Consider the following 61,882-nt stretch of genomic DNA (forward strand, 5'->3'; position numbering starts at 1 on the left):
TACACAATGCTTGTTTTGGTTGGGTTCTCTGCAATGATATCCATGTAATGGTTTAGAACCTGAAATTCTGATCTGATCATTTTACTGCAAACCCTGTCTTTAAATCATTCATTAAAATATTATGAGAACATACCTCACATTTGTTAGCTCTGAAAAGTCAATTTATTGTAGAAAAACCTAGCAGTGAATGCAAGACCATTTAAAAAAAAAAAAAAAGTGTTGTTTAATTTTTAACAAAAATCTTTTCATTTAAAAAAACAAATAAAAAACAAAAGAGCCAAAAAGGTTTCATTTAGGTTTACTAAGGTTAAGGTTAGGGTTAAATTTATGTGTAGCATTGCATTAATTAATGCATTTACAAATGGAAGCTACTCACAAGGTTAGTAAAACAAACGTGTGTGTGTGTGTGTGTGTGTGTTGGAAAAATAATGCACAAGGATCCTCCATTTTATGCCCCCGCTTAAGGAGGGAGCCATTACCCTCAAGGGCTGCTGAGTTTATAGTCTCCATTTTGGTGTTCATACAAGCGTTAGGCTAAAGCTTTGCCTTGATGGTTTTACCTAAAAGATTGTAAAGGCCAGATAAAATAGGGAATGACAGACTGCTCCACTGCACTGGAATAGCAATGAAAGAAGATCTTCAGTAATAAAAGTATTACCGGCAGATTCTACAGCTTAGAAAATGTTTTTCTAAAATCCTGGAATGGAAGCAGTGTCAGTGTCAGTGAACTTACTGCTACATCATATTTTGAAGTCCTTCAATGAAATGTCAGTATTCATTTATTATATGAGATATGAGATTGATGCCTTCTTTTTTGAATTCCAGAACATGCATTCAACATAACACCAACACAAAAATGATCAAAGAGCCAAAAACAAGACCTATCTATAAATCCTTAAAATGAGAAAGTCATGGTGTCTTGGTCCAGGTCCAAATCCACATTAGGCTCTTGAAATGTTTAGTTTGTGATTAACACTTTGAAGCTAGTTTGTCCTTTACTTCTCAAGCTGGCACTCTACGTAATGGAACAGGCCAAAGTCAACAGTGCAGGAGTTTCAGATAAAACTGTGTGATAGCTAAAGCTAATGTGGACCAACATACCAGTGATCACATGATCACCAGATTCACTCTGGTGAAAAGGAGTAAGCCAAGATCTGGGCTGACTGGGCAAGGTCATGTATCTGTTGTCTTCTAAGTTATACTAAAAGGAATATAAAAACTGTTGGTTTAAAAGAATAAAGAATTGGCTCCAGCATGCATCTGAAACAAACTCACTAGGACTAATAAGCAGAATGTTTGTGTGTAGTGTATTTATTAAACAAAAAAAAAACAAAAAACAAAAACAAAAGAGCAAGCAAGAGTGAAGTCAAAATGCACAGCAAATAGGTGTATAAAGTCACAATTTGGTCATCTGCCGTTTCCCACCCACCAGCCAGCTCTCCCCTATTATACTGTTCTTTTCAAACTGCTGTTCAAGCTTTGACACAGGGCAGCTGGAAAAAAAGGACGAGTGTTATCTACCCTGTTATACACACACGAAATCACAGAAACCTGTGATTGGCTAGTGTCACTGTGATTGACAGGGGAGAGAGTGTATGCCAGCCTTTCAACCCACAGAGCACAGCCAATTTAGCTCCCTTGGCTCTCAGCCATGGAAGGTTGTGCCACAGTCAGGAACCGAACCACCCTGCTCCCTATGACAGGACAAAAGCATTTCTACTGCACCATTCGGGAGCTCAGAACATACTGAAAGGTTCTTTAATTGCAGGTCTATCATCAAGCAATTGTAATTGTTTAATCCGACACAGTGAACATGTTATCACACAGTGTGTTATAGAATTCATCTAAGATTTTATTGGGATTTATTGTGACAAGTAATAATCTTAAAAGACTGGTGTAATTGCACAACAAACAACTGACCAGAAGAATATTAAGAGATTGCAAGATTGTACCCAGTGACAGTCCCCAATCAATTAGATGTAGAGCTGTGATAGGCCAGTGTAGAAGCAGCTGGGGATATGACAACCAGCAGAAGAACCATTAGAGAGTCAGAACCTGAGGAGCAGGAAGATGGTCTCCTCTGTGGGCCTGGTCTGGCAGATGGTGAAGGTCTCTATTGACTAGATATGATTTGAGAACACTTTACCGGACTTATCAAACACTATGAACACAAATGTGCACACGCACACACACTCTAGATCTACTTGACTCCACGAGGTGTCAAAATGACAGCAGGGTGATTCTTCAGCCCATGCTAACACCTTCACCAAACTTAATTAGTTTGCTCGTACTGTGCACATATGGTCTTCCATGTAGACCAAGTATGATGCTTATAACTGATCTAGGAATGCCTCTTCTGAAAACAAGCCAAATTACATGATTGTGTAGATGCAATGTAAGGCTGCACATCTTGAATTGGTGTTTATGCACCTTTTATGGTTGCATATGCAGTTACATAAGCTTCAGTTTTTTTTGCATGTACTCAGTATTACAATGTAGAAATACAGTAAGTAATTTAAACCAAACATCAAAGGTAAATGGATGTTGTATTTATTATTTCAAGAATTTTGGAGGGGAAAAAAATACAAATAAATAAAAAATAATATAATACTATAAAAATATATAATAAAAAAATATTATATAATTTTTTTTTTTTTTTTTTTTACAAATTTTTAGTTTCTCTTGATCACAAATTTCAAAATATACAGCATGAATATATGATATACTGCATAAATATCTGAACATCAATTTTGTCATAACATTATCCTTGGTAGACACCATGAAAATGTCTTTATTTCTTCTTCCTAATGATTTGAAAGCCAATGAAAGTTCATAGGCATCATATGAGACTCATTTGAATATACAATAACAACAAAAATTTTTTGCTTCGCACCTCCAGGGATGGGGGCTCGAATTCCGCCTCCGCCCTGTGTGTGTGGAGTTTGCATGTTCTCACCGTGCTTCAGGGGTTTTCTCCAGGTACTCCGGTTTCCTCCCCCAGTCCAAACACATGCGATGTAGGCTGATTGGAATTTCCGAGTTCCCTGGGATAGGCTCCAGGCTACCCCGCAACCCTGTGTAGGATAAGCGGTATGGAGACTGGATGGATGGATGAAAACATTGGGCCTCATTTATCAATTTTTTAGTAAAGCTGTATGTAATTATTTTCATGAGCCATCCTGAACTACAAATCACAAGGAAATGTTGTAAATTACATAACACATTCATGGCACAGTTGATCTGCATTTAATGACGTCCACGAAACTTCATGAAAGACAAAGTTCACTGAGTGCTAAAAACAGCATAATGGTGACTAATGGGCGAACAAGAACATATTACATGGATCATGTGTCATGTGGATCAGCCATTGCAGCGTATCCGCTATCGAAGGTGCACACTAGCTCTTCCTCTGTTTATAAGGCACCATTTCATTTGTCCTAATTTCTGGATTTGTTTCGGATTGCTTTCTTTCAAGTTATTAATATGAAGTGACTGAGTTTCACATAATTTTCAGTGAATGCGTGCCTGCAACTGAAATAAATAAGTGATTTAAACTTGTCAGTGTATAAAGTGTTTAGAAATTTGCAGTATTTCATGCATATAATAGGATTTGAAGCCTATCAATCGGCATTTACATTAGTGAGCCTCCTTATATGTAAATTATGACAAACTTAGTAGCTCGCTTACGATACAGATGTTTTTCCAGATTTACTGGATTTTGATGAACCACATTTCTTTTGTAAATGCCCCTGTGAATGATTTACGAATAAATTTGTTCATTTCCAGTTTGATAAATGAGGCCCAGTGTTTGCAAACTTTTAAATGGTGGTGTACATGATAACAGATGTGACATCCCTGCTGAACCCTCCAGTGCAGTGACATTGAGCGATTATAAAGCACGGGCCACAGTTCTGCAAAAGGACGTGTTGACTGGATTTATGTTGCTACTTTAGAATAAATATCTAAAACTTTAAAGAACGGAAGGCATCATGCCTCTCATATTGCATGTGTTTACTGCAAACTAGGCAGGTTGTGTGTACAACAAACATTTATTCCAAAAACCAGAGAGCAGTCACAGATAGTGCAAAAATTCACAGAAAACAGGTGTATATGTGTGTGGTGTTATATATGTGTGTGTGCGTGGAGGAAAAAGAGAATGTACACCAGGAAATAACATTGCATTAGTAAATGCCTAAGACTGCATTAGGATTGGCAAGACTTCACAAAGTCACAAGAGAAATACAAGAACTATAGAGCTACGCTGACTGACTAACAAACAAAGCACATGTGTCGAATGACAAGTACCCGTTGATTGGATTAGAGATGATAGGCTGACACAGGTGTAAGAGCAGCAAGGGGCATGATGGTTGCACTACAAAATAATGAGATTCACCAGCTTTTCATATCCAAATTATATATGCACAGTACTGTGTGCATATATATATATATACATATATATATATATATATATGCACACAGTACTGTGCAAAATTCTTAGGCACCCTATTCTTTTTTTTAAATAGATTATTATTTTATGACTTCTACATTATCCAGTCAGTACAAAAACATTTTAGATTTACAAACATTAGTTTTCCAGCACAAAATTAAATGCTACAGAAAAATGTTTGTATGTCAGTTTGTATGTTTGAAAGATAGCAGCATATTACATAAGAGACACTTTTCAGACAAAAAAACATAAAAACATAATGAAGCCTGCTGGATTTTGCTGCAAATATAAGAAGCAATTGTGACAGTCAAAGTCTCCAGAAGAACTTTGGCTGGTTCTGCAAGATGCTCAGTAAAACTTACCAGCTAATTTCCTTTTAAAACTGCACAAAGCAAATGGTCTTCACACCAAACATTGAATTTGTTTCATTTATTATTGCTTACTGCTCTTTATAGTAGTTTTTCAATATAGAAACATTTAATTTCATTATTTTTGAAGGCATCTTTGCTCTACAACATTTCTTTGAATGTGCCTAAGATTTTTGCACAGTATTGTAATGAATATATATATATATATATTATACATAGTGAGGGAACATGAAGAGATAGAAGGTGTTCTTATATGACTGTGTATCAGTCAAGGCTTCTTTTTTCAGTGAGAGAATCTCAAAGTGTACCATAGCTGTCAATCTCAAGTTAAATTGCTCCCATTTCCAGGGATGTGTCAGGCTTGACTTTCAGCATCAGGCTAGAGTTTATCTGCCTCTTTTATCCAATTAGGATATGAGTTCACTTTAGAAAGTCCACACAGTACTAGGGCACACCAGCACACACAGACGGCCCAATCACTAGTACTGAGTCCCCATTTAGATCCCAGCTGGGATAGCACACGAACACACTCTCCGTGCTCACTTATCTGCTTCTATTTCACATCTACTCTTCATTGCAGGATGGCACACACAAACACACACACACACACACACAGCACTTGCAGTGGTGTGGGCCCAGCATGTGAGATAAGCAGCAAACATGGGGTGACAGGCTCGGTTGGGCCATTATTGAATTGCAGTGAGGACTATATTACTTTAGAGGGAGATAAAAGACTACATACAAGACAGATGGGAGGGGGACATCAAACAAGACTGTGTCCGTATTGTGCCAAGACCAATCCCGCTGAAGGCAGCTTTGATTTCCCCTTAGGCCAGGTGCCATTTCTCCTTGAATAATTCTTATGAGCAATCCAGCTTGTTCTGCTTTAGCTGTTATTCCTCTTCCCTTTACTGGCTTTCCTTGCTTTTCTCTCTGTCTGCTTTTACCCATCACCAGTGAACAAATGCTCTGCTCTGATGTAATGATTGGAATTCTTCAAAACCATTTAATTTCACCATGTGTGCTGAGGCTCTTGGGGGAGCACCTTGGCATACGAAGCAGGAAGGCCTATGGGAAATCCACAACGTGCTTGCCAGGAATTGCCTCCGAAAGCAACAAGCACCATCGTCAAAGCAGCCTGCCGCCAACACGCTATTCATTAGCCGATGTGTTTATTGAGTCTGTTCCACTCTGATGAGCTTCACACTCTCCCTTCAATGAGAAATACACAGCGGTGGGCATAGATAAAGTGAGCTCATTGTTGTTGGTGTTTTTTTTAAGTCACCATTAGAGTAGAGTTTGTACAACTGAAAGATTTTTAGAATTTGAATTGTTACACAATTATGATTTAAATTAGACTTCATACATCCATTTCATGTTTTTGTTATATCATAGGAATCATGTTAAAACCATAACCATAATTAACCATAATTCTAAGATTAAAAAAAAGGCTTATTGGGCTGTGCATCAATTGCAGTTCATCCACACGAACTGGAAATTAGTATGTGCATCTTTTCTGTCTCAGTGCTGCCACCTTTCTCTACTCTCTAAGTACCGCATACCACACTAGTGCTTTCTCACACCCTTCAACACAAACAACATAAAATTGTTCTCTCTAATGTGAAAGGTAGCTCAAATATGCTAATTACACACTCTCCAGTGTCACAGTCAGAGACGTGTCAGTTTACTTTGATTACTGGCAATTTAGAAATGTGTATATAAGTTAAAAAAAAAAAAAAAAGGGTTGAGTTTACAGCTCACAGGGAAGCTGTTGTCCTTAGTGAAGCTATGTACCACCAACTAGTTTCAAATATTCCAAACATTTTTGTTTTGAAAAGGTATTCTTCTTTCCTTTGGTAAGACAGATAATTTAGCAAAATGAGCAACATTGTTCAGTAAGCTGTGTGTGAAATAAAATATGCTCATCAGTGTATAAGGCACACACTCACTGAACATAATAATATCAAAAATAGAACAAAAAAAGTACTTTTATGTTGAAGGGGTATGTTCCAGGTAAAACTCATATCGGGTAGATAAGAACACTGGGCCACGTGACAGAGAGTTGAGGCATGTCTTCACATTATGAATGTAGGTATGTTTATGTATAGATGTGAATGAGATTTACTATGTGAACAATGAGTGAGAGAAAAAAAATTCTTTCCAAATTTATGTCTGCAGTTAGGATATTCTTTTCTCACCTTATTACTGGATTTGTCTTCATTCACAGCTTAGAGTAGTACATATGGTGCTATGGGACAGCTCAAAAAGCAAAAAAATTGTTTCTCTATAACAAGACTACTGTTACAACCACCTTCCATGACACGGTGTTAATATCTTTGCCTTTCCCCTGTTGTGATTTGTGTGTAATAATAATAATAATAATAATAATACTAATAATAAGTGAACATGATTCATTTTTACTGTGAGGTCCAAATGATGTGCCCCTTGGGCCTTTCACTTCCTTGTTTTGATTAATTACCACATGGTTCACATTAAGGCACTGAATTAAAAGGAGAATGGAAAGGACAGAGAATCAGCAGGTAGCTTTAATCCATACGTTTCTGATGGCTCCAAGTGTTGCTTTCTTAAACAATGCTTTCTTAGGTATTAACTAATATCAGCTGTCTGAGATTGTGTATGCATGAACAGTTTCCTCAGATTACAGTGCACATGCTGTTGGCCAGTATCACCTTGCAGGAGTGAGGGATGCTTCTGAACCAGCAGACAGGAACTTATTACAATATTTGTTCAGGTATCAGGTAAGATAATGTTTAACACTACAGTATTCTGCAGGTGGGTACTGGTGTGCTGTATTTATTGTGTAAATTATAATTCAGACGTTCTGCAAGGTTATGCAGCCGAAGAAAGCGAATATCATTCATTTTCTGATCAACTAACATGGCATCTATTTGTTATGAAGAAATGGCATAGAGGACGAAAACAATGGTATTTTAATTGGGAGTAGTTCAATTGGATTTCCAATATTTAAAGATATTTCTTAATTTGTTAGCACGCTAACTGTATTTTAACAACCTATATAAACTAAAAATGGGAATAACCGAGGTTTCTCTTGGTTTCTGTGTAAAGATATGATAGTCACCAGTGTTGTCAACTCTTTTTAGGGGAAAGTAGTTAATGCATGCTCAAAAAGTTGCTAGACGTCACCAGATGATGCCATAGACTAATCTGCATAGTCACTGAATCAACATTGATCATTCGCATTAGATGTTACATGAAAAATGAAGATTTTCTTAGACGCTTAGAGGGAGAATGTCTTTTTATAAAGATGCTGCTGCCTTGCATTTGGGAAACAGAAATATAACCACGAAGAGAGTTTAAAACAAAGAATTCCATAGGTGCAACAAACAGTGGAGATGACTCCCTGATGTGCGACAAACAGAGGAGATAATGAGATAATGTCACAGGAATGTGTCCCTGAGCATGTTGTGGGAACGTTCCCTTGAGAACGCTGCAAGAATGTTCCCTTGAGCATTTCTGGGTGGGGAACATTCCCGCAAATTTCTCAAAAACATTACCCCGAGAATGTTCGTTTGTAGTATACCAGTTACTACTACCAATAATAATAATAAAAATAAAAATAAAAATAAAATAAAACAACAATAATAATAATAATAACAACAATAATAATAATAATAATAATAATAATAATAATAATAATACCTAAAAACAACTTTTGGCAAACTTCTTTAGACTATGGAAACATTTCCAAAACATTAGTTTGTAGTTACAAAAAATTATACCTATTTGGACTTTCTGTGAGTCAGTGAACATGTGAATGTTCCCATAACATAAGTTTGTAGTTACAAAAAATAGTACCTAAAAGCAACCTTTGGCGAAAGTTCCTTGTCAGTTGTCATATAACCATAAGAGATTTCCCAGAATGTTTTGGTAACAGCACTTCGTTAACCAAAATAGAACTCACCCTGAACATTAAAGATATTAACAAAATCTAATTCCCCTTTGGGTTTGTTGGGTTTATATGTCTTATTTGCTATTAGACTAAATAAAATGGATGAAACAATATGTTTACAGGAACATACTCCATGCCAAAAAGTTTCAAATGAATTATTACCATATGAATCATTAGACACTAAACATTTGCAACAAACCATAGACATCAGAGACTGCACCAGAAGTTCATTTTGGCTGCTGATCTTTAATCAAGCCAGGCTGTAGAGAAAACGTGTGCTCCTATCCGTCATACTGAAAACATCTATTTTGGACTTGGATCTTTGTTCAGAACAGATCTTTATTCTGTTACTTTTGTGTGAAACAAAAAAAAAAACAGCTTCCTGAATGATGGAGATGATTTGTTGATCAGGGCCAGTATCTTTTAAAGACTCAGCTGTTGGTTTGATTTGAAAATAGCACCCACAGCATACCAAGCTAAAATAGTTTGCATGGGGTTGTATTTTATTGGATAATCCATGGTGAGGATGCGTGCAACTATGTGCCAACTGCATTAGTTGTCTGGATTAAGAAGCGCAGGGTAAATTTGTAGAATTCGTGCTTTAAAAGACTTTGGGAAAGGTACATGATGATGTATCCTATAAAGAGGTTTTCCACAAGATAATAAGCTTAGGTTAATAAAAATGATCTTTTTTTTTTGTTATCATAACACTATCTTTTTTTCTCTCAATATCCACTTGCCATTTCTCACTACATTAGTTGACCATGTCACTTTTTCTTCTGAGGGTTGTACCTCCTTCTGGGATTAGCAGGAGGTCAAGAACGCTACAGAAATCCTTGTTAAAAGCTGTTTGAGGAATGACCAAAGAAAGCACTTTAGATTAGGTCTCAAATACACCGAATATACCTATGTAGTCCTGAAAACTGTTTGTTTGTCTTTTGCATGTGCCTTGACCACAAGGAAAGGATGAATGAAAGAGAGTGAAAAGAGAGAAAATTGCATTTAAAGATTTCACTCCAACTCAGGAGTGGGAGCATTGTGGGTACTTTGATTGGCAGCATCTGATTACAAACTGTATTGAATAGGCTTATATATCCATTTCTCTATGGCACACAGCTATCCAATGGTTTAATCAAATTAACAATGTGAACTAGCAAGGTTTTTAGACATCATGAGTATTTTATCATCATAATGACTGTGTTTAGCACTGTGTTTGTTAAATTGGCTTCTTAATCAAGATATTCTTTGCAGGAAGCTAAAAAGTTAAAAAGTAAACAAAATTTCCACATTGTTTTGGTGAAAAACTGTATATACTATGATATCTAAGTAAAGGTAACGGTATCAAGGTATATTATAAGCAGAAAAAAAACTATTTTGGCCAAAATCTGATTTTTTTATTTGTCTTTTTGGTTGTTAGCCAGACTTCAGCAACAGGTTTTCCCAGACTGCTACACATACTGTATATTAACAGCTAGACCATGCATAATCTATAAGCAGTCTTTAAAGGGGAAATGATCATTTGAAACAAACTTTTTAGAGAGTGATTTGCAAAGAGCAAGAATGGTATAAAATAAGGTCAGATGTCTCTGTATAAGGAACTTTTCTCTGATGGTTCAAAAACAAGGGACCATTATTTTAATGTGTGTAATATCAGCTGACATATGGCGTTTGTGTGTGTTTGTGGTATGAGGACTGTACTAGGAAGTGTGCTGATGGACTTTTTGGAAGAAACGGTTTTCAGATGAATTAGTTTGTGGAATGTTTACCTTGAGTTTACCTTGAAAGTACCTGGAATACTCACTCAGCTAAAGGAATTTACAGGATCTGAATCATGTTTCACAGAAAAAAAGATCTGAGCCCATATTTGTTATGCAGTAAACCATAAGACCAGATCGCAATAACAACTGGTGGACCGTGGTGCAGCTGTGGATCCAACATTTCAGCAGACCCCGAACCGAAAACTGGAATACTGTAGCAGAGCCGATAAATGAAAGGGGGGGGGGAAAACCCTGCAGTTTAGTGACTTTAGTTTTCTATCCATATTTTTTTAAAAATATAAACCACTGTGGCTTCTGTAGTTGCTAATGTGGCTTTATTCAGTTATATATATTGATGTACAATATTTAGCTGAAGCAAGCTCACTGAACCACATATGAGCTACAGGACTAGAGACAATAGGTCAGAAATGACAGTCTTTTCAACAACTTTTCATTTTACTAATCTTCTCTGGTCTGATTAGTGAACTGATGACATGGCTTGTTTAAAGTGGTTGAAGACATAATGTTTAAAGACAAATGATTATGTTTGTTTTTGTTCCCTTTTTCAATGGCATTAAAAGGTAACTTTCGTTACCACTCAGTCATGTTACCTGCTAATCTGGACATTTGAATGCGAGGAATTTTATGTAACTGGATCGTTATAAATTTTATTTGTATACACCTGTGATATACTATTGATATATAGATAAAATACATATGGACCTTGATTTTGAATGTGGACCACAATAACACTCAACATTTAACCTGTAAATCATAAATTTTACATTAATTATCAGCCAGGCTTTAGTTGTAGGAGAACAATGTGGATGCACAAGCTAGCACAATACTGCTGAATGAAGTCATGCCTCACAAAGTCTCATGAGCGGCACCAAATTAGAAACACTCAACATTAGGTGAGTTACTACATCTGCTAATGCACACCGGCAATTGCATGTCTTTCTAACCACGACATGCATTGACAGCATAGCACAATCTAGTTGTGAATCACACGCAATTTGCAAAGTACCCCGACATCTTTAAGAGGTTGGCTCAATTGTCGATTCACATGTGAGGCTTTGAAAGGGACTAATTAAACTAATGAGAGGGTGGAAACCAGATACGCAGGTCTCCAGTTAGATTTCACGCCACACCTAACACACAAACCTGTCAGTAGCATAGTGCTAGTACTAAAGATATTATTTCTACTAAAGACATAGCTGTGTGCTAGCAACGTAAACGGCCACTAGTGCTGTGCTAGCACTAAAACCCGCCACTAGTACTGTGCTAGCCCCTGGAAAAGGCAGTGAAAAATAGTGTTTAGTGCTCTCCATTTCATAGCCAGACATGCGCAGGTGTCAGATTAACCTCGGTAGAGAACTGAAAATGTAGCAGATGGAGTGCTGAAGTTCTTTTCCTGCTGTCCTTTGGGTGTGTTTATGGTGGAAAAATAGGAAGAACACATCAAGGTAAAGAGCTACATAAATATCTCTTTTATTTTCTCACCCCCTAAGATTAGCCTAATGATTCACAGCAGTGCTGTTTGGTAGCATGCCAAGATGTGGAGTGATAAGGCTCAGTTTAGTATTCAAAAGACTAATGGGTATATTTGAGATTGAATGTAAAATGTACCCTCTACACTCTAAAAATAAGTTTCATTTAGTGCTGGAATACACAGTGAGGTAACCAAACACTCATTAAAGTTTAGAAGTAGTAAGAAAAATTGAATTAATCTGCTCCAGAAGGATGCTGATATTGAATGGCTGATATTGTAATAAAATGAGATGGAATTTAAATGGTGCACACAGGGCTTTCTAAATCCACTTCCTTTCACTTCCCTTTTCACTGCTCAAATATCTGGATAACAACAAAAAGTAATTATACATACTAATGCTCCTTGCCAATTTATTTTCCAAAAACATAGTTCTCAAAAACAGCTTTTCTTTAAAAAGTGCCTGTTTAGAATTTGAATTAATTTGGAACTTCTGTGTCTGGTGCTTTGGAGACGAGCTATAATTCTGAATAAATGTAGGCTATCTGAATACACGATTAAACAAAAAGCACAGTAGCTGCCCCAACTAATAAATTGTTTTCATTAAAAGAGATATCTGTGCCCAGTTCCAGTCAAACAGTTATTTCACACACACACACACACACACACACACACATATATATATATATATATTGAAAAAGCTTACGAACTGTGTGAGCATGCTGCTGTGACCTACATTCCTTCAGCCCCGTTCCCTGTGCACTTCAGAAATCCTTTTGTTATGTCAGGTAGTTGCTGGACGTCTCCCAAAGCCCCTCAGGCTTATTGGTACTGCATGTCTGCAGAACTAATAGAGGACGACCAAAGGTAACAAGGCATTTTGGAACAATGCTGAGCACTAAAATCACGGCAGCAGGGCTAGAGGGTACTGAGCAAGCTTAAAGTGAAATGCTACACCTTCCGAGGGCTAGGAGATCTCTCTGTTACCACCAAATGGACATTTGTACTGTACTTCTCTGCTTGACAGTGCTAAAGTAGAGTGATGAATATTGCTTAAAAGCAGGACCTTGCTTAATTAGCAAAAAGGTCCAGAGTAGGCATTCACTAGCCGTAGCTTGGACATAATGTACAATAACATTATTGCTGTACTAGCAAATTTATAATTATCTGTATATGTACAGTTTTTTTTATTCAAGCTTTTGACTTTTATTCACTATATTAAAAAAGTTTTCACGAGTTTTTCAATAGAGTCTGGCTGCAGACACACATTGTCAGCCACAGTGATGTCTCAGGCAGGCTTTGCCACACAATTTGTGTAAGGAATGTGTATATTACCTCTGGTTTCTTTTTCCAGGCATTATCATGCAATTCCTGGAACTTCTGGATAATTTTTCATTGAGTATAACCACCGCGACTGCCAATAAGTTTGCAGCACACTACACTACAAATTATAGCACACTACAAATTACAATGAGCAGTTTGCAAAACAAACACGTGGCACTGCTGTGGGTTCTGCAGCTTTATGAGCTACACTCAACCTTCAAAAACTGTAAAAGTGCCATTACAACCCTGCAGTGGTCATTTCAAATGCATCAGCTGAGACTCCTCCTCTGCCCACCTAGCCCCCCGTCTCTCTCTCTCTCTCTCTCTCACACACACACACACACACACACACACACACACACACACACACACACCCACACCCACATTTGTCTGAGGATCTTTCATTAAAATAATTATTAATGTAGATAAGTAATGCTATGCTACACCTAAACCTAACTCCAACCTTAACCTCAATAAACAAAATGAAACATGTTGGCTCTTTTTTATTTATTTATTTATTTGTTTATTTATTTATTTAAATAAATAAAATCTGTTTTCCTCATGGGGACCAGCCAAATGTCCCCACAAGGTCAAAACTATGATATATTCCTATCATTGTGGAGACATTTGATCCCCACCAAGATATAAAAACATGCCCACACATACACTCTCTCTCTCTCTCTCTCTCTCTCTCTGGCTCTCTGCCCCCCTACACACACATGCATATATACACACACAGAAATCAATCTGAGAGAAAATCTATTATGCACTTCATCAATCTTTTTTGGATTTTGGCATTTTTACCAGCTGAACAAATTGTCAGTTATCAAAACTCAATTTCAGGAATGACATGGCTAAATTTGAGCAGCGGAGTTTGCTATATGCACCGTATGACATCCTGCATTATCGAAGGAGTTCACGTCATTCAGTTCTCTCTATGGCTGCTACTAAAGCAGCTCAGTGAGTGCAGTTACATTTTTATTTTGCTTAATCATCCCAGAAGTATGCTCCTTTCTGATGACAGCATTGTTGGTAAAATAACTGGGCATGAATCTTTAACAGGGGTAGACAACCGTACCTCTTTAGCACAGCACCTTAGTATGGGAGCAGAGAGTGGAGCCATATTAATGTGTGAGAGTAAGCAGGCAAAAAAAAAAAAGACCCAGTATACTGAATAATTTATAGTAGTTATTGAATTATATCCTTTAAAATGCATACCTGAATTATAAGTGGTTAACATTTATTTGTGTATATTTATACTTTATTATGTAGCCTTTTTGTGCAACTCTGTGATGTCTACAGAGTATTTCCATGTGTATAAATATACAGAGGAGGTTGACAAATAATATACAATTCATTGAAGAATAATGATTATTGCCATTTTGTATTTTATGAAATTTTACATTTACATTACATCTTACATTGCATTTCATGATGCCAGACATGATTGCATTTCACGATGCCAGACAGTTAGGACCAATAGGCAGTTAATTCCAACAAAAAAAGTGTATTCGTTGTTTTGTCCTTTCACAATATTCTCGAATATATTGACTAATACCCATATTTTGCATGCATATGATTTACCCAACAGCGCCTTTAAGGGAGCGTCAAGCCAGAGGGGTGAACTTTACACTCAGTGGCTCTCAAATGCCCATGACGCAGCCCCGGTATCAAATTCAATTTACATTGCCATATAACCTTGACTGAAGTTTTGAATCACTTGATTAGTTTTCCACTAAACCTGCTCGATCAGTTTAATAGGATTGTGCTGCTTCTAAAATATGCCTCCTCCTCACAGTAGGAAGCTTTCTCGTTGCCTGGTTGTATGTCGTGGCATATTGCCTCCTGTCTTGTTTGGTCCTAGAATTAGTGTTGATGTTCTATAAGGCAGCTTTAGCCAGTGCTGTGCCTTTTCTTGTTCTTGTTCATCTAAGTATTTGTTCTGTTCATGTATATTCTGATAGGACATAATATTGTTATTCATAGAAATACAGTTATGCTGATAAAGTAAGTCTATTCCTGCAATGAGCAACATACTTATCACCATCAGTGCAATGAAAGCATCACTCAGGCTTTGTGATATATGAAGTCATGAGACATGTAAGTCTGTCTGTGTGCCTTGGGGACTCTATGCCAGAGCCCAGAGGTGCTAAAGAAGATGGAGAGAGGTGGGAAAAACACTGAAACATTGACTAAGCAGAAAGAAAAGCCTCAATTATCATAAACATCCGGGCCCACACTCTCCGCCTCAGTAAATCCCTGCGGTCTGCTCATCAACATTCCAGGGGACCTGCCAGATTACTCAAGGCGCTCTGTAATTTGCAGTAAAGAATAAAGATGACGCCAAAACAAAAACAAATCTGAGATGCTACAAATTAGGAGTGTGCTCAGTTAGTCTGTCAACGCTGTAAATTTCCAGCGTATAAAAACGTCGTTCTGGGTGCGGGAGTGTGAAGGAATTAATGAGCTGTCCATTTGCGTTACTTTATTCCCTCGTGTGGCTGGCGTTTCCGAAACGACGGTGAATCAATCTGCCTTTATGGTAATGAAGCTTCAATGCTGGAAATTATTACATTAAATGGATTGCACTGGTTTGGAGTGCAGGAAGGCCTGCGCCGGCTTGTCTCTCTCACCTCTGAACCTCATCCACACAAGACAAGGTTTCAGATGGCCTTGTCTTTCCTGCACTTCACACCACATCTGTCTCCCTTTGAAATACTACTCTGTTGGAGTAAATGTGCTTTAAAGACAACATAAGCAGTGCATTGTATGATGAAGCAACTGAGCACTGAATGCTGACCCTGTATAACTTTGCTGCTTATTGCAGAAAGTTCATTGTTGGAGTAAATGTGAATCATGTAAGAACACTACTGAGATGCCAGTCTCAGGTGTAGTATGTCATGCCTCATGGGCTTACAGTCAACTCCAGAATGGGGAAAAATGATAAACTAAATGATTAATAAAACTAATATTATATGCAATGATTAAAATTTTCTAATCAGCAATTTGAGAAACTGCTTACTTTCAATCTTAGGGCACAATGCATGCACACACACACACACACACACACATGCACACTCACTCACACTACTCAGCACTACTGCACCACCCTAACATTCATCTTCTATAAATAATTTTTTTTCCAAAAATATGTGGCAAAATAAATGACAACCCTAAAAAGTATTTTAAATATTTAAAATAAATTGTCAATTCTTGCAAAAAAAAAAAAAAAAGCAAACATTTGTTCTCAGTATCCAGTAGGGGTATAACTGAATACAAATACGTTATTATTTTTCTTTACCAGAAAGGTCACAGGACATCTGGTTCAGACTAGAGGTGTGTATTAGGACTGGGATCCCGCGACATGCAATGAAAAAGTCGCATGAGTGGGAGGTTTTTTACTTTCACGTGAGCACAAGTGAGTGGTCAGATATGAAGAAAGACCACATTTATTACAACACGAGCATGTGGCAGTCCTTAGTAACTGCCTGGTCAGGGTTGCGGTTGTATAAATTATGCTACTAGTTAGAAAATATTATGGGCAGGTATAAACAACAAAAATAATTGATTAAAAAAACAGTTGTGCACACATTTCTAATGAAGACAAATTATGAACTCGAGTGATTAGGTTGAGGAACTGTCAGAGCAAGAGCACCACAAAGCAAGCACCAAATACCCACTCTAACATAAGGTGATGGATCATTCATACTTTAAGGCTGTTTTGCAGCTAGTGGTCCAGGGGCTCTTGTGAAGATTTATGCCATCATAAATTCTAGTAGCAGGACATTCAACCCAAAATCAGCAAGATAATGACCCCAAACATACATCAATATTAACACAGACATGGTCGTAGGAACACAAAATCAATTTTTTGCAATGGTTGATAATGTTGAAACAAGAAAAACTGCATAACTTTAGCAAACGTTTTATGAAAATAAAACTATACCGTGTACCCCTATATTTAAGTTCAAAATATCAAATGTTATTATATTCATTGCCATGAAGGGTGTCAACTGTGCTATCAGTCTGCTTGCATCTGTATCTGATGGTTGAGGAACAGATCTTCGGAATGCTCAGTCATCGGAAAATCATGCACAACTTGTGCATGCAAATGCTTCCAGGTTACAACAAAGAAGCTGAGTATTACTTTGTGAAAAAATGTGGCTCTTTCTAATACTCATTTATAATCACTCTCTAAACCTGAGCAAAAATTAATTTCTAATTCATTATTGCTTCAATAGCTTTTTTATTTTGTAGAAATGCCTTTACTTAATAACACATAAGAGAAAAGCATTCTTGATAACCATTAGATATACCATATCCACTTCAGGCAGTTGCACAAAGTTTACACACAAAAAGTAATGCATAGAGATGGGATGAAGAGCTGTAGTAGTTGTAGTCGTAGTTATACAAAAGCTTCATCTTTTTTCTCCACAATTTGCTCTCTGACTCATTATAATCCAGTTAAAAAGCTGGGTCACTCAATCACCTTCAGTAAGTGCTTTATACTGATCAGGGTTGCAGTGGATCCGGAGCCTATCTTGGGAACACTGGGCGTGAGGTGGGAATACAACCTGGATGAGACGGCAGAACAACACAAGGCACCATGTACACACATTCACACCTAGGGGCAATTTATCTTAGCCAATCCACCTACAGGCATGTTTTAGGAGGTGGGAGGAAACTGGAGAACCCAGAGGAAAACCACATAGGGAGGGAGGGAGAACATAGAAACTCCACACAGACAGTATCCTGAGCTCAGGATCTAATCCTGGACAATGGTGGCAATGCTACCCACTGTGCCACCGTGGCACCACCCAGTTAAAACAAATCACTGATATTCCTTTTAGTTTACAGGTATGATTCATTCACTCATTTCACAAAGAAATGCTGAAAACACTTAAAATTACTCAAATTCGAAACAGCAAAGCACCAGGTGTCACCTTGACAAAAAGACCATGCCAGAACTCTCTTCAGATAAAGTGCTGCTTCAAGAGGGGAAAAAAATGCTGAAATAAGCCAAATCTGTATTTATAACTCAGGTGCTAAATATAAATATATACATTTGTGTTTTTCAATTCACTATGGGTAAGATGCATGGCTGGAGACAGTAGACCCAAATAATTCATCATGTCACCATGAGCAGTGGCAGCAGCAGAAATGCTAGCTGTCCCCTCAGTGGACCTCAGCGCTGATGTTAGAGGTGATTTGGGCAGCATTTCCACTTGTCCCAGGGGCCCTTGCTTGTTGAAAAGGGGGCTTACGAGAAGCATAACATAAAAATACCCCATCCCTTGCCTATACCCAGGGGTTCCCGCAGCCGTTGTGTATCCATTACGACTGCTTTTTGCAGCTCATACATCGATACAGTCCAGCACAAGCAGGCCAGAGGGAGTGTGTGCAGCAGAGCGCGTTGCTACAAAAACCTGTCTCCATGGATCAATAGCTTATTAATACAGGACAATGGGGCATGAGCGCAGGCAGAGACCAGGGTGGATGGGGCAAGTTCTTCACTGATAGACAGACAGTCTGGCAGTGGTGGCGAGTAGTTGGTTGGACCTTTGGGATTATGGCCTTCAGGTCAGCCACCACAAGGTTGTTAGTCACCAGAACTGGTGTATCAACCAACCCCTAACGCTAGAGACTGTGTGTGACTGCATCATTTTTCAAACAATAATTTCTTAAACAAAGTAATGACTGGCATGAGAGCTTAATTTTATGAGTGTGAAAGTTCTTCAAGAGCTCTTGAATTTTCTGAAAATAACTATGCCCAAAAACGCCAAAGGTCCTTGTTATTGGGATGACATTATTAATTTGAAAAACTAAAAAAAAAAAAAAAAAAAAAAAAAGACACAATTTCTTGTGGGTTGGGTTTATAAAAAAAAAAAAAAAAAAAAAGAACCACACTTTATTCCTATAGGCCATGTACCCACAGAACCATGTGAAATATCTCCTATACTGATGCTTGCCAAAATGGTGTCTGGGTCTTGGGTTGATCTGACCCTATAAAAGCATGTGATCTAGACATATCTCTAGACCCACTAGAGATGTACACTCCAAACACACCAACTTAATAGGGCTATATTAGCTTATGAGCTGTATTAACTTATGTCTAGCTACCCTGCACTAGACATTCATATGATAAGCAGCTTTCGCATGTTTCACATGTTCTTCCTGTGTCTCTATGGGTTTCATCTGGGTTCCTTGGTTCTTCACAAGTTAGTATTTCACAATTGCAACTTTTTGTGACTTCTGTTTCCAGCAATCAAAACACAACAAAGTGTGAAACAAGCAATATAACCAACCTGAAGTATTCATTCCAGTGGGAACTGGCCATTCTGGGAGAATGTCTTAGGCTGAACAGGATAGCATTCCTGGGGCGCTGGCATTGCTTGGTGGCGTATTAGCCTTGGTACAGCCAAATAAGCAGAAGTGTGAATTCACACTAACTCACAATTAAGAAATAAAAAGTCACAATTTCAAGAGAAATCTGTGTAATATCTTCTCGTATGTGATGGAAACAAGCTTCCATACCTAGGTGTGAATGAGTGTGCTAATGTACAGTATGTGTGCATGGTGTCCTGTAATAGACTGGCATCCCATCCAGGATGTATTCCCGGAATAGGCTCTAGATCCACCTATTAATGACAAGAAAAAAGGCACGATCAAAATCTTACTAAACAACATCTATGATCCAGTTTATGTGCTTCTTATTCATAGTGCATCTCTAAGTGCTTGTTACCTAAATATCTAATTTTTTAAATTTTTTTATTTTCATTGAACAAAAAATACTTCTTTTTTCACATTTATGTCTTTTACCTTCATCTATGTGGGATTTATTTATGATCATATCATATCAACTATGCCTGAACCACAGGATCTTATGAAAACAGTAATCAATCAGCTGCAAAGGGCTCTGTTTTGTCCATGCACACAGCAACATGGCCACTGTTTTGAGATGTGATGTCAGTAGTGCACATGGTAATTTTGTTAAAAGGTAACAGATAAATCAATTCTTTGTCTCACATACAGGTAGGATGCAGCTTCTGCAAGTGTGTATTGCATAAGGCAGGTCATATCTCATTGTGTCAGAATAAAGGAGGGTAGAGTCCTACTGTATACCCACAAATGCACAGACACATACACAGACAGAAGGATGTGTGCCAGTTCATGAAGAAGGTGTTTTCCATTCAGCAGCCCTGCGGGGAACCTGTTTACAGCTTTTATTGCAGCGGCATGGAGGTCCACGCCACACACTGCACTCCTCAATGAATAAATCAATCCCCTGCTGTGCTTGGGGTAGAGGGATCATGCCACAGGATGGGGAAAAGAACTTGCAGCTTCAGTCTGTCCTCAACCATTTATTACATGCGAAAGGAAGTGGCTCCTCTATGGCCTTGTGGCCAGGGATTGTTTACCACTCTAACTCCTTTGGTTGGAAGTGACATTCCCCCACTAAAAAGAATGTCAGTGCATTTCTCCTGCATTTTCTAAAAGCTCAACCCTTTTTACCCATATCATTTTCCCCCAAATAAAAACATAAACATGACATAATGCTTTATATCCCTCTAAATTTGAGTTATATAAGGCTGCATTTAGATCTCTATTTCACTCAGAATTTTATATAATAGAAGAATTTCTCATATATTTGTAACTCAAATGTCCATCCACTGATAAAACTGTACCTACATTCCCATGCAGTCATAGCAAGCTGATAGGAATTGTTCTGTATGCTGGATGAATGATCAACTTCCTCAACAAAATCATTACTCCTAAATTTTCAACATAATCGTTGTAAGAATTTTCCTTATTTTACAATTTACTAAATGTGCAGCATTGTGCTGTTGTCTGCAGTAGGATGTGTGTGTGCGAGGCAGTGGTGTGAGTGATTTGGAGAACTGAAGTGATTCAGGAGGCTGGGGACCTAGCTGCCAGTTCGTTATCAAAGTTCATGCATTGTATTTACCCCAGTGCGATTACCTTAACAAGGGACATATATCATATCATTAATTCAGACGATTACCATCAAAAATCTATAAAACTGTAGCACATTTCTCTGCCCAGCCACCATTCATTTTGTATCCCTGATAAAAAAGTGAGAGGAATGAGAGAGAAAGAGTTATATACCCAATTATGTTGCCATCTACTCTATGCAGAGTTTACTGTAGGGGTTTATAGCATTTCACTGCTAGTGCTCCAGGTTGCATATTGAAGATTTGATTACTAAACAGAGTACAAACATGGACATGGACCAGATTTTATCTACAAGCATTCTATATGTCAGTAAATGTTCTCAACCCCATAAACTATTAGATTATTTCTTGAATGTTCATCTGCAGGCATATTATTCTGTAACTACACTGAAACTAGGTGGCCCAGTGGCACAGCAAGTGGTGTTGATGCCTCACAGTTCCAGAACCCTGAGCTCAGATTACAAACTGTACCAAACTTTATGTTTTTCCTGTGTCTGTTTGGGTTTCCTCTGGGTACCCTAGGGTGTATTCCTTTTTTGTGCCCAGTGTTCCCAGGGTAGGCTCGGGTTTCACAACCAGGATAAGGTGGTAACTGAAACCAGGATAACCAGGATAATGCGATTACTGTAAATGAACTAATGAATAAATACAGTAAAACTAATAGAAAAGGTATGTAATTATGAGACTGATGAATGTCTGAACCAACAAGGGGTTAACCCTTGAGTGAGGTAACCATTTAGAACAGACTAAACACCTTGGGACAGATATCTCCTTTAATTCATACTCTGAACAGTTGCATTCAAGGAACTGGTTAGTGAGATAAACTGTTTTCAGAATGTGAACCAGTGCAGAACAACTGACCTCATGGTGCCCACAGTCTGGCATGACTGAATGAGCCAGCTCTCTCTGTTTCTCCCCCTGTTGAATTGAGAGAGATGTGGTGCAGTCCAGATGAGTTAGGCTAACATGGACCCCACCTGCTCCTCTCACCAGTGGTACACCCCTCTCTCCTCCTCCACCCCTCTGCAGATCCATTTAATTTAACCTTCCTTCTCCATCCTCCAAGTGGCCACCTTTCAAACAGTGGCCACAACCCTGCCAGCCCTTGTAAGAGGAGGACAGGGAAAAACATAAGAGGAAGAGGCTTAAGTGATTGTCAGCGTTTACTCACTGTTCTCTGGACAGGGCCCCTTGACAAACATCTATCAGTGGAGACAGGCTGTTTTCACCAGGGCCTCGGCCCCCAGGAGTGTGTGGAGACTGGCCATCTTATCAGCCCATCTGGCCCACATTGCTCTGTCCCAGACTGCTGTCCCTCTGCTACAATCTCATCTCCTCACATCAATCAAAGCTGCTTTTGGGGGGTCTGTGCTTTTTTCCAGGACACATTCGCCCTCAGCTGTTGCCTTCCCCTTCATCCTATTGCTTTTTTTGCCTTCCTTTTTCTAGGTGGTGTATGCCTTCCTCCTCCTGCCTTCACTTTCATGGGTAAATATGAAGATGTATATACTCTGATACTCTTCACCACTTCCTATATGATACATATAGTTTAATATACTGTATTTCATAACAGAGTAGCTGTGATCAATAAACAATATATACACATACAGTATTCTAGTTCAGGTAATCAATTACATAATGTACAAAAATAAAATTTACCATAATATGGATACATATGCATTTTCTGCTTGGGATAGTTTGCATCAATATTTCTGACATGGGGGCATGTGGTTAGGACTGTTGCCTTGCACCTCCAGGGTTGGGGGATTGAATCCTGCCTCTGCCCTGCGTGCGCAGAGCTTGCATGTTATCCCTGTTCTTCTGGGGTTTCCTCCCCAGTCCAAAGACATGTGTTGTAGGCTAATTGGCATTTCCAAATTGTCCATAGTGTAGGTGTTTGTGTGCTATTTTGCCCTGCATTGGGTTGGCACCCCATCCAAGGTGTCCCCTGCCTTGTGACCCGAGTCCCCTTCTATAGGCTCCAGGCTCCCCTGCAACCCTGTGTTTGATAAGTGGTACAGAGAATGGATGGATGGATGGATTTCTGATGTATCTGGATTTCTTTTCCTTTTAATGAGCTTTACTGTACCCACTTATGATGTTTCTTTGTTGTCTTTTTTTCATTTGCATACCTTTATACCAAAGTGCTGTTGGATTCTTGAATCTTACTGGTCATAAGGTGTTGATGAATTTTCTTTAACAGCACAGCTCTGACAGTGCCATCTGTAATTCAAATGACAGGTTTAATATTAATGCGTTCATTCTAATGTTATTGTTTCTATAGTGGCAACTCATTCACAGGGATTTATATGGTGGAAGATCTACATAACCTTAGGCTAATGATAAATAGATTAAAATGTGTTGTAATTTGACAAAGAAGAGCATACACCGGCCATTTTATTAGGAACACCCGTACACATGATCATTCATGCAATTATCCGATCGGCCAATCATGTGGCAGCAGCGCAATGCATAAAATCAAGTAGATACAGGTAAAGAGCTTCAGTTAATCATCAAACATCAGAATGGGGAAAAATGTGACTGTGGCATGGTTGTTGGTGCCAGACAGGCTTGTGTGAGTATCTCCTGAGATTTTCACACACACACACCACTGTCTCTAGAGTTTACACAAAATAATGTGAAAAACTAACAAAAAAACATCCAGTAAGTTCTATCAGCAGAAACATCTTGTTGAAGAGAGATGTCAGAGGAGAATGGACAGACTGTTTCGAGCTGACAGGAAGGCTAGAGTGATTCAAATAACCACTCTTTTCAACTGTAGTGAGCAGAAAAGCATCTCAGAACAAACAAAGCTTGAGCTGGATGGGCTACTACAGCAGAAGACGACATTGGGTTCCATTCCTGTCAGCCAATGACCGGAATCTGAAGCTACAGTGGTCACAAGCTCACCAAAACCAGACAGTTGAAGATTGGATAAACATCAACTGGTCTGAAGAATCACAATTTCTGCCGAGACAAGCAGATGGCAGCTCAGAATTTTGCATCAATAGCATGAATCCGTAGATCCAGCCATGTGTGAACAGCTCAGGCTGCTGCTGGTGGTGTAATGGTGTATATATATAAATCTAATGGTGTGGTGCTATGGTCACAAAGTTCCCATTTTATAATGGCTACTTCCTGGCATGTTACTGTGCCATGTCACAAAACACAAGTCATTTCAAACTGGTTCCATGAACATGACAATGAGTTCATTGTACTTCAATGGTCCATCCAGTCACCAGATCCAATAGAGCACCTTTGTAATGTGGTAGAGCAAGAGATTTGCAGCATGAACAAGCAGGTGACAAATCTACAGAAAATTATGTGATGCAATCATGTCAACATGGACCAGAATCTCAAAGGAATATTTCCAGCACCTTGTGGAATCCATGTCATTAAGAACTGAAGATGTTCTGAGAGCAAGTGGGAGTCCTACCCAGTATTATTGTGGTGTTATTTATAAAGTGGCTGGTGATCGTATAATAATTGATATTGTGAAGTTTTCATTAAGTAGACACTTATTTAAGATTATTGAATGCATCACACCACCCCACTGTGGATTGTTTATAACCCCTTTGTGTTTTATTCCTTTCTTATATACGCTAGTGCCCAGCTGCCCTGATGTTTCAAACATCATGCATTCGGCTTGGAATAATCCATTTACCCCCTCATGCATATTGCATCTTACTATGTTGCCAAACAGTTCATGCATTATTATATGGATTGTATCATATAGTTTCTGAATGTACATGGATACAGGTGGAACGGGGTTGAAAAAACTGGGAGTATCAACTGAAGCATATGCGGCTTCCTGTCATCTTCAGGGCAGCTTCCGACCTTCTTTGAAAGTTATGCTTTTACATTTGGAACAATTTGTAGTGGAAAATCTAGGTCATTCAACAAGGCAACAAACCTGCTGTCACACTTTAAAGTGCAGGCCATGTGGGTTGAAGGCTTTCTTGGATTTGTTCTCATTTGGTTATGGTTCGAAAATATCAGCTTTAGTTGTTTAAAGGTGCTTAAAGAGGCACTCTACTCAAATATTAGCTTAGTCATAGCTAGATTTAGTGTGGACTGTGACTCTTTCTGGTCTTTTTTGTATTTTATGTTTTTTTAATGTTTTAATATCTCTGTGAATTGTGAACTGGCATGTGGTATAAATCAGGCAGATCATTGTCTGTCTGATGATTCAACAACATCTCCCAAATGGCTGTTGTCCTATGCTTTTCACACACAACCATTTCTAGTGTTTCTGAATATGGTGCAAAAAGCAAAAGCCTATGAGTGATTCTGTGGACAAAAGCATCTTGAGGGGTTAAAAAGGAATGGCACGAACCATGCAAGCAAACAGACAGGCCACAACCTGAAAAATCCCATCTGAATTCATGACTGGTGTGCAGACAATGCCATCTATCAGATTTAGTCTTATGGACAATAGCCGAAGACTATGTTGGAAGAAGAAGAAACTGACTTTCCATTGTGCACAGGCGCTTCAAAACTAGACTGTTAAGCAGCCTCTAGTTCAAATCCATTCACCCGCCTCTAACAAATAGCAAATCATAGATCAGGTCAGATTTAAGGGTGGAACTTGGGGTTGCTACTCATATTAGAGGACCCATTTACCAAACCCCACATGAATACCTTTTTTTAATCCACATCCTATGTAGTTGTGATTTGTAGCATAAAAATGCCATTGTCCCTTAAGAAGAAAACCAATTCCACTGTGCTGGGTCTGTGTAATCTAGATTAGTTTGAGGTAAATGTTTTACAACAGCGTCATATCTACACCATGGGAAAATAAGGAGCTGATTAGTATTTACAGGAGCACTTAGAGTCTGTTTGCTCAGCATGTTCCTCCACATTTAATGACTATTTACATGTTACACAAACAAATAAACTGGCCTGTTTGCATATGCAAAAGAACAATGGTAGGTCATGATGGCATAAATGGAAAAAAAAAAAAAAACAAAGATGTGGAAACTGGAAAGAGCTCCCATTCCTCAAAAAGAGAGCGAAGTCAGCCAACACATCACAGTGTTCCCACTTCATGTGTCACAGCTAAGATGATGGCGTGTGGATGGCATTTTGACAACAGACACTCTGCTCATCATCTGGCATCAGAAATTGTTTTTAATACATGTAAAAGTTTTGTATCTGGAAAATCAAACCATCCTGACACTTCACTTTGCATATACAAACTACTGTATGTAATGAGGGCACAGGTTTTTTTCCCTCTCTGCAACACCAGACTGAACTGATTTGACATTTTGATATGACATATAAAGGCTAACAATATGTTAGATATGAAAGATGCCATAACTTCCCAAATCAAGCAAGATTGACTGACTAGCCAGTTCCATCAGCATTGCTAATCAGTTAGGTTCTGTCAAGGTGATAACCCATGACTATAAAGTGCCTGTATGCTCACATTAATAGCTTATAGAGGAAGGTGCCATTTTTGCAGTTTCTAAAACTCGTTCTGCTAGCACTGTTTGATAACTGAGATCAAATGTGGACCCCATACATCACTATTCCCTCTGGGTCCTAATGCAAATGTTGCAAATGTAGATGTCTAGGAGGGAAGAGACCATATTGTAAAGCCAATCTATTATAGCACAGGTGAGGCTTTTAGCATGGAAAAGATCAGTTTAAAAATGGAAATCAAATAAACGATTCTAGAGGTCATTAAACAGGCGGAGTGTTTAGTATTCACGTGGCAAGGATTAACAGAATATATGAGTGCTGTGGAGAGGCTGCAGCAGCATCAAACTCAATCAGGTCTAATTTTCCAATGTGAGGACACTGTTTCTCCTCCTCTCTGTTCAGGACTGGCATTAATATTAATGAGCTACAGATGAGCTTGAGAAGCAAACATCATTAAAACACACACACACACACTGGCCCAAGTGTCTTAGTCTCAATAAAAGGTTTTCATAATAATGACATAATTTCTGTGATCTGTAATTTTGTCTTGACTAGAATGTCAGGTACAGTATATGGGTCAAATATGAAAAAGGTTTTTAAAGTAGTAATGAAAATAATAAAATTTTTTTAATAATAAATATGCTATGGTACAATAAATAATTCTTCAACACTATCCAGGTACAAGGGTAACTGGTCAAATTCAGATGCTTTACGCCTGATATCTTACTTTCCAAGGTCATTATTTCAGGCCTTTACATTTAAATGGTCTGAAAAGGGCATTTCATATTTAGGAATTACCTTTCCCCATCAGTTTACAGATATTGTTAAAGTTAACCTTGACCCTCTACTGGAGAAAATCTCAGCTGAGACAGCGGGATGGTCCGCCCTCTTTTTCTCACTATGGGGTGAGGTTAATGTTTTAAAAATGAATACCATACCGAAAATTAACTATCTTTTAAATGAACTTGCTGTTCACTCGAAATATTTCAGGAGATTTGACAGGATTTGTAAACAATTTCTCATATGCGGCTTCGGGAACTTCAGCTCCCGGTTGAGAGAGGGGGGCTAGTTCTCCCTAGTTATCTCTGTATCACTACGCATTTAGTTTGAGACATCTCGGGCAATGGATGCTACATCCTGAGCAAGCTCCCCCATGGCTCGCTATGGAAAAATCTGTTTACCCATCCATATGTTTGTGTCCCTGCTGATAACAAAGTTACCCTTACCAGTTTGTAATCATCCCATTATTTCCTATCTCCAAACAGTCTGGAAGAAAGCCTCCGGTATCTTGGGAGTTAACTCTTTTTTAAGCCCTTTGTCATCTATTTGATCCAATCCAAGGTTGTTAATAGGTGGATCCCATGTGTTATGTAAGGAGTGGGCAGATAAAAATATTAACATTTTAGAAGACCTTTATGAGGATGATATGTTAATATCTTCTGATAGACTTAAACAAAAAATTCGGCTTGACCAACAATCAGTTTTGGAGGTATCTATAGTTGAGACATACGCTTACAAGGCTGTTTGTCCCTCCCCTACATGCTTCTCAGGGCAAAAATATCCTTAAGACAATTTTGAGTACAGGTACTGGTCGTGAGGCATTGCTCATTAGACGAACAGACCACAATACAAGTTCTGCTGTAAAATTAATATGGGAAAAAGATTTGTGGTGCGCATTTGAGAAAAAAGAATGGGGAAGATTACTGGAACTTAAAACTGATGTCTATTAGAACGTGTCTTATACAATTTAAAATTTTGCACAGATGCTACTGGACACTTGGTAGGCTGTTTAGAGTAGGTTTGAGGGACAGTCCAGATTGCTTGCGATGCCAGAGGGAGGAGGGCAACCTGTTTCATGCCCTATGGCAATGTTCAGATGTTCAGCATTTTTGGAGAGAGGTACATGATTATATCTCAAAGATATCACAGGAACAGTTCAATTTCTGTCCCAGTTTGTATATTCTTGGTGATCCCCAGCCTTTAAGTCATATTAGGAAAGCTGAATCACAATGGATACAGAGCTGCATCATGCTGGGCAGACGTATCATTGTGAGAGGCTGGAAGTCTCCTGGAAAGCCATCAACTTATGACTGGCTCTCAGATTTAGGGTGTGTGGCAGCCTAGGAGAGATTCTCCTTTAGTTTGCATGGGAGGACAGATATCTACTACTCTACGTGGAGGAAATTTCTCGATTTTTGCAATTTTCAATAGGTTGTAATTATGTTGTGAGGCAGGTAAATGATTGCAATAATGGTCCCAGTAACAATGACATAGTTTCTTGTGGGAGTAGAGTATGTACTATAGTATATACTATGTACACTATGCAATGTATAGTATAGTGTCTTCACATATCAGTATAATGTAGTATGATCATATACCAGTATAATACATATAGTATAGTGTAGTGTATTAGCGTATGGTGTTTTTGCACATACTATATATGGCCAAAAGTTTGTGCACACCTGACCATCACACCCATATATACTTTTCGAACATCCCATTTAAGATTTAGTCCCCCTTTGCTGTTATAATAACCTCCACTCTTCTGGGAAGGATTTCCACTAGAGTTTGGAGTGTGGATGTGGGGATTTTTGTGCTCATTCAGCCACAAGAGCATTAGTGAGGTCAGGCACTGATGTCAGGCCAGGAAGCCTGGGGTGCAGTCGGCATTCCAATTCATCTGAAAGATGTTCACTGGGGTTGAGGTCAGGGCTGTGTGAAGGCCACTCCAGTTCTTCCACTCCAGCCTTGGCAAAACATGTCTTTATGGAGCTCACTCTGTGCACAGTGGACATGATGGAACAGGTTTGGGCACCTTAGTTCCAGTGAAGTTTTTTAATGCTAAAAGACATTCTAGACAAATGTGTGCTTCCAACTTTGCGGCAACTGTTTGGGGAAGAACCATGTATGGGTGTGATGGTCAAGTGTCCACAAAATTTTGGCCATATAGTGTATTAGTATAGTGTAGTACAGTCACATATTAATACAGTACATACTATTATATACAATGTACACTATGTATAGTATATTATAATATAGCATAGCACAGCATATCTATGTTCTCTTTCAAGCTGAGAAAAAATGACTTATATGTTCCTCTCAGATGTTAAGATGCAGGAGTTGATCTGGTTCTAAAGGCCAGTATAAATAGACAGAGTTTATCTAGAACCTGAACATTGAGCTTAGTGCTGAGTAATGTTCTCCAGGGACTCTGGAGCAAAAGCTGAAATGCAGCACATCTCTGGGCCACACCGATGCCCCCATCTCTCCCCTCTCCTCCCCCAACAGCTTGATCCCAGTCCTCCACATTCTGCACCATCTGCCTGGCCACATACCAGCAGGAGCACCATGCACTGTGCACATACACCTGTGCCTGCCATTTCAGATAGAGCTGTTTTACACACACACACACACACACACAAAAGCAAATGCACACAACAAACACAAATGCACACTAGAACAAATACGTCTTTGCATACCTATGCACTTTTTTCTATACAAAGTAATAATATTATACCCCGGTTAATAAAGCATCACTGTTAAAGCACACACTAAAGCACACACTGTCCATAATAGGTGGCATCTAGTAACGCAGGTACAAGAGGGCACACACACACACACACACACACACACACGCTCGTACAGTTATATGATTTAAAGATGACACAGTACAGGGCCTCTGGGCACTATCTCAATGTTACATTTCCTCAAGCAGAGAGAAGGAAGGATGAATTTCTGTCCTCGGAGAGAGAAGTGCAATTAAGGGAGGAGCAGGAGAGCAGATCGTCCAGACGCCACTCGTTTTTCAAGCTCCTCATGTACCCAGTCTCACTCTTTCTTTTCTCTCACTCTCTAAAGGTTGACCATTTGATGGCAACACATCACTCTCAACACCTAGGACCATCTGCTTGATCTGAGATAGTGTCATAACATGGCCCACTTTCCTGAGACTCATGAAAGCTGTAGTCACATTAGCTCAATGCATGTTTCAGAGTTTCCAAATATAATTTAGAAACATCATGATATGCATTACAAATACGTTGGGAGGTTCAAGATGAGAGTAAAACTATGGCCGAGAAAGAGCCTACGTCTTTTTTAGAGGAAAAACTAATGATTTAGCATATTATAATACATCTGTCTGTCTGTTAACTTTTTCCAAATATCATATTTTATCATTATATATCTTTAAAGTTTGTGAAAATATATGTGAATCGTACAAAGCTCAATTTGCTCAGTCGGTTCAGTGTCTTGGCTGTGGTTTTCTATATTATCTCTTCCTTCATCCCTGGCTAGAAAAAAAGAAAATTAGACAGTATTACTCATAAGTGAATAATTGATACCCATTTAAAATTTAAATGAACCTGCGTTAGGTTCTCAAACTGTGCCTCATGTGTCAGAGCATAAGAGAAAGCCTGTCAGGTGAAAATGTATGTTTCAGTAACAACATGAGCAATGTTCCACCTCTGTGTGACCTCATCAATTCATGTATACCCTTCCCATCCACACTAGAGCTGTTTGTGAATTTTCTGAACATCAGTTTTCTGAGAAACAGGTAATTCTTAGCCTTAAAAGAGAATTCCATCCTGAAGCACAATAAATATATTTATATTGAAATATTTGTGATGTACTTATTGATTCTGGGGCTAGTTTGGTTGATGATGCTATATTTTTGTTATTCCCATGAGAAGATTTTGTGTGCTGCTGGAATGTCACAGGGATACATCGCTAGTGCAGTTACAAAATTTCAATCATCTCAAACATATGTGATAAAAGCAAAAGAGCAAGAGTATCTTTTCCCACTCACCATGTTCCAGTGACATTCAAAATCATATTAATGAGAAATCCAACGTAGAAGTAGTGACTAAGCTAGTTAGGGATCTATGAGGTGACAAGCACTATGGCAGTGATAGCAATATTAGTATGAACTCTGGAATATTTGGAACCTGATCCATTTGAGAAGAGTGTACAGATGTGGAGGTAAGGGAGCTGGACAGACTAAACACCTATAGCACTGCTCTCTTTAAGTAGAGATGAAGCAAGGGTTAATCCCCACTGGTGCCACTGTCAGCAGGAAGTTGAGCGGCATGGTGGGTAATGTAAGAAACCATTAACTAAATTGAAAATAGACATGTTGCTAAAAGTTTAAACTACACAAGTAAATTCAGAATTTCTTAAAAAATTTTGAAATTGTAATTTGAATAATTTGAAAATAAAGATTAATATGCAAAATGTTCAAGGAGGATCTTAGCTATTTTAAGCAGAAAATCAAAAACATCAAATAATCACTGACAAAGTAATAAATTGAGTACTGAATAGTGATAACAATGGTAAGAGGGTAGCTAACATTTTCTACAATGCAACAGAATGTTTTGTATAGTCAGTTGGCAGACCTTTTTTGACCATTGTGTAATTACAACAGTCTCATATAATATTCCTTAAATTGTTCATTGCACTTTTGAGGTCTTGAAATGAACTTACGTCTGACAGCTCTAACACTGTAACACTGTAAGCACCATCATCCTCCTTAAAAAGCACCCTGGTGAAGATAAGACTGTCCCTGAAATACACTGGCTCAAGGAGCATTCTCAGAGAAGGCAAGCAATTATGGTGACTTCAACTTGTCAGTTCTGATATGGAGCTATGCAACTAAGTGAATACATTTCACAAGTTTGACAGGATACTTTAAGAAAAAATATCTGTTGAAGTAACCTTTTGGGGTTGCGCCAATGAACTGTTCTGATACTTGTCCAAAAGTAAAAATGAAGTGAAGGGGATATGACTGAGAAAAGGCCTAACATTTCTTTCCTTTTAGCAGCTTGCATGTTTGTGCTATATTTCCAGTTTATGACTCCTTACAATTTAATCACTGCATCCATTCCATAAGAAAGTTAAAGTGGCACAGTTGTCATCCAACTTCATCATCTTCCTAAATCTGTACCACAGAAACAGAATGAGTTCTTTCAGACTACACTACAGGACATGCCTTAGCTGCAATCTATAAATGCACCATACTTCACCACTGACTAATATTCATTTGGTCAATTTTAGTCCGAATTGACCTTTTGGAGTGACAAGAAAGCACAAAGTTGTCTGCTTGCCTTACTGCCTGTCTGCTATAGAGCAAGTTGTACTGTAATGTTATATAACACCACAGTGTGTCCCATGTCAGGTCACAATCTGGGTTTTCTTTGAACCTTTTCTATGAACAACAAACCTGGTATGAAAAAGGAAAGACAATATTATGAACATCTTAAATGGAAAGAAAATAGTTTTTTTAATACTAATATGTCTACATTAGTATTTATTTCATTTTCCCCAGATATAAAAGGTCCTTTGTTTTGTCTTTCAAGGGGTCTGTGTAGATCCCTATATCTGAGTGTTACCCTTTTGTGAGAGGGTTCCAAGTAAAAACTTTAAGTAAGCTAATAAACTCATTAAGATGCATTGATACTGATATTGTTATCTGTATTTACCTTACTCACTTGTACTCATAAAAAATGCTCTGATATCAAAACTATGTGATATAAGCCTAGTGTATGTTGCAGTGCTAATGAACGGATGACAAAATGGCAGCATATGGGAAACAAATATTCCATGGTATCCATGATTGATTAATACTAAATAGTCTAATTACTAATCTTGGTAATGGCATCGGCAAGTACTAAAAAACATGTACTCGTATTAGTTCTGGAAAAAATGGTATTGATGCATCCCCACTCCTAACTATCCAAAGAGCATTTGAGAAACTCCTCTTAAAGGTTTGTAAGAAAGGTTCATGACAGCCACCTGAGATAACACATAACACTAAACATTGGAATTCTGTTCTACTTTTCTATTTCCAATCACATGCAGTGTAATTGGACCCCAAGACTCAATCCAATACTATAGCATCCATCATCAATCAATATTTTCATTCTCCCCAAAGGCTGATATCATTAATAACGTATGACATGTCTGTGCTCATAATAAGCCGGAGAATCTGGGCTCTTATACTGCAGTAGTGACACAGAAAAACTTTGTTTCAAACACATGTTGGGACATGCAGCTTGTCTCTGTGTAACAAGTACAATCAAATGGATGAAGTAGGATTTTACAAAAGAGTTGTGATGAGTTAGCAATGTAGCAGTAGATGATTGGTAAGTAGGTGCTACAGTATTGTGATACTTAACACATTAATTATCCAGTCTCAGTCAAGTCTGCTTATTTCAGAATGTTTAGCATGAACTTGACCCACACTATACAGTATGTTTCTGTTTGCACAGAGCCTGGAATGTCATGGAGATAAAAATGTAAAAATGAGAAAAAAAAATTTCTATAAGATTTGTGGCTCTTTTGCTGGCCGAACAGGAAAATTTATAAGATTGATTTGGGCAGGTGATGAGTTGCCACACACTCATGGGGACGAAGCTAAGGCTGGGATGAGAGATTTCTCAACTACCTTCTCTGACAAGCCTGAAATATGGTCTATCCTGGTTAACCAAAAGGAACACATACATTTTCTACATTAGAAGAGTTCCCATTATTTCTCCTTCAGCCATGAAAATCAATTCTGAAATGATTGTGTTCAGGGGTGAGGAAAAATAGTTGATGCTTCTTTGGCTGGTCAAATGGATAGAAATTGTTTTCTTTTCCATTTTTTTTATATTCCATTTTTTCATTATTACTCAGACTGACCTTTTGTAATAAGACTAGTTTTGTATGTTTCTCTCTATTCCTTACAGTTGGGACTTTTGTTTATCTGAGATGTATCTGCTGTTCTTCTCCTTTAATTCGTGGCCCTCATGATCTGTTTAAGAGGCACAATGAAAAGGATCATTTAACACACCATGAGGAGAACATTTCAAAAACAATTGCTGCCTTCAGCCTATCAGTAATATTGTAATGTCAAGATGAACACACTTGAACACCAATACAGTCATAATTACAGCACGGGTACTTGTATTTTTCTATGAGCCCTGACTTTCAGAGTTGGTGGTGTGTCAGTAACATTCATGGTGGCCCCAAGTATGAACATGACGTCTACCATTCCACTGTTGTTACCTTTGTTTTTTTACCATAAAATATTTAACTATCACTTAGCGAGATATCCAGAAAGTTCTAAGCTAACATTAATTAGCCAGCTAGATACCTAGCTAGCTAACAATATAAAGCAATTAAAAGAGTTTGTGGATTATATACCTTATGGAGCTAGATAGCTTTCTTAGCACTGATAATAGAAAATAAACAACATTCACTTTTTGCTAACACAACATTATTTAGAGAATCAGCATATTTAGGCTACCAGCAAGCGAAGTTGTTAGTTAATCTAGTTGTTAGCTAGCTATTAAAAGAATTTGTGGTTAATATTCCTTATTGAGCTAGGTAGCATTATTAGCATTGCTAATTTAAGAATTAATTAGCAGCACTTTTGCTAACATTATATAAAAACCTACTCCTTTAACTATGCATCAAATTTAAAAGCAGTTTGCATCCAAGTACAAAGATTGCCATGCAGCCAAGCTATCAGCAACACTCAGTCACTAGCTAAGGATAATCACAACTCCAAATAATTTTCAGCAGATTTGCACATGGGCAGTAACATATGCTGAAGGTGCGTGGTTTTGCCACTTAATTATTTGCATTCAAAGACTGTGAGGATGATGCTGGGTTGTTGAATATTAATTGCTGCCAGGATTAAGCTAAGCTCTATAACAGTCTTGTCTGAGTGACACTGGCCGATGTCACATATTCCAAAAGCCTGTAGTGTCTCCTGCTGAATAAGGGATTTTAATTAGTGAAGGAGACTGCAGCCTAAAATGACCAATCCCTAGGCCTACCTCCTTAAAGTAGCGAGCTTCTACTTGAGATCTGAGAACATTTTTATACAAATTGCATAGCTTAGATGTGAATAATATGGAAGGAGGAAAGGCGCTGAATAAAAATGAACTCCGTTATAGCTTCAAGCAAGTTCATGTCAGGTGGTACATAAAATATGTTCATCAGAAATGGCATGCTAAAGCACAGTTTCAGATGGCTGAACCACATAGAAGGATGCTCACTATAATGTCTCTCAGACAAATTTTAGATATTGATTAATTTTTAAAATATTTTTGCGGATGGCTCCCCATGGCTACCCTTAAGATTTGCACTTCTCAAAACAGCTGCCCCATACTCACCCTTACATCAGTGGGTAATCTCACCTAGTTATTGTAGACTTATACCTAACAACTGCTGCTGTAATCATAAAGACTGTCCTGTGCTCATCCTCGACTCTTATTCATAATATGTTCATACTCCTTCAAGCACACTGTACTGCTGGACTCATCTTCACCTGTATATGGTAATGATTTATAATCTCGCTATTCGGCATCACCCAGAAGAGGATGGATTCCCTTTTGAATCTGGTTCTTCAAGATTTCTTCATGTTGTTTCTGGGAGTTTTTTTTTTTTAACAATGTTTTCTCTGGCTTGCTCTTTAGAGAACTACACCCGGATTTCTGAAAGTTGCTTTATGACAGTGTCTATTGAATTGAACTGATAACAAATGCTAGAAATGTTGTGATTTGTACCTGTATATAAATCTGTTTCTGAGCAATAGATGTGTTCTTGTGGTGTGCATGTGTCACTGTATGTCCTCACATGATGAATCTGAATAGTCTCCTTATGTGTTCAGAGTCATAGACAAGCTGCAAGGTGTATGTGTGTGTGTGTGTGTGTGTGTGTGAGGAAATTAAAATGCCAACTCCACATCTGTTTGAGTGCTTCGGCGCCATAGCTCATTCTAGATATGTTCATCTGTTAAAGTGGCACGGAGTGACATCCTCAAGGAGCCGTTACGTCCTGTGGAGAAGCATGAATATAAACGAGGAGCTGCCTGAAGAGAAGAAGGAGGAGCAGGAGGGAGGGAAAGAAAGAGAGAGACCCCTGTTCTTCAGTGGGACTCCAACCTCCTAAAAATGGCTCCTCTTAGATCGATTGGCACGTTTCCTTAAATTACCCACAATCACAAGAGAGAGGCAATTTGCAAATTTGAGGAGCTAAAATTTGCATGTCACACAAGGGGAGGGATAGACGTCTTTTCTCCTTCTTTTGATCCACAGATCCTGCAGAGGTAAAGAAATACAGACGGCTTTGGCTCCTGTGCTCTGTATTGTCTGTGTGTGTTTGCGTACATGTGTGTGAAAGTGAAAGGTTTGAGACAAAGCAAAAGAAAGAAAACACCTGAGACAGTGGCTGGTCTAGATTTACCTTGCAAGTAACAATAAGATTCACTCAGTAATACTCATAAATGTATGAACATAAAGTGTGTTCAGTGTACATCTTGGATAGTCATATACTGCACTTTCTCAAAGGATTTAAAAAAGATTTTTCCAGTGGTAACAGGAACTAAGATCAAATCTCTAGATTGATATTTTGCGTGCCCTCCAAGAGCTATAACTGTCTAATTAATTTCTTTAACTTATTATCAGTGCATCTTTTTTTGCACTGATTTTTGTGCATTAGCATGGGTTATATCAGTAGGCTATTAATCAGAATATAGTGCATTTCTAGAAATAAGACAGGCTAATACTGTGTTATAAACATTTTATGATGAGTTAGTATGTCAATATAGTAAATATTGAAAGTATAAAACATTAAAATAAGATAGGCAGCATGGTGGAACAGTGGGTAGTGTTGCCATCTCAGAGCTCCAGGGTGCCAGTGGTGCAGGGGGTAGCACTGCCGTCTCATAGCTCCAGGGTTCGATCCTGAGTTCAGGTTACTGTCTGTGCAGAGTTTCTCATCTTCTCCCTGTTTATGTTTCCTCACACTTTCCAAAAACATGCTGGGAGGTGTATTGGCTCTGCTTATTTGCCCTTGGTGTGTGTCCACTGGTTACTTCAGTAAGCGGTTACTAAAGATGAATGAATGATTAAAATGAGATCCTATATACAATTTTTGAAATACACTTTTTATTCCTCTATCTCTTCAGAAGGAAAAACAAAACTTGCTCACACTGCTGTCTATTTCTGTGCTGCTATAAACACACCCTGCTGTGTGTAAAGGCCATTTTTAATTCTTCTACATTAAGCTTTGTTTGGTCGTGAATCTGGTTAACATACTTAGATTTGTGTTATAATGGTAGTGTACATTGTATTGTTTCATAACTGACATGGAAATCACACCAATTTCTCTTCACTAAACTCAGTCTCTATAGGCAGATAAAGTAGTGGGTGACACCATGGCACAGCAGGTAACATTGCTGCCTCACAGCTTGAGGGTCCCCAATTCGACCCTGAGCTCTGGTTACTGTCTGTGTCGAGTTTCTCGTGTTTTCTGGTTTCCTCCTACCATCCAAACACATGCCACATGGTGGATTGGCTAAGATAAATTGTCCCTAAGTCTGAATATATGTGTTCAGCACGCCTCACAATGGACTGGTGACCCATCCTGGGTATCTGTATGAGTGACTGTGTGAGATAAACTTGTGTGACACCTGTTGCCCAGGTGTACAACACCCGTGATGCATTTTGGAATCAAATTATACTATGCTAATAGTGATGGCTGGTAACAATATTAAATGGGATGGCTAAAAAAATTCAGCATTACTATTATGAAATTATTATGGTTGAGTGTTAGAGTCTGGGGATTGGACAGTATGTGGTTAGTCTGTCTATTTCTAGTTTGTCCAAAGACATTTTGAGCAATTGGTAATTGAGAAAGACATCCATGTTATGCTTATTAAACCCACTATTAAATAAATTAATCCTAATGAACATAAAATCTAGGCAGAGTCTCACCAATTGTAATGACTTGCTATGACTGTTATTTTGTGAACATACAGTCTGGGCTAATACTGCTTTTGATCGAACTGTATAGTCAATGTTATAGATTTAACAAACATATTTGTCTGTATGTTGATTGATTTAAGGCATATACTTTTACAGTTGACATCATATGTTTACATACGCCTTGCAGAATCTGCAAAATGTTAATAATTTTTAAAAATAATAGGGATCATAAAAATTACATTTTGTTTGCCCTTTGTTTGTTTGAATAAGCTATTTCACAAAGCAGATGTTTACATATAGTCCACAAGACAAAATAATAACTGAATTTACACAAATGAACCAGTTCAAAAATTTAAATATGTTTGATTCTTTATATTGTTTGTTGTTACCTGGATGATCAACAACTGTTTTTATGTTTGATAGTTGTTCTTGAGTCCCATGTTTGTCCTGAGCGGTTAAACTGCCCACTGTATGTAAACTTTTGAACTGGTTCATTTGTGTAAATTCAGTTACTATTGTGTCTTGTGGACTATATGTAAACATCTGCTGTGTGAACTAGCTTATTCAGGACAGTACTAAATAAAAAAATAAAATAAAATAAAATAAAATAACGCAATTTTTATGATCCCTCTTATTTATTTATCTTTTTAAATTATTAACATTTTGCAGATTCTGCAAGGCGTATGTAAACTTATGACCCCAACTGTATATACAGTATAACTCATTTAAAGGTAAGATGGGCTACTTTGTTTACTTTACAAGTTGTGACCTTGAGTCAGTGAGTAACGCAGTAATGTAGCATATAACTGCTTTAATGTGAAAACAAGGATTAGAGGCGCTGAACAAGACATTTCATTATCATTTTTCGGTGGTTCTTGCGGCACATGGGCCAATGATTCTGACACCTGTGGTTTAAACTGTCCAGTTTCCCCTCTATCTCAAAACATAAATCTCAGCCTTGCACTCTGACAGTCACAAGTTTTGTGTTGTAAGGATGGCAGGAGAGAAGTGAGGGGAGGTCAGGAGAGAATAGAGCCTGGCTGCAGCTGTTTGTTGATTGGGTGTGAGCCATACATCACTGCTCTCTCTTTTAGCAAAGCACACTCCCTTCTCTGCCTTCTCATTTCTCTGAACCACTCTCAGCTCCTCTGTGTCAAAAAGGTAGTTCACCATGTTGGCAGATGCTTCAGCATGTCAGCAGATCTAAAGCAGACAATGACACTGATTTTATGTGGGCTTGAAGGCCACTCCTCATGCCTGACACCAAAGAATAATTGATGATATCGCTGATCAGTATAAGCATATGCACAATTTCTTATTTTAAAGAAATTGTGTATACAGGGCATATATGCATAACCATACATGCCAAGTAGAATTTCAAAGCTCTGTAGTATTATTGGACAAAAATGTGGTGTCAGATTCTCATATGGCATGTTGCTGTGTTAGTTGGTCACCTGTAAAGTAATGCATGTTGACAAAGACATGTGGCCAAGCACAGATGATGCTATAAGCTGTGTATAACACTGAGAACGGGGAGACAAGAGAGCCAAGTTAATCATGTCTACAGAGTCTGTCCAATCACTGGCAGGTGCTTTAATCAAATTATGACCTTGTAAAGCCTGTACTTGTCATTTGAGACCTGTGAGTCCTCACTAATGACTAATTAAGCTCATCACCTGTTTCTTAAGTTACCCCCATAAATGCACTTAATGTAATGAAATAAACACCAAAACACTGCACCATTGAAATCCTTAGAGGAGACATCAATCACCAAGTCAATAAATTGTAATGGTTTTCTTCCTTTACTGTTTGAGAACACATAAAACATATGCATTAATTACTAATTAGCCTGTGGCTACTTTATCATATAGGGCAAAAAGTCATAGCCTCACTGTCATTAGTCTTGAACCTTTTACATGTCAGTAATCAGCAGGTGAAGAAAAGAACAAAAAAAATTATTTTTGTCAAAATTAAGCCATATACTACAGTCTCTGAGTGTAATACACGATCAGGAATGAGACACTCTATGAAGGATTGCTTCTTTGCCTCTAAAGACGTTCATTTAGCTGAATGCTGTTATTCTCTTTGGGTTGTATTCAGAGTTAAGCTTATAGAGTGAGGATTTAATATCAAAAGCGTGCACATCGATATTCAGATATGAGACACAACTACATACACAGACAGTTCCTAGGGATTGTGAACGTGAAGCAGAGGACCTTGGAAAAGACAGCATCTTAATCTCGCTTATCGAATTTTACATGGATAAGGTTATGAATTAAATAGAAGTTGAATGCTTGGTCAGATTATCCTTTAAACCATGGACATATTTTCTTTACAGAAATGCACAACAAATTAACAACATTGGCATTATTATTATTAATTCAACAACTTGACGTCATGTCTTGTGACTACATTAAGTAGTGCACGAAATTATCTGCAACTCCACAATGTTAAATAATGGGATGTGCTGGTTCGACTGCTATTTTATAGGCTGCAGAATAACAAGAGTGGAATTGATATTGTTAAATTAAACCAAATTTGCAGTGATTAATGTGAACCAAGACTATTCATGCAGCAAAATACAGGCAATACACTAGATGTCTACTACATCCGTAATTGTTATACCATATTACATTTTACAGCAAAGATAAAAAAAATGCAATCTGCTTTAGTCCATTCTCTATCCCTATTGTTTTCAGGCTTAAAGGTGCTTGTGTTTAAAGCAGTCTCAGACACTTCTATTCAAGAAAAAGTTAATTAAGCAGCTGTGTAATCTGACTCCGAATATGAGGAAATATTTCCCCATGTAAATATTGACGTAAATTTTGAACCAACTCTGAATACAGCCCTTTGGGATGAAAGATGAGTCTGGGCCACTAAGAGACATGCAGATGTGCCACTTGGCTCTGAACACCTAAACAGTTGTAGTGATTCATTAAGGTTTTTATTTTACAGACACACTCTCTCTGGGGTATTCACACATCTGCCTGCAGTATCAGATAGAAAAGATAAGTGCAATGTAGAAAGGTCTAATTGGCAAGGATGAAAACAAAGAAAAAATAGAACAAGAGTAAAGTGGGTTTAGTTTTCTCATTATTTAATGCCTATAATGAGAGGAAGAAAGAATAAAGGAAAGGCAAAAGGAAGAGCAACAAAAGAAAAAGAGAGAAAAGAGAATAATGTCTGAAGACTAGGAATAAAAATATATTGAGAGATGGGCTATGAGTCCCTGAGCTGGCATCACAGGCACATCTGGCTCAGGAACAAAATGGCGCCTTTTTGAGGGACACATGTGGTCAGACCAAATGCTTCATCCAGCTCTTCTGCAGTTTCAGTCTCAATGCAGCAGAGCTCAAGTGAGCTTAGTTTAATTGAAGCAGTGTGCAAATTAAGCAAATCTGTGAAATGTTATTGTTCAGATTTCACATGTGGATTGTAACTTTATTCCTCTCAGCAACAAAACACCAATCGCATTCTAATTAATGAGAACCTTGTCAATCCCGGCATCTGCTTAAGGCTTATTTTACACTGTATACTTTTCGCTAGGACTTCATTGTTTGCTTTGAGGTCCATATGCTCCAAATATTTAAGTGGCAAAGAGGGAGCAGAATATTAGTGGGGCAGTTGTAGTTTAAAAGCATGGCATAAATCATACAATTCCATAGGCACTGTATTGCAAAACAATGTGTACTTTTATTAACATCTCACTTTTTCCTGTACATAATCTATTAAAGGGTTTCTTTTTAGACACTACTACACATGGCCTATTGCATCCAAACATGGTATCTGATTTAGCCCCCTTGTTAGTCTGGCTAATGTAATGAAGACTCGGGTGAGGCGTTGTGTTCATGCTTGCTGCTGTGGCTCCTGTTTGTTGTGGCGTTTTCTCTGGTTCTTTATCTAGCATGATGAATGAGGGTATGCAGCATCCCAAATGAAGATATCCAGCCCCCACTGCCACTGTAATGAAGCACTTCAAAATAATGTGGCCAGCCCCAATGGAGGTTGCACTAAATTTGATCTCATTCAATTTTGTTAAACTATCTGCCAAGCATGCAAGGACAATGGCTTTCTTATATAAATCACAGTCTTAAAGGGCACCTAGGGGTTGTCCCTAGGGGGGAAATAAATAAATAAGTCTAGATAAATAAAAAGGGAGTTAAAACAGCACAACATGTTAGAATATTCAATAAGTGGTGTAAAGGAGGTCAGACATACACTGACTGATTGACAGTTACTTAATTTAATATATATTAAAGCTGTTTAAACAATAATAGTAATTCTGTTAATTTAAAAAAAAACATGGAGTCAATTAGCTATATGTAGAGACATATAGCTATCTTGAAGTGGTTGTTAGCACAAAAGAACAGAAAAATCACTCAGTATTCTCCTCCTGTCCTACACAGTGCGCTCCATTGTGATAATCCACCTCAGACTAATAACATGAGGTATGCGTGCAGAATGCTAAACGGAGATTAACAGACCCAGCTGCCGAATGCAGGCTGTATGTAGAAGCAGTGTGCATGTTATAATAAAGCCTGAATGCCTTGGGTGCTTCATTACTTTTGAAAGTGGACAAGATTGACTTATACAATTAACCTTTATTCATCATGGATACAGCACCTCCAGCCAGGTCAAATAGCCCATTTAAGATGATTGTCTCAAAGGACTTTTTAGGAAACATTAGACAGCATAATGATACTTTAGCAATGATGAGAATAAATGAAGTTACTAGCTTTAAACAAAGAAAGTCACAAACATGCGGCAGCTCCTATCTGTTTGAAATATACAAGCTGTTTTTTTTAAAAAAAAAAAAAAAAAAAAAAAAAAAAAAAAAAAAAAAAGGAAAAAGCCACATGGTGTCTAAAAGCAAGCTTGTGGTAAATATGAAAACAAAATGATTACACATTTTGGAACAATCTGCAGGTCCTGCAGCCCTAATCATTCTGTCGATAGACCCTTTAGTGTGCAGGTGCACAGTTACAGATGGTTTTATGAAGATCCATTAAAAATAATTTAGCTCATCGCTAGGCACAGGAGGGGCTCGTAGGCTAAGACTAGAGCTTCCAACACTAGCTACTCTCCCCCCCACAGTGCCAAGAGCCATCACTATGGGAACCCAGGATCTAGGTTGGCTCAGACAAGGTAGACAGTTTCATATGTATGGGTTTGGAGACAGCAGGGGTACTTGATAATCACTGCTGCAGCAGTTGCTTCCAAAATCATGCTAGTAATATGATGTAAACTCTAATGTTTACCAGGCTTCCTCACCCAGCCCATCTCTTGTTGAATTTGAAAAAAAGAACTATAAAAATAGCAGAATATATATGAAACTATAACTGCACCAAAGTTATATTTTGATTTTTGCCTATGAGGCAGACTAGGCTCCAGTGAGTAAATGGGAGGAATAAATGTCAGCAGCATTTTATTTCAACTATTTTATATATATAAAATAACATTAGGTGTCACATATCATTTTTTTTCAGTAATGTTGTGTCTAAATGTTTTTGTAATCCAAACCGTACAAAAATTCCTGCAATGTTTACAAAACACTGATTTTCTGTGTACTCACATTTGTATGTTGATAAATGCTAATCACCTGTAAAGTGAAAAGCACATTCACAGTACAGCTGATTTACATTTAGCAGTGGCCAGAAAAAAAAAACATAAAAAGCAAAGTTCACTGACACATGAAAATGGCAACATGATGACTGAATGGTGAAAGAGTGCCTCCTAAGCACTGTGTTTGCTAAATCAACTAAACTAGCAATGCAGAACAGCCATTACAGCGGGTCTGCTACCACAGGCACAGGCTAACTCTTCCTCCTTTTTTAGGGTGCTATATCTTCTGTCCAAATTGTCTTAATTTAATTTATAATTTAAATTCATCTTAATTTATGGATTTGTTCTGACCTGATTTCATGTCATTAACACAAAATGACTGAGTTCCACAAAATTTTCATTAAATTCACCTGTGCAATTATACTTGTCAGCATAATCTGTATATAAATTTGCAGTAATTTGTGGCAATTATACATTTTGAAGCCTATCAGTCAAGGTTTAGAATAGTGAGTCTTCTTCTGCGTACATTTATACAAACCCAGGCGCCCTCATACGATAGGAATTGTTTCATGGTTTTTCATAAATACCAAATTTCTTGTGTAAAAGCTCCTGCAAATGATTTAAAGAATACATGTACAGTGTTGTCAGATGTTAGAGCAATGACTGACTTCCTATATAGCAGTAATGTAATAGCTCACATACTGTACTCTCACTGTGAACTCTTAGGAAGGATCTGCCTTAGAAGCCTCACAATGTTCTGGATTGCTTCTTAACTCCCGATAGAATTACTCCTGCTCCATCCCCTACTTTCATTGCTTTCACCAGACTATAGTTTGTTGTGATCATTGGACATCTGTATAGCCCTCATCTTCCTTTATTTGGTTGCAAAGTCTTGTTTGTGGTTTTGCAGCATTAAGCCATGCTCCCTTGCTTTTTCTTCCCTAGTGTGCCCTGTTTTTGTGCGTTGACCTTCTTAGTGCGTTTGTGTGATTATGACAATGAGTTTTGCTGGTATTGCTTTGCGTATTGGATTTATGAGCCTGTCTGGCTGCAACACTGATGCTTTGTGGAAAAGACTAGAATAAGACTAATTAGCATTTGTACCCTATAGCCTCTGGTGCCCCATTGTTAGATGACCTCACTTATCTTTGCTGACTTCAATATTTTTATTCTAATATCCAATTTTAAGTGATGTTTTCATATGTAGCAGAGAACTAATGACTTTATTGGTGCTTTGAATTGCTACAATGCAAATACAGCTCTGTTAAACTGAAATGCACCATTTTAGATTTTATTATACATGGGAGCCTAAGCTTTTATCCATTTCTAACACTAGCACTAATCTTAACAAGTATTTTTGGTGTAATTGTGTTCCAGATAGCATGTAAGCAGGTGAAAGAGGGTACTGACACCTGCGAGTTCATCCTTCCCCCAAATCCACATTCATCCAGATTAGTACACTGCAACAACAGATGCTGCAGCACACACTAAACCAGGCATGCTGAATTCCTATAATTAATCTCCCATTACTTTCCATCCTGTCAGTTATCACAGTAAAATATCATCCTCCAAGGATTAGGTGCAGGCTAGGATGTATTTAAGCTGCTAATAGGAAATATAAGAATCTAGTAATAATACTAACAGCATGATTGCTTTAAACTATTATGGCAGATTTCCTTATGGGAAGTGGATGTAAGTGTGTGTTATATGTTTTGTAAATACTGAATAAGGTCATGTAGTAAGGGGCATGTCATGTTGTCTGTTATACCACTGTGTATGCTCTGACTATTAGTCCACATTGACATTTTACACACTGTTTATACACTGTGTTTATACACAATGGTGGCTCATCCATAGGGGCATATGTATCATATTAATATTAATAGTAATATTAATCTTCATAAAGTCCTCATTCACAACTCCATACATTTTAAACTGATTTGCTCACCTTTTGCACAGTTGTTTAGCTCCATAGAGTTATTACTGAACCTAGTGATTAGAAATGGGCACTATAACAATTGCTATTAGAGGCCCATTGGGGCAGCAATCACTCTGCCCCATTCTCACTCAAATGAGTATTTTCTATGGGTGAGGAGCAGCAGACTGGACAGCTGGTGAAAGTGTAAGTGCAGATAGTGTGTCCATGACACAACCATTTTTAATGTAAGATATATTACAGAGATTGGGAGAGGGAAAGGGATTATGGAGTGGATATGTGTACATTAGAAATTCATGCGCACCACAGTGACTTTGTTTCCCATGTGAAAGCTGAGAAAATATATTTTCTAATGATAAATTTTTTTGGAGGCTTCTTACAGGTCTTTTGTGTCGGTTTTGAGATGTAGTGCTAAATCCTGGCAACCCTGGTTAATGATATTAGGTATTCTGTGTACGTCTCACACATTGTGATGGTGTGTTTACCTGCTGTATGGAGCACAGCTGGACAAAGGTATGTCTAAAACCAGATGACCCACCAAAATCTATGGTCATGAGCCACTGCAGGCCACATGCACAACTTTCTAGAAATTAGGCAAAAATATATAGAAGGAAGAAAGGACAAAGCTAGGAAGAAGAAAAATAGGTAATAATAACTGCAATATCGGCATTATTCTGATCAATACAGTGCAGCCAAACAATCCACCCATTTCTGAACATTAGTTCACTGAGGAAATCCAGTGAAAAGAAAACCACAGTTTGATATTTTGCAGCATGTTTATGTGCCTGACAAAATGATGGCATTTCCTATTTTGGATAAGATTCATATCAGAATATCCAGACTTTGCAGACTATGGTGGTTACACTTCCTATGTTTCCAGTATTAACAATGCATTATAAATGCATTTTGTACATGTCGTTGTTGCTTGCATAACACTCTAGGATACATAATCCATTATACTATTGTAATATCAGTTCATAAGAACACTGTAGACAGTAATGTTGTAGTGCTTTGGCGTAGTATCTGAAGTTTAGTTACCAGAGCCTGTGCATCACTGTTATAGTACAACACTGTTCTTATGAACAGACATTATAATGCATTGTGTACCCTGACATTATTAAGCCACATACTAAGGCTTTATGAGGTGTTTTGCATACAAGTGCCAAGCACTTAAGGTAAAATGAATGAACATGAACACACACACACACACACACACACACGCCACTCAGTCCTACATCACCCCCAGAAAAGCCAAAAGCCCTTGAATTAAGTCAATCATTTAGTCATAACAAATTAATTAAAAGAATAATTAAATCATTAACACATTAAATATAGCAATTAGAACTCATGTCTTACATGAGTGAATCTGAGTGGATTTGATGAGGGAGAGCAGAAAAAGCAATGGAGTGTACCAACCAATCAAAGAGTTTACTTTTTATTTTCCAGAGACAACAGTAGAGGACTTGTGGTGCAAGGACTCTCTCTTGCTCTCTCTGCAGATTGAATCCAAGGCCAATGTTTTCTGTGATGAATTATCTCTAATTATCTCAAGCATTACATGTGTTGAATATCAAATGATGATGAACCTTTCCCTCACTGAAGGTCCAGTTATGGAACCTCTTTAATTGAACAATAAACGGTCTGCCTTCGTCTTGAGCACTGCACTGATTTCTGGATTAGGTGCAATTTCACTGTGGATTTGAGCAGAGTAAGTATGATTGGCTGCATGAACCGTGACCAATTGTGAAGCAGAAGCTATGACTCACAGCAATAAATTTCACCTTGTTGTGTCTCAGCAATATTTGATTCACTACAAGAAAATAACTGATTTGTATGGTAAACATGTTCTCACTTTGCTCAAAACTGGAACGCTGATGTTGCTAAGAGGACACATGATGCTGTCCACTCATACTGAAACATAATCGACACTGGGCCTGTGTTTCTCTGTGTGACTCTACTTCTTATGTAAGGTATTTTGTTGAGTATTTCCTAGAGTGTTTATGCAACCCCCTTTCATTACCCTGTAGTTCTAGTTAAGCTAAAAACAACATGATATCCTTTACTTAAGAAGAACAAACTGTGCTTTAGGTCGAATTACAATTAGACTGCCTGAGGGAACCTGAATATCTGAACACTTATGTGGTTAGCTCAGCACCAATAAAAATAGAAATACGGCTTACTTCATGCAATGAATTGTTTTAGCTTAACTTAAAAGGAGAGTTAGACTTAAAGCCTGATGCCAGTAAAATTCTGTTTCATGCCATATTGGGATTGGTGTCTGGAAAATTCTAGCATATAAGCTGCATCTTGTGTTAATGTGCTTAGATCTAGTGCCTGAGTTGTATGATTTGAAAAGCCAATTTATATGAAGCCATGTTGTGAGCACACATTAAAAGTGTCTTAAAGTTCTCAAAGTTTTTTTTAAAGGTTATCAAAGTGCAGGTGGGGTGAACTTGAACCTAATGTTGGTGGAAAGTTCAGGAAGACAAAGCACTGTGGCTCTAATAAATAGTACACGTTTAAATCATGTTCGTGAAATAAATCTGTACTGAGGGGGTCAGTGGAAATTATTTTTACTATTAAAGGATTCCCTGGCTACAAAAGAAGTTTGAGAACTCTTGTTCTGAAGCGGTGATAAAAAAAAAATTGTAAGTTGCTCAAAAGCACTTGATCTCCTTTATTCATTAGTCTAATCCCCCTGCAATGCTGTGAATAAGCAGGGCTGAACAGTTTATCAACTGCTGAGGAGGCATTTTCACTAATGGCTCCCAGCAGGACCAGTTTCAGGTTGCTGGCCTTGAACTGGGATGCACTAATATATTTATATACAACATTCATGAAGGTCTTTAGACATTGTCCTCTGAATTTTAGTTCTGATTCATAATTCCTAAACAGTAGGCGTTCTAGTGTATCTCAGCTGGGGAAAAGTGTTAGCTTTTATTTTTTTTGAACAGTTACCACAGTGGATAGGGTCCCACATCTGCTAATGTGCTGAAGTTACTGTCTGCACTGAGTTTTGCATGATCTCCTCATGTCTGTGTGAGATTCCTCAGTTTCCGCTGGTTTCCTCCCACCACCCAAAAACACGTGAACTGGCGACTCTAAATTGTCCCATGTGCGTGCTTGATGCCGTACAATGAACTGGTGTACCGTCCGGGGTGTAGTCCCACCGTAGTGTTTAGGGATCCACTCCGGATCCACTGCATCCCTGGCCAGGATAACATGGTTACTGAAGATGAATGAATGAGCGGTTACCATGCTTTATAAAGAAAGGTTAGCATTCCTTTTTCCATACTTTGTGCTGTTAAATTACAGCTAAGAACAACTACAGTGATGACATGAAATGGTGCATAGGTCAGCAATATGCAGCAGTTGTCACTGCACCATTTTGTTTATAGACAAGAATAATTTGGATTTGTTGGAAGAATGTTTTGGGGTTTTTATGTGTGCAGAGCAGCACAAAATATATTTGATAAACAGCAGCACAGTGCCTTGTTTTTCCTATAAAATACTGTATTGACAATGACACAATAAATCTTAAACTGGGTTGAGATTAACAGTGCGAGTTGCTGGAATTTACAGTGTATATTTAGCTGTCGGACAGCATTAAGTAAACATTATTAAATGTTTACAATATTGCTTAAGGAAACAACATTAAAGCTGTAGAGAGCAATACTTGTTCATCATTCAACAAAATCTCCAGACATAAGCTTGAAACATTTGTGTGCTTGCTGTGTTATTTTATAAAATGATTAGAACACTTCACCATAAATGAGCACTGCATACTGTAGATGCGTTTGGGGCAGTATTCATCTAAATGGCTGAATGACTGTGGTATAATGGTCATTATTTACTGTTTAGAACATTCTCCCTGTGTCCGTGTGGGTTTCTTCTAGGTTCTCTGGTTCCTTCCCTCTGCCCAAAAACATGCTGGTAGGTAAATTGACTTCACTAAATTGCCCCTAGGTGTGAATGTATGAATGTGTATACTGTACACAGTACCTTATGATGGACTAGCTTGTCATCCAGGGTGTATGCCCACCTCATGCCCAGTGTTCCCAGGATAGTCTCCAGATCCTCCATGACATAGTGGTTACTGAAGATGAATGAATGAATGAATGAATGAATGAATGAATACTATGTTTAGAATAGCAAACACTTTGTAATTTTCTCTGCTGTTTCTAATAGAATTGAACTGTTGGCCCAGATGATTTGTGCGAGTCATCCATTGACCAAGACACAGTGTAAGGCATCTCTACCACCCTCTGAAAGAACACATATCACATCAGTTATACTATATATGGGATTGATGTAAATGTAGGAACAATAATGCTGGTTCTGCCGTTCTGAGTATGGTTAACTAACTGCACTGGCGAACCTGTGGAACATGTGGAAACAAATCCATAGGTACATAGCTAGCAACATGGACACATCGCAATCTTCACATAGACTGTTAGCTAGCTTTATAATTCCAACAGTGTGGGAAAACTAAAGCAGAGAGCTGGGATTTAATGCTGTAAAACATAAACTTTGTTTTCTTTTAGTGATGCAAGATGGTCATAGCTTTTAGGTTTCTGCAAGCAACCTTTTTTGTCCTCACAGTAAACATGCTAAAGCTAAAAGCATCCAATTACAGAATGTGTTGGTTTTTGTGTACCATTATGTTGCGCAATTGCAAAAAAGTGATATGGCTATTTGATTCCTCATATCAAACAGCATGCATTACAGCTTTTTGATTTAAGACACATCATCCCCATGTGTTTTTGTCTCCCTGATGTCAAATTAACTCACAAGCTTTACTCTTTTCTCAAAATAAAATACAGCAAATCACACACCGATCATGTGTTCAGTAGGTGAGTCAGTCAGTTTTAGTGGCTTGTCACTTCTCCATGTAAGCAGACTGCCAATGAGCTGGCTTATTTAAAAGGCTTTTAATAATGGAGGATGCCAAGATGCAGTCGCGCGTTGACTATAGAATGGGGCCTGAGAGAGAGTTAGGCACTGTGTGTGATCTGAATGACCGTCCTCAGACAGGGCGTATGGCTCACTGGTTTTGGCCGCATGTACATGAGTTGAATTGACCAGCTAATTGTCTGTTTTTCATATTGGGAGGATCAGAGAAGGGCATGACCTGCATGCTTCTCTCTATTTTCAGTCTATGCCTCTTCTGTTAACCTTTTTACTGTATAGCTTTTGCTCAAGCTGTGCAGTCTTCCCATTTATTAGAAATGACATTGAATAACTCCACATTAATGGCTTTGCCTGATTTTGCAATCTTGTAATTGTGTTCATCATAAAGCAACCAACCCCCCACTCCCATACACAGAGGATCTGGAAAGTAGGGTTGTGTTTTTCAGCTGTCGCTCCACATGACCTTTAGGTGCAATACACTGAAGTCTATCCACTCAGCAGGACCTGAGTAAATCCCTGCTCCCAGAAATGGTCAACTCTCCATGTGCTAATCCCTACAGCATTGCATCCTCACTCCCTATCGCTCACACCGGATTGGTGCCCTTTGAAGCTAAATTGCTGTCTTATGCAGTTATGAAACCTGAGGTGGTAGAAACAGGTCCAAACACCAAGTACCGCATAGTGACCTCCTCAAAATAACCATGCTAAGCATCAAGCTTTCTACAAGGCTTCAAAGATCACAAATGAGTACAAAAGGTGGCAGAAGACCACATTCTAGTGACAAATTATTACAAGATACTTATGTGAATATATAACTTTAAAAGTGGCCTATTAATATCACTACAGTTTTATTAAAAATGGTATATATATATATATGAAAAGAAAATGTATGAATATGGAACTCGGAAGTACCCCATGTCCTCCTGACATCCCATATAGCCTAAAATGATTAGCGCACATATTAGCTAGCCTGCTAGTACTCTGCTAGTACAAAACAAATGTAAAGTTTAGACAAGGTTAGGCCAAGAAAGAATAAACAGCCAGAGTAAGCAATGTCAGATAAAGGAATTGTTGAAAGCGTACTACATTTGTATTGTAGCCTAGACATGAACTAAGTAAAACAATATATGGACAGCAAGATATTTTTGAATGTTGATTATAATGCTATTAGTTGTACTCAAGTAATGTTGCATTTATAGGTCATTGATAATCATGTGTAAGATTAAAATCTAAAAAAAAAAGAATTGTGTTTCAACAGGAGAGTCATAGGGTTTGAGATTATGCTCATACATGATCAGAGCAAAGATTATATAAAAACAATGGCAAAATTGTACCCATTCTCAAAGCAATCAATAAATTTGAGCTCTACACACATTTCAAAGCTTTTAGTATCTCACTTTATATATTTCTCATTAACTGTAAAACCTGTGCAGGATGCAAGCACATACTCTAAGGGTGTTTAATAAAGAAAGTCCAATCATAAAAGTCAAACTCCAACATTAGGATCAAATCACAAAAAAAGAAAAAGAAGAAGGGGAAGAAAGAAAAGAAAAAACCACCCACCCCAACTAGAGCACCAGCGTCAAAACACAAAGACTGGTATGTACAACTGAGACTCCACAACTTGGTCAAATATATGACCAAGAAAGGGCAGCACAGATGATTTAAATAAACAAACTAGTTAAGGAATAACTATGAGCAGGTGTGACTAATTAACTACCAAGACAACAAATAACAAGAACAGGAAGTACAGACCATGTAAGGGAAGTGGAAAGCCAAAAGGGGCAAGTGGACAGGAAGGCACACAATGAGTGGAACACAATAGGGACAGAATCAAGAAAGATGTGACACTAATTGATTTAATTTATTTAACACACACAGAGGTTGCCAGTCATGGCCGTATGATTTAATTGCCTCATTTATTTATGACAATGTTGCAAAAATGATGTCATTCTAGGCAAGTATGGCTAACTTCTATGAAAAGTGCTTGATAGACCATGTAAATCAGTGATATAGTAAGTTAAAGGTAACATAAAAATGATTTCATGTTTGTTTTGATTGTCAGATGGGTACAGGACAATCATGAGGCAGCTGTGAGACAGCACCTCTATTGTATCTTTAAATAAAAAAATGAATTTTCAGGTCATATTGGTTCTATGAATAGTGGAAGACCGCCAGAGATGGTTAAACATAGTGGAAAAGGGTCATGCGCTCATGTATGATACGAGAATCTCGTATTGATTCAGTCACACATAACTTTAGTCCTAGACATATTGTAGTCCATATAAGCTCCCGTTTATGTCATGGCATATCTCTTTGTCATTCTCACAGAGAGATCTTGTTCGAGTGCACACAGTTTGTTTGGGTTGGCATTAGCTCCCCGCTACAACTGTGCCTCGATACCTTTAAAACCTTTAAAACCTTTAAAACCTTTAAAACTTTGGAACTGATACATCACTTGATTTGTAGGTGATTCCCGCGGAGGTTTAAGTACAGATTTTATTTGTCTTAAGGGCCCACTGGTTATCCAGGGTGTCATGTCAAAGGGATCTCCAGTGATATTCAGTAGTGAGTAGTATAGAGCTCATTGGTTAACCAGGGTTCTGATCATCATCTTACTGTGTTTAGCAGTATCTATTGTGCTTGAGTCCAAGAACGCTCATTGGTTTCCAGGGTGTTTGGTGACTGACCGTAGGTGACGAGCTTGTTAGCTAAATGTCCCCACTGAGTGCTGTTTACCCCATTGGCTGACCATGGGTCTCAGTTTATTGCTAAGACTATGGCTGTGTGCTCTGTCTGCTTGGATTTGATGGATGCTCACACCCAATGTCCTACCTGTTTGGGTATTGACCACCTCAGGGAGGCTCTAACAGATCCTTGTCCTGAATGTAGCATTATGCTGATAGAAGTGAGACATCAATGACTCACAGGATTGAGCCCTGGATTTCGTGGCGTTTCCCCTCAAACTGCTTTCTCAGCTTGACCCTGCAGCAGCAAGCGATCAGCAGGAAGGGCTGAGGGACCTCCAAAGAAGACTCTCCTAGCTCAGTTCTCCAGAACCTCCTAGCTCAGTTCTCCAGAACCTCCAGGCTTTATTGGAGGGTTCTGTTCCTGCCTCCAGTAAAGAAGTTGATGAGGGTAGGGAGACAGGTCCTGCTCCTCCATTACCTCGCCATGAACCATCAGTTAGCTTCTCTCAAGAGGTTTTGGATACTGTCTCACTGGCTGCTTTGGATTCCTTGGTTGAGCCTGAACAAGGTCACTATTCCTTATTAGGATACACTGAAAATGGCACTAGCCAGATTGAATCTGGACCCACTTTCCCCAGTTTTGGGTCTAATTCAAACTTTCTGTGCCATTCAGTCTCTCAGCCAGAGGATTTCTTGATGCCGGTTTGCCCCGAATTTACAGATGTAGTTGCTTCTGTCTTTCGTTCAGCTCCAGCAGCTAGACCAGACTGTGTTGCGCGTACGTTGGCGGCGATGGCTGATGCACAGGAGATGGGTCTTGGTAACATGCCTCCAGTGGAGACATGTATCTCTTCCTTGGTAGTGTCCCCTATTGAGGCCCTCAAACAGAATCTTCGATGTCCCAACCCAGAATGCAGATGTACCGATGACCTGTTGGTCAGGGTTTATAATACAGTTTCAGGGTTGAGCCGGGTGGGGAACTCTTTAGCCCACTTGATGCTTGCACTTCAGTCATCTATGACTAAGGCCCCCCCAGATGGCACAGCATCAGAGCTGCTCGATGCTTCCCTGCAGACTTTAGGCTCAATCGCCTTTTCTAGTGGGAAGGCCCTTGGGCTACTGACGCAGGCTAGACGTTAGGTATGGCTGGCGCAATCCAGATTACCAGAGGCAGGCTGCAATAGCCTTTGTCAACTGCCACTGGTGCCTGGTCAGGTTTTTGAGCCAGCTGCTCAGAGGCTCGGGAACAAGGAGCGCGCGCAGTAGAGTATTGCTCCCAGCACCTTGAGCACAGGGGAGGTTATTCTGATTGTCCAGCACACCAGTTGGCTGCCTATCAGACAGCTTCACTGTAGCACAGTGCACAGGGCAGTCTTAAAGACCATCAGGTCAGCCGACACGTCCTAGTTCCTCCCTGTCAAGAGGTGGAGGGGCTCGTTCTCGTTTCCAGCCACCTGCACATCCTTCTAATATATATCATTGCCCCCCCCAAGGATAAGGGAATAGTCCCTTATATCAGGCTATTCACAACGCTTGCTGGACACAGGGCGGACCCCAGCCACACTAATGGTCTTTGTGGCAGCTATAGTAGCCCAAAGGAATCCTGTGGGGGGGTGTCAATCGGCACAGATAGGCTTATAGTGGCATTTCTTAGAGGAGCTGCTCACCTTAGCACCGTAACCGTGGTTCTGTGAATGAATAGTGGAAGACCGCCAGAGTCTCTGGTCACTCAGACTGATAAGAATGACTGCAGAGACAGACCATGACGTGAACGGGAGCTTATATGGACTCCGATACATCATTGGTCAAAGTCATGTGTGACTGAATCAATACGAGATTCTCATATCATACCGAACGCATGACCCTTTTCCACTATGTTTAACCGTCTCTGGCGGTCTACCGTTATTCATAGAACCACGGTTACACCAGTAACCAGCACTAGGTTGTGCTGAAAAAAAAATTATACCAGACACTTGTATGTAAAATCGAAAGTATAGAAAAGACAGCAAAAGATAAATAATAGAAGAATAAAAATATTCTGTTAATCATTAACATTAGCTTAGTTACCTTGTTGGTTTTGTGGATAAGGCTTTGGGTATCACATCATTCTTTAATCTCAATGTGATTGGTCCAAAGCTGTGGAGCTTGTTCTAACTGAGCTCTTCTAATCTCCTCAGATCATTTCTTCTTTCTACTAAAGTACTGAGAAAGCCTTTATTTGCACTAGAATCTACAATCCTGATCCAAACACCAATGTATATTGTAATCAGCCATCTGGGATACTATAGTAATCTGCCAGCAGCTGGCTACTTACCGTCTTCTTATTTTTGTTGTATCAAAGTACAGCATTAAAAAGATATGGATCAAGAATCATAAACAAAGCCCTGGATGAAACCTGCTGCCTTTGTAAAGGTTATCATATGATTTGCCAGATCAGGGTTTCCGGGTTTCTGCCGGATCAGGGTTTCTGAATTTAAATTGTCAAATGCTAAACACCAACACAATGCAGTGGAGTCAAACACATGGCTATTTTTTGAGTGCAGAGCACAAAGGCATGTGAGTGATCTCTCTCATTGATCCAAAGTGTCCACATATTTTTAGAGAATTGATTTTATGGTGCAGTGTATTCCGAGAAGAGCTAAAACAGGAGTGTGTGTGTGTGTGTGTGTGTGTGTCAACGTTTGCTCAAGTGAAAGAAAGAAGCTCTGCTCAGATGTTCTGGATGTTCAAAAATTCATGACAAGGTAGGAGCCAATAAAACCTCTCTGTTGGAGTCATGTGGGATTTCAGAAAAGGAGTTTTGTCTTTGATTCCCAGTCATTATTTAAAATTAGTATAATTTGAAATTGCATTGCCATTCACTAAGATCAGAGAACTGCTGTCTGTATGCTGTACTGTAGAACCACAGACACATGCTGTGAGATTAACCATGATAATAAAACCATGATAATAATTCATGGCATATGAAGGAATAAAACATGACAGAGTGTGTTGTTTTAAGAAAATCACCAATGATGGGGTAGTGAAACGAGGCCTGACATGAAGCCATGTTGAATATTTTCCTATAACAACACATGCTGTAGTGTTTTATTCCTCTTATACCACAGCAGACATGGTGATATGATCACACTACAGTCATGAACTTGTGTTAATATAAATATGTTATATAAAGTGCAAGGCATTGTAGTTCTTTATAATTGCCAGACATAATGGGCACACATTACTTTCTCTTTTATCTAACAGACTCCTGATAAACACATAGTGTAGGTGATGTAAACCACTGTAACTCAATAAAAAAAAAAATCTAAAGCACTGTCATTCTGTGATTGATAGAATCGTGTATTTATACACTAGTTAAATTGAAGTGCTTCAATACAAAAGCCATGCATACTGCTGAATACAGATAAGTTAAAAGACTTCAGAATTCACTTGGTTTATAATTAATCACATAAGGTTTCTTTTTTCCTTAACACTTTTGTTTCAAAACAAAATTATGTCCGTGTTCTCTTCTATTTATTATTCCTACAGTGAAATACGGAATCACATTTTTTTTTCGGTAAATGCTGGTGTAGTTCATGTGACAGTGCCTTCTAGAGTACACACTCACATTACATGCAATTATGAAGATTTCACCCTGTGCGAGTGTCCGCACATGACCTTCTAACCGATCAGATTTTATAATTCAACAGCAGCGTGATATAATGATTTTTCTTTTTAAAATTCCAATATGAAGCTATTGGCATCAGGGCATCAACTGCATTTTAGGCCATTAGGCCTAAATAGGGGTAACAATGTATTTTAGTATTTTGATGTGTCATAGTATATCATTAATGTTGTTAATTGACACAAGCATAGCTTGAATCCAAATGGCTCCCCATGTTGTGCACAACATGCAGCCTGAACAATGCATTTTACACAATACTGAGCACTGTATGTCTAAAAGGTCACCATATTGAGTTCATCTATGCAAACGGCTGAGGATGATGCTAAACTGATAGTGTTTTAACTGTGACAATCTGATCTGAAGTCATTTAGAAATGAATGCTGATCTGAAGTCAGATGAGCACTTTAGAGATTAATTTATCAGACAAAAATTTCCAATTTTGTCCGACTGAACAATCTCTGAACTGAATTAGTAAGGCAGCCACAAGTAGCGTACCACAAACGTACATATTAAAATGGTACAGATTAATGTTTCACGAAATTGATTTTTGTAACCTTTCAATAAAACTATGATGAATTAGTATTAGGCAGCATTAAAATGCATAAATAAGGGATTATCATCATGAATTCATTCTGTGTTTATGGTAAAGCTGAAGCCCAATTAAAGTGTTTAGTCTCTGTGATAATCCTTGTCCAAATAATTGATGCCGATATAGTTGATAACACTTTGCTGATATGCATCTGCTCAGATATTAATGCCGCCGGCTGGCAATGTGCTGAAAATTAATTTTTCTGAAGTCTGCCTGTGAGCAATGGCTATGATGACATAATGATTTTGAAGAACAAATTGTTTGCTATATTAGCAGTGATACAGCAAGATAAGCTTTAAATCCAAACGAAATACAATCTTCACAGATTTATAGCTCTCATTTGCCGTAAGACCAATGAAATTTTCAGAAGAACTAGATTATATGAAATAATACTATACAGTATATATTTAAGAGCTTAAACCATACTTGAAAAAAATAATTTTATTGACAGGTTGATCAGGAATAATTATATATCCAAATAAAACAAACCTCAATCACTATCACATATTAAAATATGAGGGTAATTTCTGGGGCATGGTCACAGAGAGTCACCTCTAGAATGATTGATATACTTCAAGGAAATTAATATATTAAATTATATAAAACAACACAATATTTTTCCAACAATAATATGTTTCCCTAAGTAAATTTCTTTCTCCAATACAGCTCCACAGTTAATACTGGGTCAACTTCCCCTGGGGAGAATAACAGCAGTCACACTCTTCCTGTAATGTCAAGTTTAGAGACACATATAGAGGATCCTGGACCACTAGTGCACACAGAACATTTTAAGATCCTTTAAATGAAGGATATTTCATGTCAAATTTTCTTATGTTCCGGACTTTTATTAAAATTATCCCCATGATCATGCTTAATGGTATTTTTAATGCTTGTGTGATTTTTATATCCATTACCTGACATTCATGCCTTGTCATCAACCTTCTGTCTCTTTTGTATTAAAAACATTTTATATTTCATAATTCTGATTAGAAATTTGTACAACCTCTTATTTACAGAAAATGATCAAAGGCAACATGACAAATGGTTTGCATTTATTTGTAATATTATTTAGGGGTGCCAATAATTTTAACTAGATTTTAAGACAAAATACTACTATTAATATGTTAGAGGAAAGGTAGGCAGTTTGTTCTTAGTTAAGTAAAGATTTTGAAGGATTTTATGCAAAGTTTATTTTATAGCCAACAAGACTTTTTGTCCATTTTATTAAAGAATGCAATTCTGGAGTTCACTGTATACAGTATTTCATATGTTGCTGTGACATACATTAAACTGGGCAACAGTATGTACGCAAATAAATGTGGACACATATTCATAGGGAAATACAAAGAGTAACCAGTCCTGGAAAACTGATCAATTTCACTTTTAAATTTTGTCCTTAAAGGAAAAATCCACCCTGATTGACATGCATATCAATATTTACAATCAATATGTAGTCTATAATGGTGCAAATGATTATTTTATGACTGTCTATTGATAGTGGTGCGAGTGGGAATATATCTCTACCTACAGAGGCTGATGCAGCAGTGCTTTAGTCCTTTAGGCTGTCCAACTCTCTTACTTCTTCATCTGTACACTCTGCTCAAACACAAAGGGTTCCAGTGCTTCAACTTTCACGAAATTTCCGCTGTCCTCTATCAACACCATCGTGCTTGTCATCTCGTAGATTGCTAACTAGCCAAGCAGAGTATCTGGTGTATATCAGCACAACAGCATCGTAGAACTGCATTGCATTCTGGAACTTGTCCAGTCTAATGTTTGCTGTCTCCACTATTTCTAAATTGAATTCCTCATTAATACGATATTAAACATTGCTTGGGCAGTTACAATGGTGTTTAATTGGAGAAAAGATTTCAAACATGAGGGAGACAGTCAGGTTTCTTTGTTAGTTCCTACAAACACAAAAGCTTCTTTTCTCACTCATCATTTATTCAGCCTCTGTGACATACAATTGCTAACTTCTCATGATTACAGCACCAACCAACAAACTAGCACCACAACCACTAAGCACATTACAAATATTTTAAACTAAATTTATTTCTTGTGATTCAGGGTGCTGGTTTCCTTTAAGGAAAGTCATTAAGGATACACTCAGCCAGTGCCACTCGCCAAAAACATGTTTCAGATCAGCTTAAAAGGGTAAAATTACCAGCAGTGAAGAGCAACCAATCAATGACTACGCTTGGCTGACTACATTCTGAGATGTGTTCTTTCTGCTTTGTCCATCCACAGACACAAAGCTTCAAATGGGTATGTGAGTAGAGAGACGAGCAGCTCATGGAGTATAAAAGATCTGAACTGTTAAAATGATTCATATGGCTACAACCCAGAAGGAGTGTTTGCTGTGAAAGTTATCAAATCACATCTAGAGACATTGAAAACGTCCTGTGTTTAGTCATGAAGAAATGTCTCTTTTGGAGAAAAAAAAAGAGTTTTACTACACTTAAAAGTACTGGTTATGGAAAGGTGCTTAGAGATCAAAGTAGTAATTCAGCTGTGACCTGAAGCTGTTCTCCAGGAGAACCCATCACCCACACCTGATCCGTATACTCCTAAGTGTACAGATTATAGATAGCCTGTGTGTTTAGAACAAATCTCTCACTGGCTGCAATGATTAAGACATGAGCTCATCAGAGATAGAGCAGGTGATAACACACTCTTAACACACTGAGAGTCTCATTAGGATGCCAGTCATACTCCATCCTCTGCGCTAAAGGAACATTCCCTATTTATCAGACAAATGATCTCAGTAAGGAATCAGAAAGAACAACTTAACATCAGATATAAAGGCAAATGTTAATGTCACATAATGATATTCCTGCGCCTTAAATCCCCTCTGGAATCAGTGTGTTCAGGCAATCGCTGGTTATAAAATGGCAGGTTGTAATGTTTTAGCACCTTAGGGACTCATTAGGAAGCATAAAAGCCACATAGCACCATCATTCCTGCTCCTCATGAGCTGATACAGGTTTTTCTCCCTTCTCCGGTCTAGAAGTCTGATGATAGCAAATTGCTGTTAACATGAAAGCAACACAAAAATATGACATGCATTCATAATAATGAGGTGTTTTGTTTGTATAATACATTAGGTGAAAGTAAATGAGATTTTTTTTTTTAAATAAAAAAAATCATAGCCGCCCAGAAAAAGAGCAGCGACGCAGGAAATGCTCTGAACTCTGAGAATGTAATTTTACTGACTGTGCTATGGCCGCATAGAATCCTCACATTCCTGACATTTTTTAGCCCCTGAATTAAGAAGTATCTCTGCATTCCTTTGAGTTGGAGAATTATTCATTTCCCGCCATGTGCAAAGTTCAGTGCCTGAATTTGAGTGCAGGGCTGCGGCAGAGACTCCGGTTCCTTTACTGAATCTGCATGCAGAGTCTTTTACAATATCTGAGTCCCAAAACAAATCTGCCAACATGATCATACCTCTCCTCATCCTCCCTGTAAGAGCAGAGCGCTGGGGTTAAATCACATCTGCACGTATACTTTGCTCTAAAGTAAATGAACACCCGCAGCTGCACATCTACCGAACTCTGCGTATCAGAGAACGACTGAGATATAGATGAAAAGGGGAGTGTGATTGATTCACTAACATCAACATATCAGGAATGGTTAACTCACAAGACAGAAACAGCACAGAAAATAGCTTGTAAGTCATTTTGTTTCAGATGAATTTCAAGTGCAGGATGTTCTACCAAACCCTCTTGCAAAGCCACTGAGAGACGAGACGATGTGCTGAAAAAGATGCCCCCAAGGTGAAGCTATGACAGGTGAGACATCCATCACGAAGCATTCGCTTATTTTACACGTGCCATCAGCCTGACAGCTACCTGCCAGCACCATAAAGCTCTGCTAATCCACTGAAGAAAATGCAGCAGACATGCACTTATTTAGGGCACTCAGTTTTTAGACACCAAATTTGACCCAAGATGTTTAAGTAAATTAGCTTTATTGAGCAGTACAGAGCCATCTTTGTATGCTGATGCACTTCAGGAGCGGTGTTAGCAACACCACTGTACTCACCCATGCACGTGGCCTCTGCTT

At 38.3% G+C, this 61,882-nt stretch overlaps 1 long non-coding RNA gene across 2 annotated transcripts; it reads right to left on the reverse strand.

Moving 5' to 3' along the window:
• Positions 1–36,774: 36,774 nt before the first annotated feature.
• On the reverse strand, positions 36,775–52,495 carry LOC113539972 (uncharacterized). 2 transcript variants are annotated; one of them, XR_003403990.3, is made up of 3 exons: positions 52,435–52,495; positions 49,963–50,056; positions 36,775–37,585 (listed from the first exon to the last, which is right to left on the reverse strand). It is a non-coding gene; the product is annotated as an uncharacterized LOC113539972 (long non-coding RNA). The 2 variants fall into 2 exon arrangements; XR_003403989.3 differs by lacking the exon at positions 36,775–37,585 and adding an exon at positions 39,292–39,665.
• Positions 52,496–61,882: the final 9,387 nt, after the last annotated feature.

This window comes from Pangasianodon hypophthalmus, chromosome 4 (assembly GCF_027358585.1).
Source record: "Pangasianodon hypophthalmus isolate fPanHyp1 chromosome 4, fPanHyp1.pri, whole genome shotgun sequence".
NCBI lineage: Eukaryota > Metazoa > Chordata > Actinopteri > Siluriformes > Pangasiidae > Pangasianodon > Pangasianodon hypophthalmus.